General features: G+C 41.2%; 5 protein-coding genes across 5 annotated transcripts in view; 3 read left to right on the top strand and 2 right to left on the bottom strand.

Moving 5' to 3' along the window:
• Positions 1-6880, bottom strand: part of sft2d1 (SFT2 domain containing 1) — an 11275-nt gene extending 4395 nt beyond the window's left edge. Inside the window, exons 1-6 of the mRNA XM_079230182.1 lie at positions 6704-6880; positions 5876-5962; positions 4831-4913; positions 1265-1346; positions 888-923; positions 722-780 (exon numbers count right to left, since the gene is read on the bottom strand). Of these exons, the coding sequence (XP_079086308.1) occupies positions 722-780; positions 888-923; positions 1265-1346; positions 4831-4913; positions 5876-5962; positions 6704-6769 (413 nt within the window). The 5' untranslated portion in view covers positions 6770-6880. The remainder of the gene's footprint in view (positions 1-721; positions 781-887; positions 924-1264; positions 1347-4830; positions 4914-5875; positions 5963-6703) is intronic.
• Positions 6881-11130: 4250 nt separating this feature from the next.
• mertka (c-mer proto-oncogene tyrosine kinase a) lies at positions 11131-24477 on the top strand (the record flags this gene model as incomplete). The annotated part of the gene is made up of 19 exons (XM_079229355.1): positions 11131-11212; positions 12154-12469; positions 12554-12654; positions 12736-12906; positions 16344-16430; positions 16516-16631; positions 16708-16897; positions 17578-17723; positions 19223-19358; positions 20166-20316; positions 20907-20995; positions 21108-21203; positions 21305-21385; positions 21481-21573; positions 21692-21810; positions 21919-22028; positions 22178-22337; positions 22950-23086; positions 23679-24477. 19 exons carry the CDS (start codon positions 11131-11133, stop codon positions 24115-24117), a joined length of 2820 nt encoding a protein of 939 aa, XP_079085481.1. The 3' UTR covers positions 24118-24477.
• Positions 24478-25492: 1015 nt separating this feature from the next.
• On the top strand, positions 25493-34618 carry tmem87b (transmembrane protein 87B; the record flags this gene model as incomplete). The annotated part of the gene is given in 20 exon segments (XM_079229461.1): positions 25493-25642; positions 26543-26603; positions 26693-26784; positions 26876-27010; positions 27110-27163; positions 27295-27463; positions 27716-27777; positions 28186-28369; positions 28463-28562; positions 28664-28757; positions 29797-29869; positions 29872-29878; positions 30760-30857; positions 31012-31070; positions 31169-31272; positions 31362-31435; positions 31549-31619; positions 31821-31873; positions 31969-31999; positions 32776-34618. Coding segments are annotated over 20 exon segments (1713 nt in total). The 3' UTR covers positions 32818-34618.
• A 3542-nt stretch (positions 34619-38160) lies between these two features.
• Positions 38161-47013, bottom strand: fbln7 (fibulin 7; the record flags this gene model as incomplete). Its single annotated transcript, XM_079229897.1, has 8 exons — positions 38161-38533; positions 39795-39933; positions 40335-40472; positions 41061-41198; positions 41353-41478; positions 43783-43959; positions 45585-45747; positions 46936-47013. 8 exons carry the CDS (start codon positions 47011-47013, stop codon positions 38161-38163), a joined length of 1332 nt encoding a protein of 443 aa, XP_079086023.1.
• A 1410-nt stretch (positions 47014-48423) lies between these two features.
• On the top strand, positions 48424-56127 carry zc3h6 (zinc finger CCCH-type containing 6). The gene is made up of 12 exons (XM_079229706.1): positions 48424-48551; positions 50662-50881; positions 50976-51086; positions 51176-51425; positions 51895-52037; positions 52331-52459; positions 52568-52694; positions 52797-52906; positions 52997-53220; positions 53303-53715; positions 53816-54004; positions 54226-56127. The coding sequence occupies exons 1-12, from the start codon at positions 48466-48468 to the stop codon at positions 55785-55787; spliced, it is 3564 nt and encodes a 1187-aa protein (XP_079085832.1). The 5' UTR covers positions 48424-48465; the 3' UTR covers positions 55788-56127.
• The last annotated feature ends 3228 nt before the right edge of the window (positions 56128-59355 follow it).

Genomic DNA, 59355 nt, shown 5'->3' with positions numbered 1-59355 from the left:
CTAGCAACTAAACAAAATTACATTATTAGATATAATATCTTTACGGTTAATTGCTTAGTATGAAGAAATATCAGAAAACAGAGGAAAAATGTCCAATTATAATTTCCCAAAGCCAAAAGGGGATGTCTTGTTTTGACAAACAGTGTTACAAAGTGCAGGACATTAAGATTGTTCAGGTTTTTAATTGACTTACTTAAACTAATTGAGGACTCAGGGTTCCACGTATTCTCAATGAACCATTTACATGTGATACCTCTGTCGTAGTGACCCCAGAGATAGCCGCCAGCGACTTTGTTTGTAAACAGCAATAACACCTGTGACGTCTCTACGTCTCTAAGTACATCCTCACTGGCACGACCTCTTCCTCCACAGGCCAAAAATATACTGACCTACTGGACCACAATGCCTGGCAACCGTCTTCTTACAACACGGCGCGTACATCAAGCGGATGTCGCTGACTGCTCAGAGAAACTAGGGCAACCTATTTGAGTTTTTGTGCATCTAATAACATAATAATATTATATGACACTTCAATGGTATGATATTTACGCTTTATAGTCAAGTTAAAAAAGCTTAAACTACCATGCCAACTGCAGCAGAGGCAAAGCAGCCGGAGCAAAGTTCTCTACCACGGAAAGACAGCTTCGACTGAGTGGGTGTGAGTGATGAGTAAATTAATTGCTAACTGTGCCACAGTGGAGTGACGGCTGCTCACACTTACCATGTCATTGCCAAAAACTGCAGAATACAGAAGATGATAGCAAGCCCCTTTTTATGCCACTGTAAAAGAAAGAAAACACAGAAAAGGTAATTCTAACAGTTGAAAACACTGAACTTAAACAACAAATACTGGAACTGGCTTTAAAAACCACGTGTCGACTACTTACCCAAAACACTGCACACAGAGTCAAGACAAGGCAAAGCTGATGGAAGAGGAAAGGAAAGGTTATCTTCTCGTCCGCTTGCAGAATGACGTTCACTATCTGACTCTTGATTTCTTTCAGTATTTAACATAAAATATATTAAACAAAAGCCACTAAATGTGGCAACAAAAAAACATCTATGTTGCGTAGGTGAAGGCAGGTACAATATAAATGCATCGTGGCCTCATGTCAAATAGGAATCGGAGAGAAAAATGCATCCAACACCTACGATATTACAGTATTGACTACTCTCTAATACACAGGAGGATAAAACATGAGGATCGCGTGAAGCATCTGGCTCAATTTAGGGTTTAAAGTAAGGTAAAGCACATGGTATTTACCAGCATGACAATGGTGGCTATCAGTCTTTTTGGTTCAAACATGCGCTTCAGCTGTTTTAGTGGTCCCATTAGGAAGCAGGTGCTTTATAGGAACAAAAAAAGAAACAAAAAAGAATTACAATTTGAATACATCAGCAAAAACGTACATTGACCTGTTGGTTTAAAAAAAGATTCATCCATCAAATGTTTGCTATCATGTTTTTTTCCACTGCTCTTTTCCAGAGAGTACTCATTACTACATTTTTGGTCACGATGGATTTTAGAAAAGTCTTCATACTGTAGACACAGACACAGACACACAGACACAGACACACAGACACACAGACACAGACACACAGACACACAGACACACCCCTCTTCCGACTGACATCAGAATAGCATCGCCACCATAATCAAATTCACGCGACATGCTGGGGGTAAATATTTCATGCCCAACACCACAGTGACACACTTCAACCCTCCTACATGATGCATGTGTGACGTCAGTGACGGAGACGAGACAAAGGCTTTCCCCGCTGACGAGTCACGCAGCTCTGGGCTCAGCAGAGCCAAATGGGTAGAGCGACTCTGTGTAGCGTCACATCGGTTAGATGAGACATCAGAGTCGTCCGTGTTCTTTCTACTGGTCTGCTGAGAGGGATGGACGCTCTTCATCAACCGCTCACTAGGACACACACTAATGACATGCTGCTACCGCGGTACAGCGAGCAGTGTGACAACGATGCCATTACCGATATGAAACCAATGCCCGAGGGTTTAATGTCTAAAAATGTTACTTTGATGAAAAGAAAGTCTGTTTTAAAGACAAATGCGTTCTGGTTACAAAAGCAAGAAAAAAAAAGACACCCAAGCCTGCCGGGGTAAAAAATAAGTTTCAAATGAAATTGATCAAATTGAAGTTACTTTTTGAAAGCTAAACACTTGTATTGCTTGTCGAAATGGGCTCATATTTGTTTATTCCATTGTTGTAACGCATGACTTGTTATAACAAGTGACTGCTGTTGATGAAATGAGGTAACTAAGTAATCTTCTTGCAGTCAAAGTTACACAAAGATGGAAATTTAATTAAGGTCATTTAAATATGACAGTCTTGGTTTGGGTCGGTAATCTGTGCTATGAAGGCAGGTGACCCAGTTCCTTGACACATCTAAACCCTCTGGACATTGGATACCTGCCCGGTTTAAAAAAAAAATCCCCTCATCAATGGTTCACTGTCAAAGAAGTCAAAGACATCTTGATTAGATCTAGCCCTTGGCTTATCGAGACTAAATAATCTAAAATCCAGAAGGATGCTGCTATCTAGTGATAGAAAATATAATTATCATATTACTCAACCCTGACATTGCAGCATCATTAGAGCACACATACCTAATTAAGGTATAGTGTACATTCAGTCAGAAGACCGTACTCTTGCATGACTAAGCCCGTACTTTATTTCTCATACATCTGCCAATCACTTCTCAAGCATGCTCACTCATTATGTACTTGCTGTCATTTCTCAGGACTGTCAATCATGACACCAGCTGTTTAGATCAGCTGGTCTCCTCTATCCAATAAGCACCATGAAACTATTGCATCTAGGGCTGCAACAATGAATTGATAAAATCAGTTGGCAACGAATTTCATTATCGATTCGATGTGTCGTGCGATTATTACGCCATTCAATAAGTCGCAGAGAAGAAGAAGAAAAGAGCGGCGCAGAGCAACTGGCCTAACAGTGTTTCTGAGATTAGAGTGAGACACGGAGAAAAGATGAGGTTGTGATCTTTGCCAAGTCTTTGTTGAGTCTTGGCCAATCAGCGTTAAGATGTCCACATCGGCGTCATTCCCCTCAAACTTGTTTTTAATGGAAGCTAGTCAGCTTGCTATCACGTTAGCTAACGTTTTGGGTTGTGTATTGTCGTTAAAGTTGCGTTATGTTCCGTTACAGTTCAGTCTTGCTTGGAAAAAACCGTAACGTGATGAAACATGATGTCACCCCCCGTCTGGTTCAGTTCACGCAGTCACTCGTTAACGTTAAACCGGCACACCGCCGGATCTGGCTGCAAGTTTTAGAATGAATCAAATCACGTAGTTGGGCTTAGCCAACAACGTGATGTCGTGGTCATAAGAGACCCAGATATTGATCAGATGATGTGAATGAAATGGTTTAAGGAAGAGGATGCTCTATATGTAGCGCAGCTTGATGCAGGGCTGAGATGAAGTGGAGCTGGGCCTGAAGATGAAGGTCAAAACAGACATGAGAGAAGCAGTACAGCTTCCCCTTGTCTATTTTATACATATTGATAAAGCAGGGTATGCTAAATGCAGCCTCTGCTCAAAGGAGATCAATTACAGTAAAAAGGGCTCACATTTGGCAGATGTAAAGCATACATGTGTTAGTCCATTTTTATTTTAAATCAACAGCTCAGGCATGTTCAAGGAGCAACCTGTTTGTGCACTTTCTGAAGATGTTTTGCACTGTCACTTCTGTTTTTGAATAAAGGGTTGGAAATTAATGTTTTTTTATCCGATTCATAGGAAAAATAATCAACCGATTAAATCGATTATTAAAATAATCGTTAGTTGCAGCCCTAATTGCATCGTTAGCCAATCATCTTGCTGCTGTCTTTTTTAAACATGACTGTTTCTCTACCTTCAGATCATTCATGCTGCTGTTACGCACCCCTCCACCTCCCCATCTCCGCCCAGTCTTCACTGGTCCATCAGCTTCGAAGACCAAAAACTTTATCATCACATGTCATCTGTTAATAATAAACAATTATCTTTTCTTTATTCAACTGGTCTCTCCTGATTTAAATACTCAATAGTATGACTCAATGTCACACTATGACACTAGGATGGAATTAACCTTGTATAAAATGCTTCAGCGTATTATGAGAACAAACACCAATGCAATGTCTACTCATACGAACAGTTAGGGGAGTAGTGAGTCTGTTCCCACTGACCATTGTCTAGCTTTAATAATCTCCCACTGACTTTCAAGCAACATAAAAATAAGATGCAGGGCAGAATTAATTATATAATAATAAAGATCACACTTAAACTAAATTAGGTGCAGTATTGTTGATGAGATTTAAAGGTTTAGGTTTACTAAGTGCCATGATACTGCAATGGCAGTTCTCCATTCATTTAGAGTGCAATTAAAATATAAATGTACAATTATAGTAATCTGATTAAATAACAGATTATTATTTTAGCTATAATCCTATTGCCTGGTGCAGAACCAGTAGTCACCCTTGTTTATCTAATAAATATATCATGAATCAGAATGACAACATCTCGTGGAGCATCAGGTGATGAGTGCACAGAGGGTAAAATGGTAACGGTAAAAAAAATGTTAATGGTAAAAAGTTACAGTACTTGACGAGTCTTCTTTATAAACAGTTTACAAGCAAAAACTTGGGAGAAGTGTAACTTGTCCACGTATGACTGCAACAGAGTAGCGTGTCTTCAATGCAAAACAGTTTCAGAGTTCACGAGCCCGATGCTCATCGTCTGTTGTATTCCTGGCAGAGAGCCACATCAAGTCATTACAATTCTCTGCCAGTTTGAGTCAGACTTACCTGGAAAGAGCTGCGACGTTCCCTATAGTGTAGAAGACGGCAAAAAGCTTGATTCCATTCGGAAGGAACAGCAGCGCTGAACCCTGACGAAACAACAAGAAAAGTCTCGGTCAGCTACAGAGAATAACATCACCAAACTTTCACATAGGGATAATTGGCAAGTATCTAAATGAATCCTGGACTTGAGATGATTGAAGGCTTACATCAATGTTATTTCTTTTCTTGGAACAAACAAAAAGCAACAAGGACTTCTGTGAGCTGTCTATGTTTTTTTCTGACATATGATGGGCTCCCCCTAGTGCCAACAGACGATATGAGTCGTTGTTTAAGATTCGCATGCCCACTATCGGGACCACTTCCAGTGAAAAAGACAAGGGTGTCACACTCTGAATGTAAACAGAGTCTGCATTTCACCATGGGAGGAATACTATTTAGATGACACAGTTATGAGTTAAGCGTTCAAGAAGATGGCGCAACTACCCTTTTACTTAAGTGTTGTAATGTTTTGGTCATAAGGACATTCAAAGAACCTCCCGCTCATAACTGCATCTCACGGGAGGAGCAAATTCTGCACATTGCCTATTTCTACAGAAAAAGGGATCATGGGGCACCCTTGTGGCTCTGCTCGTAGGTATCCTGTGACTTTCACTACCCAGGCCGACAATAGGTTCTGCTGGGGTTTTGTCAGTGAGAATCCGAATGTGGTGGCTTCAACGTGTTATAAGCAAGTGATGCCAGTGACAAGACTTCATTTAAACTGCAAACCACACCCTACAAACTGAAACTGAAAACCGCAATCAACCGTTAGGTGTTAATTAAGTACAAGTGACAATTGACAAGCACTATAATCTGCAAGCGTAAGAGAACAGGAATTTGTCTTGATGCTATTTGCTCTGAGGGAATGTTAATTTGAGATGGTGCTTATAAATCAAACATAGCGCAAGAAAAAAATAACTTGGACCGTTCCTGACAACAGTAATAGTGTTATGTCTGCTCTGCATTCCTGATGTTAGCATAAAGTCAGAGAGAAGGCAGAGACACTCACGAGTATTGAGCACAGGATGCCTCCAGCAAAGCATATGACAAACCATTTCACCCGGGTGCTGTAGCTGAGAGTGCTGGCATCAAGGACCTGGTGAGAACAATGGGAGGATGTCACAAGACAAGTCCAATGAACCAAAGGCCTTCTATTGGGGATCGAACCATGTTGGCTCGAGCCAAACAGATAACACCCAGCTGCAGTAATATCTTTAAACACAAACACAAACACACACACACGATAACAAATACAACCAAACTACAGAGCACCTCTGCGGTCACATGGTCCACCATGTGAACCCAGAAGGGCGCCGTACCAAGCTGTATAGTATAATCTGCAAGGAAATGCAGAATTGCAAACGTAGCAGACTATATGGTGTGCCAGAGTGAAACTGTGAGACAAGTAAAGTTACAATCACGTGACCGATTACATAAAAACAGTGTTCAAATCAGCATCTTACCCAGTTTCCTCCTCACCGGGAACGCGTGTAAAAAAGTGAAAATAAACAAACAATACAATTTATTGAATGCTGCAACACAAATATGATATTATGATAAAACATATTCCGGAATAATAATAAGACATGATAATGAAACTGCTATGTTAGCCAACAGGTCCATGAAATGCTACAGAGAGACTGACACGTTTCAACAAGGTTAGCTACTTAATGATACATTAACGTAACTAGCTAACGGTAGCTGGAAGAAAACAAACCACTTTCAGGTTAAAAGCGGGTCTGTCAGAGAGGAAAATAAACTAGCACAAGCCCTTGTTTCTATTAGATTGTATCCGTTTAGCATTAGCAGCGTGTCCTGTACAGTTAGCTCACATTACCTGGTCCGTGAGACCCAGCTCCTCGTTCTCCTCATGGCCGCTTAACACACGACGGAGCTTGTCCATCGCTGGAGGCTGTTCGCTAGCAAGAGGTCAGACTTTCTATATTTCCAACTGTACGTCTGCTGTTTATGTCTCAAAGTTTTGATCTCGGGAGTGACAAGTTTGACTTCCTGCCTTCCTGTACGGTGCTTTCCGTAAGTGCTGACTTAGAGTCGGTTTCTTTCAGCCAGTGTTAGCCGACGTCTATGGGGAGGCTTTTAAATAACCGACTGCAGATCAGCTTGTGAAGGCAACTTCAAAAACCCCACCTCCTCGCAACTGATGCTGCATTCCAGTGCTGTAGGAAATAATAGCGTTACACGACGATCAAAACTACCCTAAATATTGTGCTCTTTTTGGACTGTATCGATAACGTGCTGGCATTTCTTGTGTGATTGGCGGTTGGTGCGTGGCTATATTTAATTAAAAGTAGGAGTTGAGAGAAAAACCTTTTTATTAAAGCAAAGCAGACTGTACACGTAATACTATAATTGAGTTTACGTTCAATCTGTTAAGGCTTGAACAGACAAATACATATAACATGTATCAGGGGTCTAAACATTGTCCTTTAAAATAGTTTCTTTGCTTGGTTAGGCCCATTTACTTTTCATTACTCCTGGTTATTAAATATGTGGACGCCTATAAAGTTAAACACAGTTTTATGCTCCTTGCCTTTGCTTGTATCTGGCTTTGTCGCCATCCAGTGGAAGTACAACAATAAGGAAAAGAAACAGTTGGCACTATCTGAACTATCAGGGCTATTAGTGATAGTACTATGTTCTCCTCCTGTCATGACCACGCTTGGTATTTTTATTAGAGTGTTTTGTTTAACTCAATACATAACTGTAGCACTACCCATGCAAACGACACTGGGTGTCAAACAGCATCATTCTTTAGAAAAAACACATCACAAAATGACACATGCTTTTTTGTGTGCGTTAATTGGAGCATCTCAAATACAGGGATACAATTTTGACATTACATCTATCAATTCTCTTGAATCAGAGTTTGTCTTGTAAGTAAGTCTGTCGCTCAAGTGTTAGATGATGAATAAAAACAATAAGCACCATCACATTGCATTGCTTTTAACTGCCATACTATTGGAGGGATATCTGTGACAACCTGTATCTACTGGAAATACCTCCAAATGCTTTGGAACGACAAAATAATAAGTTATTATGTAAGTGATGCAATACATTAATTTAATTGCTTTACACTGTCAGTTAGTTGAAATAAAACTTTAAGAAAAGTAGCAATTTCTCACCTTTACTCATAACAATCATGTGACTGATTACAGGAACCTGTACAACAACGGCATCAGAGAAATACACGACCACGCCTTCAACAGGACAAGGATATTAACTGTATTTTCCCACACATCCTTTTTTTCTATTTGAAAGATGTAAGTTTGTGTTGTCACAGCATTATGCTTTTGCAACACTCAGAGTGATTCAGATACTTTCAAAGGAGCCAAGGGCCCTGGAGTCTTGTCACTTAATGCAACATTTATTTGCTTATTTGGGAGTGACAGAGAGAAGATGATGTTTGTCAAAGTGATCATTTAAATTGCAGACTAACTATTTATGTCTTAGATTAATTGCTTGAATTCTGTGTTCAGACTTGAGGGATGGTAAACAAGATAATGCATTAGCTTCTCCCATCATTGAGAGAAATTACTCCTTGTGTGTAGTATAGACTAATAATATAATAACAAATGGTTTATATTTTACTGCTGACATGCATTAAAAAATATGCAGCTCAGCTGACTGAGTGAAGGCTAGTTTTCACAGATGTGTTTGTGTGTCTCATATGTGTTAATATTAAAGCAATGGTGAGTCTTACTTGATTTCCTGCCTTTTCTGCAGGGATTCTCTTTTTTTTTAAATTCCTGTGAGGACATAGCAGGCTTTAGTTTTCTCAGAGTTTCCATTTAGCTCATCAACATACGGGCCATCACAGGTAACCTGACAGTGCTCCATGGTCTTCTTCACCAGCTGGAACAAGCTGGCGTTGCCTCATCTCATTTCCTCATGTGCCACCAGCTGGCTTTTGCAGACCTCTGCATTGGGATTTACCTTATCATAATAGCTACAGTAGACCTGTGCACACATGGTCCTACAGTCACATGCTATGGAAGGGCAGACAGGGCCTGGCTGTAGTGCTGCAGGCTTCCTGTCTGTATTTGATAGGGAGCTTTCCGGCATCACCCCGGAGGGCTGGCACACCATCACCAACGCTCTGCAGATAGAGCTCCGTCTGGTACTTACACACGCAGCGAGTATAATGGCAGCTGGCTCATCTGGGGATGGGGATGCTGCCGCTGGTCGGGGTGAGCAGGTACACCAAAGTCAGCGTGTACTTTGGACATAGAGATGCCTCTGGCCTTCATCATAGTTATCCTGCTCCTTGCTGTAGCTGTCTTCATTGTTGTGTGTATTTGTTACGTGCTGATCTATCTGGCTGTAAAGAACAGTGAGTATTGTTGTTGACCTCCATGGAGCCCCCACCCAACACCCACCACTGACCATCAATGGTGTTGCCATAGAGAGAGTGAGCAGCACCAAATTCCTGGGGGTTTACATCAGTGAGGAACTCTTGTGGACAACCAACACAAAATCACTGGCAAAGAAAGCACAGAGGCGCCTCTACTTTCTCCGAAAACTGAAGAAAGCAAGAAAGCCCTGCAGCGCATAGTGAAGGCAGCTGGACGGATCATTGGTGCCTCACTCCTCTCCCTGCAGGAGACATACAACACCCGCCTCACCCGCAAAGTGACCATGATTGCGAGCGACTCCTGCCACCCCTCACACGGTCTCCTCAGCCTCCTGCCCTCTGGTAGGAGATACCAGAGCCTCCATGCTCGCACCACCAGACTGTCAAACAGCTTCATCCACCAGGCTGCCAGGAAGCTAAACTCTCTCTCCACTCTCCCACTCCGCCCCCCTTTAGACTCGGAATGCTGCTAAACTCCATGTCTGACTGCTCCTATAATACAGACTCATAGTTCTTTTTATATATAGTTTCTTAATTTATATGTTGTCTAAATGTTCTTTTTTTTAGCTGTTTTGCACTTTATTATTACAATTCACTTTATGTTGAACAGGAGAGAAACGTACTTTCAAATCTTCTGTATGTTTGCACAAATGGAAGATTTTACATTAAAGCTGACTTGACTTTGAAGAAGTGTCAACACTTCTTCAAAGTCAAGTCACCAAGTCACCAAGATTGCAAAGCACATGTGCTCATATTCACAGATTTCCTCCTGTAGGCATCTGTTATTTTGACTTTGTGCACTGTTAACGAGTCCCATCACAAGTCAAATATCTCCTCTGAAAAATGCATATGGCAATACATATAAATATGCCAAAGAAAGCTCCAGAACAGCTATTACATGGACCCCTTTGTGTTTTGTCAACCTCTCTAAAAACTAAATTTTTTGAATCTCAACATTTAAGTGGATAAGCTAAATGGACAAGAAGTCCTTAATGTGCTCCGAAATACACTGCACATGCATGGCTTCATGATAATTGGGCACAGCAATACAACTGAAAGCTCCAGAAGAACCACTAAATGGATCTTGTAGTGAGATTGTTTCAAATCGAAAACCATCATCATGTGGTTTTTATTATCATGGCTGCCCCTGTCTGTCATTCTCAATCCTGTTATTAATTCATGCAATATACATTGTTTGGTTTATTCTGAGGTTGGTCATGTATGAGATAGTCTACTCTAAATGCATTGAAAAGAAGAATAGCCCACCTACAGCCATGTTTGAAGTGGAACGCTTAGTTATACAGTAATTGACCACGTGGTGGAGATGTTGGGCAGATAATTTACGTATGCTATCAGGTTTTTTGTTTATCTTCGAATGTTTTTTGTTAACATGTTATTGATAATAAAATGTATCACATACCCGCTATTCTATGTGTTGTTATAGGCTACACACGTGTGTGTAATGCTGGTAAGGTCTGTGCTTTTGTAAGGTATAGCCTCATCTTTCTGTCTCAAAGAAAGAGAATAAGTAAAAAAGATATTGAAAAATAAAAATGTATTAGTGTTAAATTCCAATAGTATTGTTGAGTGCCTGTGGCTCCTTTAATCTGGTGTTATATTTTCAGTATTTTGGTTGTTTTCAGTGCATTTCGGTGCATTCAGTCCCGCCTTCGTGGGATCCCTCCTGTGACGTGGAGAAAGGTTTACTTTTTTCGCTCTCCAGCTGGATGTGATGTCGGGTCAACGAATCTCCACACAAGCTGCGTTGAAGTCACACTAGCGGGTGATGTTGGTTATTGTCGGTGATATAGTGCCGGGTCCCGCGCAATCCGCCTAGAATAAATCCAGCCTGTTGCGGGACAGAAAGCAGCAGCGAAGAGCTCAGACAGGTCATGGCAAAGAAGTCTACTCCAGGCTGGTTTGGAGTTTTTCTCTCTGCAACGGCCATCATTATTGTGGGGAGTCCGGTCAGCGGTGAGTTGTTTACCTTCTTGGAGGTTTTCCTGCACAAACGTCATGCCTCACAGTGGCATTTCATGCTAAACTCGATCTTATGTGCAGCAGCAGAAAATTGTTCTCTTCTCAAGCGTTAAAGCTTTTATTTAAAAGGCCAACAAAGTTCTTATGCCGTCCTAAATAACACAAGGCACATTCCTGAGTTGGTTTCATAGCACTGTGAAGGCTACTGTCGCTTCTTTTTAATTATACACTGTGGCTTATTCGGCTGTGGACTGGAATGGTGACAGAGATAACACTTCAACATACCAATTTGTTAAAGAGTCATAGCCTACTTCATACATGTTGAAAAGCATTTGAAAACATTCACTCAATACTGTATTTATCTAGATTTAACTCTTTATGGCTTTTAGAAACATATCCATTTCCATATATAATACATCTTGGTGTATTGATAAAAAGTTAAAGTTAAATACAAAAATAGTTTTCTGCTCAAACGATCTGTTGATTAATTGAGAAAGTTGATAGACACATTTTTTTTATAATGTACTCATCATTTAGGTCACTTTTGCCACAAAGTCCAAAAATGAATTGGTTCAAGTTTCTCAAATGCTGCTTTGCTCTGCATATCATCTTAGTTACACCACTATTGAGTTTACAGCTGTTGGTGACACAAAAGAAGCAGTTTCACAATTTTCTGACATTTTATAGTGATTAATTAATTATTCAAAATGTTAAATCTATTATGAAAGTGAAATCATAATTTGATGCATCCCTAAAACTGTCACACACTCATGATGTTTAAATGCTACTACAAGATGGTTTTGTGAGCATTTTGGGTGTAACACATGCCCGGTTCCGTCACATTGGGTCTCAAATCTTTGATGGTTATCGTGTCAGACCTCAACTCCCATGCAGGTAGAACATTGTGCTGATGTAACATCTCTGCCTGTGAACAGCTCAGCAGTCTGGGGGCCGGTTCCACCGTCCCACAAGGATCTCTGAGCCTCTGGTGATACCGGGCCGCATTTCAAGGGTTTATCTGAGCCCGGATCAGCTCAGACGGCTGCATTTTAGGCCCACCATTGGCTCCATCCCCCTGTCAGAGGGCCATGAGGCTAAATTCAACTGCTCCATCGACATCCCAGATGCCAGGCTGGAACCCACCATCCTCTGGGAGAAGAACGGCGAGGACCTGACGGCTAACACACAGGTGGTGATCAACGAGCTCCAGACCGTCACAGACGGGGTCATAACTCTCCTCTCCACTGTCAGGTAGGTTGTAACACATGGAGGGGAAACGCAGTGTGAGGGGCTGATTACACAGATTAATAAGTGTCTTCATGTACCGTATTACAGCATTAGCCATGTGCAGCGAGTGGATGCTGGGGAGTATCGCTGCAGACTGAGCATCAGCACCACAATGGTAGAGTCTCAGCCCATCACCATTGAGGTGGAAGGTGAGTTTCCACACAGAGCCAAAATGTGTTGTTTTTCAAGGAGTCAACAGTTTTCATGACACGTTTTTAATCTGTCCATAGGTCTGCCGACATTTATCCATCAACCAGAGGACAGAAATGTAACAAGAAGCTCACCTTTCAACTTGTCATGTGATGCAGTTGGACCTCCGGACCCTATTAAAATCCGCTGGTTCCGTGATGGATTACCCGATAGTGACTTTCGAAACTCTTCCGATAACTACTCTGTGTCAGGTGAGACAACCAACCGTGTCTCTCTCTCCTTCTCACTCATACAGAGAACATGTGTTTCACAGTGATCTACTCAATAGCAGCTAATCTCCTTCCTTCTGGTTGCCTGTTCCTGTTGAGGTGATCTCCAAGGAGAAGTGTCATTTCTTGCTCTTGTTCTTACACCAGTGAATGATCAGAATATGACTCAACATCATTTTGAATGACCTCAAATCAGACAGAAAGAAGCTGAATCTGAGATTCATACTTTTCTCCCCCTACCAGTCTGACATTTGTTAGAGAAGCTGAAGAAGTAATTTCCTCTGAAATGTATTTGTTTAATTTAAAAGCGCTCCTTTAAAAGTCTGTTTTATCTGCATCAAATAATTGAAAGTGCATCTGGGTGAAGCTTGACTTTCATGTTGCTATTACGGTGTTATTACGTCAAAGTGAAACCACACATCTGAAACTAATTCTGTATTGCTTTCATAGAGGAACTTCTGGCTTGTATAATTTTTTTGTAAAAGTACTAAACTAGAAGGAACTCACAAGTTACAGCTTCATAAACCAATGAATTTGTTTCACTTTGCTGAACTTGCTGCTGTGATTGAACGTGGAAACATTCAAAGGGACGTTTGGCTCTGATGATGGTGACACAACGTGGTTTAGGTCTAGTCGGTTAGCACTTTGTACGTGGTTTCTATTCTGCCTCATCTCTGCTGCCTCAGCATCTGTCGCCTGCTTACTGCGATGAGATTCATCACAGGGTCAGTGCTACTAGGGCCTCCTGCAGCACTGCTGAATGGTTAACAGCGGTCATTCATGCATGGTCTGAGCTTTTTGTAACACCACTCTGCTCGGTGTATACTGAAGGAATTGTGACATACAGAAATTTAGCTAAACTGTGAAAATGCACCTGCTGTCGAAACTAAAGCAATAGTTTGACATTTTGGGAATTTATGCGTATTTACTTTCTTGTCGAGAGTTAGATGAGAAGTTTGATATATCACTCTCATGTGATATGTGACTTGGTTATTTTTAATGAATATAATTACTGGACTGTTTGTAGCAACATGTACATGGACTTTTCTTTAAATTATATAACTGTCTTTTCAATGTGGACTCTGCCTTTATGGCCTCAGCTGCCCTCTTCTGAAAACAAAACATTTGTTTTACGAGAAGCAAAACGTTTATGTTCTCCATCTTATATCCCCTTTATTTTCAGTGCGCCACAGGCTGCTGTAGTCAGTACGAAGCTGAGGGGTTAAAGGTTCAGATCTGTGCTTTGGTCCAGCATGTGCAAGGGCCTGGGCAGCCAGGGTATGGGGGGGCTGCACAGAGAGTGTGTTCGGGGGTTGGCTCCGGGGACAAAGACCTCATTCACAGGACGGCCCACTAGCCAGCAGGGAGGGGCTGGACACAGAGGCTGGCAGGCTGCGGGCTTCCAGAGCTCTTGCAGGACCAAATATTGGCACAACAGAACAGTGTAAACCCACTCGTATGCACCTCTTGCATGCTATGAGTCGAGGGCCCCATTTTCCACGACAGCTTGGATCCCATGATATCAGTGCTGCATGATTGTTAGCATGCACTCATCATTCAGATTTCTTGAAAACTGGGCAGTATACCTTCTAAAAGAGATAGGAAGTCGATGGGGATTTAATGTGGGTTAATGAAAGCCTGCATATCCACATATTACATTATTTATCAATCTCAGGACAGCAGGTGAACACAGCATTGGCGCTTTAGCTTTGAGAAGACAAACTACACTGATGAACCAAATGTGATGCACAGTAACCAAGACTGGAAATTCATTGACTTTTGAGTTGTAACCTTACGGAGTAGTTTGATTCTATTTGCTAAGAACTATAGCAGAAAAATAGGTAGCTCAGTAAGCTGGAGAGCTTTCCTCCATAATTTGTTTCCATTATAGTTGCCAAGCCATCTATTTCTATTGCAGTCTTGTTGCTTTTTGTTTTCATTTCATTGCCAAGTACAGCGAAAGCAGGGCTGTACCTGGACTCCTTTCCTTTTCCAAAAATGATATGACATAAAATAAATTTGTTTCTTCAATGAGCCATGAGCTAATATTATTGACGATCTACTGTAGATGCTTGCTGGAGAATCAATTTTTGAAACCACCTCTGCAGCATAATCCACTCTAAAATACCAAACTAAAATATTGCTAAATACATGCAAACACAGGACATATATATGTTCCTGCATGGAAGTGGATTATGCTAAACGTGTAATTAAAGTTTTGTGGACATGATACTTTTTCCTCTATGAAAACGTGTCACCAATGGAATCCATAGTGCATTGCACCATTTCGCAACATGACCATAGCCACAAAAATGCAGGACAGACTACATGCAGCAATGTTTCAACCCGATAGGGACTGTGGAATTTTTAGGACTCAAAAGATATATTTTGGGAATAACAATTTAAAGTAAATGGTCTCGTCGTTTTTTCCTGTTCCTTTGCTGTTTGGTCAAATTGAAAGGAATGACCAGTGTCTTTTGGGTCTTCAGACAAACCTGCTCAGGTCCCACATTGCTCCAACCATCTGTTTGCCATTCAGTTTGAAAGGAGGAATGTGGTAGTTACATCTGCACAGCTTGGCTGGAAATGCACTGATCTATTTGCACATTTCTCTCAGTTTTTGACGTTCAGTTTTGATCCATGTGATACCAAATTAAATTGGGATGTTTTCGTCATGTGAATGAAAATGATTAACGTGATGAATGGTTCAATCAGACCTATTTTAAGTCTGATTATCTTTGTGCAAACAAGCAGATTGAGTGAAGTGAAGCGCTCTTTACCCTGGTGTTCCCGAGCAAACAAAGGCAAACTTAAGAGGACGTGATATTCAGCAGAATGTAAACAAAATATCCCAAGTTGGTTCCAGTCGTCTCTCACAGGCTGTTCTGTGATTAGCTTTGTGGAAAGGTTTTGTAGATAGTGATGCTGGAAAACAGAGCACAAAAGGGACATTATTTAGCAGCTCACCCAGTGCTATTCTCACTGGGCAGATCTGTGGCTGTTGAAAGACAGTAATTGTGCATCCAGGAAAAGGGACCCAGCAAAAGCATTGTTACCACAGTACATCACACTAGAGAGGCTCAATTTGAGCTTACTGCATGAGCTGCTACTGTGTGAACATTTGAAGTATAATAAAGAAGCGAGTCATTCCCAAATGTGTTTTTTTGTATCAGTTTCATTCTAGCTTCTCTATCGAGGCTGACATGGCACTTTGACACAGAGAAATCAGGTTGTTTGTTCAAACAAAGGACCAGTCTGTTTCTGGCTGACTTGTTCTTCAAGTTTTTACACCCAGCATTGATGTAAAAAAAAACAACATTATCATAATAGTCAGCTCTATCTTGATATTGATGATTGTTTGTTTTAAATCCATGCAGTATTGGTGTACTACATTTTGTTCTCAAATGTGTCAATTGCAGGTGTAGACAAGTACACTCAGTTTAGCTGTGAAGCTTACAACTCGAAGGGTGTCACCACCTCCAGGGAAGCAAATATCAACATCAAAGGTACAACTGGGTTTTCAGGCTCTGCAAGATGACCACATGCCTCCATTTTAGGGAGTTAATTTATTATTTGTATGGTGTTTTGTAGTGCTTCCCGGCCCTGTGTCTAGTGTTACTGTGATGGAGAGGCAGTCCAATAAGTTCGTTTTGAGCTGGATCCCCGGACATGATGGTTTCTCTCCACTAACTAAATGCCACATCAGGGTAAGCCCCACATCTGCACAGCGCTGTCGCTAAATGTCTTCCGATTGATCCTCACGCTCTCTTTGTCCCATCTAAGGTTAAAGAGGTGAGTCGGAGGAAAGGGGAAGTGATGACGACCAGGTTCATCAACGTCACAGTGCCGCCTCTCCAGTGCGAAGTCCCCGGGCTGCAGGCGATGACGTGGTACAACGTGAGCGTTTCGTGCAGCAATGAGGTGGGATCCTCTCCTGTCACCATGTGGATCCAGAGCAACACCACAGAGGGAGGTGTGTTACTAAGGGAACTTTGGGACAACTTTGTGACAATAGGTTGATGGTTGGTGGTACACCAGCAGATTTGGGGTGCAGGCAATACGCGCCTGCCACACGGGAAAATGAAGAAAAATCCAATTCTATCCATCAAGGCTGAGACCAAGAACCACATTGCTTATTTACTAAGAGCCTCTGTTTTCTGCCTCCTTCTCATCAGAGCAGATTTTCTGTTTGGGTTTGAGAACCATAGCACTGTGTAATTAGCCTACTTTCCCGTCCAAAATGGGCTTAATGTAAGCCTCCTTGCAGCAGCAGCATGTAATAACTGGAATTTACGGAAGTTGCACAATTGTCTGCTCTGTTTGTGGCCAGTCCCCTTCAGTAAAAATGTCATATCCACTAACATCTCTGTTGTTTTCCTGAAGGGTCACATAGGAAATAGGAATGGTCTCACTGAGAAAACACAAAGTTCCTACTGGGTGGAGCTGCTTTCAATTTCCTTCCTAAAGCCACCACAGGGGATATTTTAGTTGAAAGATTTGATATGCTGTGCCAGGAAATGACCACATACCAAACTGTAATCAAAGATTTCAATAGAGAGACAGTCTTACTTTCTCTTTTCCATTTTTGTTTTATAGATTGACATTTTACATGTTATTAATCCCTCTGTTTCCCATTTCTTGTCACATTCTCAGTGCCATCAGTTTATCCCCGAAATGTCACCGCACAGCTGAATGAGTCTTGGCTGGTGATCAGGTGGAAACCTCCTCCGGATGATAAGATAAATGGCATCCTCACTGGTTATGATGTTATTGTCAGACATGGCTCACAAACAAACAAGGTAAGCTCGCCGACAGCATGGTAATTAAAGATTTAGCCCTTTTTTTAAATTCATGTTTTCTTGAGTTTACCCTGGTTTATGTAGCTTCATAAGTGTCATATATCCCTTTCTTTGTAAAATATACATATGCACATACAAAGGCTACGTGTGAGAATATTTCTCTCTTATTTGTTAATGCTGATGGTTTTTTTTTCTTCATTTCTGATAACAATGACCCATTTATGACACATATGAAAAGAATTCCCGCATATTGGGAATATTTGATCTTCCCTTTGTCCTGCCTATTGAACCAGAGGTCAGATTCCCTGTTATCTCTGAACAACTGTTTTTTTCCACTCCTCAAGAATCAACCAGGCAGGAAAGGTCATTTACCAGAAGTGCCGTTTATCTTGATACACTCTAACAATTCATTTTAATAACAACTTATTTTGAGTTGTCCGGTGCATCATGGAATCATGATGCTGTTTGTGAGTAGTAGCTCTTCTCTTACTGCGTAAGTGCTCTCTAGTACAATAGTGTGTTTCCGGTCCCTTTTTTATGTCTGTGTTGTGGTTGCAGGAAGCTGATGGTGTGAAAACTGTGTTTTTCTTTCTTCAGCATGTGGCTATGAGTCATCTTAGAGTGAATTGATTATGAATATAACAGGATGTGTACTATCGGTCCAAACATCCTTATGCGTTGCCCAGTCAGGTGATGATGTCATATTACACATTGGTTTTGGAATAGCAGTGACTGTAAATGTGAGCAAATGCAGCTTAATTCATCATCAATCCCACCTGTACCTAAAACTGCCATATTGTGAACTAAGTTAGAGAACTAACTATTTCTTGTTGATTATTTGTTTAATTTTTTTTAATCTGATGTTGAGTCACAACATTTTTTGCCCTCTGTTTGGAGCCACAGGCATTAATTAATTAATCCACCATTAATCATGGGTTCAGTGTTCCCAGTCTGGCCGTCAGCACATTGGTAAAGAGAGGAACCCCACCATGTGGGGTTGTGAAATACAGCACTACCCCTGTCACAAGTTGGCCTCCTTCCCTTTTTTTTTTTAGGCAGTTTCATTATATATGATAATGTCCATTATACACTTCTCTGTAACTTTCCAAAAAGCTTTCATACTTTGATTGAAGGGACTTTTTTGTTGCATTTCTTGTTTGTTGAAAGTTGAAATGAGATAAAAGAAGACATGGCGAGAGAAAGGACATGACATGCAGTAAAGTTGTTGACCCATATTTGAGACGTTGCACACATGTACAAGGAGAATCATGGAGAATCGGCTTCTCCTTCAGTTTAGTTTAGTTTAAGGTAAATTCAGACTTACCTTACTGTACCACTGAAACTCAGTTTAGCGTGTGACCTACAGTATGTTCTTCTAACAACAGGTTGAACTCCACAGAGATAATGATTAACCACTGAAATACGCCTTTAGAAAGAATCTAACTTTGACACTAGACACATTTAAATTGCCTTTGTTGTTATGCTGTGTGTTATTTCAGATCCACAGTTTCAACACCGAGGCCTTTGTAGATGTGAAGGAATTCAACACAACCTACAGTGTGGAGGTGGCTGCATGCACGCAGGCAGGCAGTGGCATGGTCAGCCCACACGTCTGGCTGTTTGTGCCAGAGGACAGTAAGCTGCTCTATTGATTTATCAAGTTCAGCTGATGTATTTTAATATTCTACAACAATTAGCATACTAATATTGTCATTGTGAGCAGAGTTGAGCTCAACGGTGCCTCACAGTGCCACTGACATCGCTGAACTTAAACATTGTTTAAGTTTAAGCTCAAGTCTTGTTTAAAATAGAGTGATATGACTTGATATGACTAGTATCTTGGACATTTTCAAAACAATAGTTAGGAAACTAGTTTTAATAGTTTTTAAGACGTAATAGAGTGCTGCAGAGATGATGTATTTTCGCTGGCCCACACCGGCCGTTGGCATCACACTGATTCCTTTGACAAATAGCCAATGGGATTTTTCCATTGGATTTTGGATTATTGCAGAAAAAAAACTGTGACAACAGTTGAAAAACATGTAAAAGCTTAAAAAGTCTTGAGAGGTATCTACTGACATATTTTATGCCACCGAAGTTATTTCAGGCCAAAGACACATTAGAAAAACACATTGACTTTGAGACAAGGGAACCGGAAGTGATAACATGCTGAATAATTTCCGGCTTTTAGAACACATTCCTGCCATTTAATACCACTATTAAATAGCAGAAAATACAAAAGACTGAAGTTGCTTACAGTTACATATTGGGATAAACCACATATCCTCATTGATTCACATTGAAACAACTTATCTCTTGACTTGTTACTATAATCTTAATTATTTTTATTTTTTTTACTAAAATCTTGTAACATTGAATGTCCCATTTGTTGAATGTTGTGTTCTTAAAATGTGATCAGATAATTTCTTCTTCCTATCTCAGAATCAGTGGTGCCCCCATCGTCCAGCCCTGACGCCAGGTTTCCAGACTCAGTCTATGTTGTGCTGGCCGTGGTGTGTAGCTTCTGTCTCCTGCTGATGAGCCTCTGGGGGGCTATCTGTGTACACAACAGGACTTCTGACTCTTGGTTTGGGTATGCTGACTATCTTCTGTGCAAACAGTGTGGATTCCATTACCAACCTTGCACCAAATGTGATTGGGTTATCTTTAAAGTTGCTACAGATCATCATAATGTGTGACCCATTTGTCGACTAGGTTTGATAGTAGATGTAGTTTATTTTCTTGCCCAGTTGAGTGACATTCTTCAATGACACAACGTTATAAGACTTGAAAAACGTACCACTTTCGGACTTAATAAACTGCCTTTGCTTCCTCTTAATCACCCTTGTCTGCACCTGAGTCCTATAATAACTGTGCAGCTGGATAAATAGACAATAAGCAGCGGATAATTCTCTGAAGTTCATTATTATGAAGTCTGTGACTCAGTATTGCCATTCAGGATATGGATAGGAATGTGTCACAGGCCGCCACTCAGATAGGGAAACAGTATGTGACCTCAATGTCAGGAAAGCAACAACTCAGAGGGTTTCCTCACTACGACCACCTCTTCAGTTGAATCTCAGCCTGTGTCTGCATGATTACGGCTGTCATGACGTTAATGAGAGAATCAGCTCACTGTTCAGCATTCCCTGTTTTTTTCTCTTCCCATGTCCCCCCCTGCAGGCGGGTGTTTGGAAGTGGAGAAAAGCAGCAGCATTTTGTGCAGTACAAACCCCAGAGGACCTACAATCGATCAGCCATAGGAATCACATGTATGTTCTTGAATACTATTGGGAAAAATTAACACGGATGTAGAGATATGTGTTGTCCTGCGAAAAGGCAAATTTATAAATACGCAATAACTTGAGTGAGTCCTGTCTGCAGTTGGGAACCTTGGTGTTAGTGATGAACTCCAGGCCAAACTTCAGGACGTGATGGTCATGAGGAACTTGCTCTCGATAGGGAAGATTCTTGGAGAGGGTGAGTGAGCATTTGTGCAGCCATTATCTCTTATTATCAGGTTATTACAGATAACAACACATACTGTGCAGAATATAGTATTTATGATCTTATTCTATCAGGTGAATTTGGCTCCGTGATTGAGGGACATTTACAACAACCAGATGGAACATCAGAGAAAGTTGCTGTGAAGACGATGAAAGGTGAGCTGTCTATTACTAAAAGACATCTTTTGGTCATTTGTCAAATAAAACAGGCAGAAACAGCAGATCATGTTCTATGTTCTTTCTTCAAACAGTGGATAGCTTCTCTCAAAGGGAGATTGAAGAGTTCCTGAATGAGGCGGTCTGCATGAAGGATTTTGACCATCTTAATGTCATCAGACTGCTCGGTACAAGTGACGTATTATTACCTCTTAAAGTATTGTAGAATCCCACTACTCCGTTAGCTGCTCCATTTTCACTTGCCCGTCCGAACATTATTTCTGTTTATTGACTTGTCTCCTTTAGGTGTGTGCTTGGAAGTAGGCACAGGGCATTTTCCAAAGCCGATGGTCATCCTGCCATTCATGAAATATGGAGATCTGCATAGCTTCCTGCTGCGCTCACGCCTGGGAGAAAGTCCAGTGGTAAGATTCTTGCCAAACACAGAAATATATTTCTGGCAGCTCATATGATATATTAATATAAAAAGACTAAACCTAAAGATGTTATTTTGTTTTTTGCTTTTTACACAGTTCTTGCCCACTCAGACACTCCTGAAGTTCATGGTTGACATTGCTTTGGGTATGGAGTATCTCAGTGGTCGTAGCTTTCTGCATCGTGACCTGGCGGCTCGCAATTGCATGTAGGTTGAAAATTCCAAAGTTTATTTTTGTTTAATCGTCGCTTTTAGATTAAAGCCGAAACCTGTAAAGGTCAGTTTGCTTCTTTAGATGGCGTATGTGATTTGCTGTTTCTCTTTATTCTCAAGTCCATACCTTGTTTGTCTTACAGGCTGCGGGATGACATGACTGTGTGTGTAGCAGACTTTGGTTTATCTAAGAAGATCTACAGTGGAGATTATTACAGGCAGGGAAGAATAGCCAAAATGCCTGTAAAATGGATTGCAGTGGAGAGTCTGGCAGACAGAGTTTTTACTGTAAAGAGTGATGTGGTAAGTACCTCCATACGCTCCTGTCTCTTCCAGGAACATGTGTCACTGATAGAAGAACTAACCCCTCGTCAACACTCTCTGGTGTGCTCATTAGTGTCAGTTACACTACCAAAGAATTTCAAAGCCAGTCTGAGATATACACAGAGCAGCTCTAGTTACTCAGTTTTACTTTTAAGAGTGTGGTTAAGTTTGAGTTTTTCTTGCATCATGGTTTTTTTGGATGTGTACCTTCTTTTGCAATGTTTCCTTGCTTTTGACACTTATTGAAACCCAATTTCCTAATGTGTCATGAAAAACAGAAGCCATATGTTGTGTTGTTGCAAAAAATCCAAATTAATGCAACTGAATGGTGAAAAGATATGCCCCCCCCCCTCCATATTGTAACATAAAACACAAATCTGTTAATTCAAACTGGAAATGAAAAGAACGAAACTGAAGATTACACAATTGTAGTAGACCACAATTCCAAATGTACAAGTTTATTTATCATTTTGAAAAAGTTTTTAGCACACTTTCATCTCAGCACATATTCATAGTATTTCTAGATAAAAGAGAAAACAAGTTTTTCACAAAATGAAACATCATCTGAAGTTAATATTCTGTGTCATGCAGTGGGCATTTGGCGTTACCATGTGGGAGATCTCTACACGAGGAATGACACCGTACCCCGGCATCCAGAATCATGAAATCTATGACTACCTCCTTGAAGGACAGCGACTGAAGCAGCCAGGAGACTGTTTGGATGAGCTGTGAGTGTTCTTCTTCTGGACACGAGTATTGACTATTGATTGTGTTGGCGGTGACCTTATCAGAGATGTAACAGTTTGTCTAAACCTTGCAGGAATGGAGATCATTTGTAGGATTACAATTGGGGTCATTAATAAATTAACAATTAAAAAATATTATGAAAACATTTTCACATTTAAAAAAATGTTGTAATAATTATTTGTAGTTCAAATGCAGTCCCCTTGCATATGATCCCACTATACAAACATCCACCAGTCCTCCCTTATTTAATTTTTATTTTATGTTGCATCACATTTTTACTGCAAACTAATATGCATCATAAACTTGAGCAATTTAAGTTGTTTTGCACTTGGAGTACTGATGTAAAGTACATACTTGTTTTCACTTCTCCTTATTCTGGCTCACATCCAGTCCAGAAAACACTTTCCTTCCCAAAAGGTTTAATACTGTGCCGATTTTCTCACCACTAACATATGCAGTGAGATTAGAAATTGAATATACAACTTGAAAAGATATTTTTTCATTATTATTTTTTTCAAAGTTGAAGTTTTACAGAGATGAATTTAGTTATTTCCTCTGTTTACCTGCATTTAGGTATGAGCTCATGTACAGCTGCTGGAGGGCCGATCCGCTGGACCGTCCCATCTTTACCCAACTGCGAGAAATGCTAGAAAAGCTCACAGAAAAGCTGCCGGAGTCTTTCAGCAAGGACGACATCATCTATATCAACACCAGTTTTCCTGAAGAGGACCTTGATGGAGAGACACCTGCAGAACATCCCGTGTTCAACTCGTCACCTTCCTGCAGCCACCAGGCAGCAGAACATTCAGTAGTCTTTGCGGACATTCACGGGAGCCAAGAGGATGAGGAGGATGATCGTTATGTGGTGGTGATCTCTGATCCTTCCATGAGATCTCCTACAGTGGACACGCCTCTTTTGTCAAGTGAAGCTTTCAGTCAAGCAAATGGAGACATGGTTACTGACATGACGGCTATGGATCACAGCTCAAGTGATACCTCTTTCCTGCTGTAAAGATTGGTACCCAGCAGATCAAAACTGTAATAAAACTATCACTATGGTTCGTCAGTACTAAACAGTCTGCCTCATTGCACTGCGAGCACCTTGACCTTTCCTGATGTGGACTCTCTGGAGAAGCAGTTTGTGCCATACATGGCCAGCGTACATGTCCGTTAGGAATGTTGTCCATGTGTGTCAACATCCAACATGTTCATGTATGTTCCATAAGCTTAAGATACACTGAACTGTGAAATTGTTTACTGTATGGGATTTTGTGTTGTAATGTAAATATAGAAATGTACAGAACATTTGTAAAGTGATCAAGAAATACATGATTTGATGATTTTGTCAAGATGCCAATAAAATTAGATACATTTTGCCAAGATTCACAGACTCCTTCACATTGCTGACAGTGTCAATACTATCATGTACATCTAAATGATAATAATAAAAGTAAATGCAGTAAAAGTAAAAGGTGGCAGCTACAGAAATGGGGGAAATATGCTATGAAAAGAACTGCTATAAAATATTTAAGCGTATATAAATCCCAACTAGTGACTGAACTAGAACGAGGCCCAATATAAGTCAACGACAGTGTCTAGTAAAATGCAAGATTAGGTGATCATTGTAATTACATATATCAGTATTGAGAACAACTATGTGAATACATATATGCATGAATAGTAATCCACAGCAAGTATGTGTATGTCGTGTACATGTAAGTCATCTAAGTATGTGGAGAAGACCTCAGTAGTATTTTGTAGTTTTTAGTTCAATGCAAATTGTTACAAATGATAGTGTAAGTAGTGTAAAATGCACTGTAAAAAAGAAAGAAAAAAAAAATCAAATTGAGGTCATTGTATAGATTATGTTTCCTGGTCTAGGTCACTATAGGTTTGAAGTATATATATATATATATATATATATATATATATATATATATATATATATATATATATATATATATATATATAAATAGAGAGATAGATAGATACTTTATTCATCCCCAGGGGGACATTTGTTTGTAGCAGCAGCAAGCAAAGTTACAGAGTAATGCTCAATATATACAATACAATAAAATAGCAGAGCAGAACATATTACGAAAATTATATTCAAGAAAATTAAATAATAAAGACAATGCAAAAATGTAAATATATACAGTGTATATAAAGTATATACAGTGAAATAGAAGTATATACAGTGAAATATAGCTGACAAGGAGCAAGTAGTTCATCCTTCTGTCTACAATATACAAGTAAATACAAATAGCAGGCTCATATAAACCTGCAAGTGTAGCTGGTGTGTGTTTTAAATGATCAGGCGTTAAGGCGTTAAAGTTTGGCGGCTCCCGGCGCCGCCTGCAGGGAAGTGATGCTCATCCCGCACCGACATGGCTGCTGCCGTCAGGATGAGGACGTGGAGCTGTCCCACCAGAGGAGTCCTCTGTCCTTGGGCAGTCCTTTTCCTCCTGTCGCTCGGTACCATACAGGCAGTCAACGCAGCACCGGAGACCGGGCTTTGGAAAATCACAGTTGTTAATGTGAGTGTTTGTATTTGTTTCACCGGAAACAGTGGACACACTGCAGCACCGGCTAGCTAACATGAGCTACATTAGCCTCGTTATGCTCGTTATGCTCGGCGTAGGCGTGTAAATCTGTCCCGCGGTCACCACTCGTGACTTGGACGTGTTGTCCTTAGTGGAGAAGGACGAGGTGTGCAAAGAGCAGCGGGTGTTGTCATTAGCGTGCACCTTGTGCAGAAGGACAGCTGTCGGCTAACTCACTAGCTGGCTACACTGTAGCTTTGTTGTCCAGCTGTCCACAGACTCTTTGTAGTTTCACTGAGTTCCCCGAGAGGAACTGTACGTGTCTCGGTCTGAGCTCCTTTATTACCAACACGTCAACGCGTTATTGCTGCAATATACACGGAAACACAGCCGAAAGTTGCGTTGCAATCAAGCGCTTGTGCAGTGGAGTCCCTCCCTGTTCTCTGTCGGTGTTGAGGCAGTTTTCGGACTCAATCCGAGGAGAACTAGAAAGACTCTATCAATAATTTAAGTATCGAGACGCTTCAAATTCCCTCTGTTGTTGTATCTGTCTCTATATCTAGTTGCACTGTGAGGTGACCTGGCCATGGTGCAGCCATCAGAGATCACCAGTCTGTGACTGGCTGACATACAGGCAGACAGACAGGCTTACAGACAGGCAGGTGTTATAGACAATATTACAGTTTCTGATTCTCCAGACCTTTAGGCCTTTTCTCTGCTTCACAAACACAGAAAATGTTGCATTTGAACCAATGACGGTACTAACCACTGAGTCCCCATCCCTCCTAAATGACGAATAAGTTTACATGTATTATAAACTAATGTGTGTAATCAATCGGACAAATTATAATGTTGTTTCCCTCCAGCTTACAAACTTAATCGTCTTTCCTGCAGACCTCAAGACCATTGCTTTTAAGAAAATCCATGTATAAAGACACAGACATTGAATTGAAAGGTAAGACATGGAATGGATGATGACTTATTAAAAAAATTTGCCCCTTTTTGTCCCTTGTGTTTCTCATCAATCGTGTCCCCATTTTTTAGTTGTGCGTTTTGGCTGTCCTGAGGACATGACCATCTCTATTCACTGGTATTTAAAATACTACCCCTGTCACAATGAATTCAACAATATTGAAGTAAGTACATAGTCCTGATGTGATACTAATTATCTGACAGTATAGCCTTTATTGTTTCTAGAAGCTGAGTTGTAACTGTCATTGTCTGAAGGAAATGTATGGGAGAACACCTCTGAGTCGTGGGGAGGGCCTGGATCCAAATCCCCTCGGACAAGGGGAGTTCATCGAACACAAGCACGGCCCCATAGCATGTAGCAATGTGCTGCACTCCTTTCCAATGCTCAAAGTAAGTTTGTTACTTTACTCTCCTCGGTATTGTCTCACACACACATACATCTTGGCATTTATTAACTCTCAACGTCCGGTAATTGTCTGTCTTTTTCAGAAAGCCAAGGCAAAGCCACGAGCAGTCAATCCACCTGTTGAGGGTGAAGTTCCTGTAAGAAAACATAAACACTCTTTATTTCTGAATAGTAACAGAATAAACATAACCTGACAGTATTCTGTGTATTTAGTGTGTTGTTTCTTCCACAGAAATAGTATTACATGACATGTTTTGTTATACTGCAGGAGGAAAAAGACTCTGGATTGATTACTGAGGAGTATGACAGAAGCAACGCCAACAACAGCAATTTAAATATCCAAGACAACGTCATAGCCACAACGTGGAAGGACGGGCCTTACTTGCTGGTTGTCAAGATTGTGTCCAGTAAACAGGATGCCAATTGGAATTTAACAGGTAAGACTTCTTTTTTTTTTTTTTAAAGATAATCGCATCATGTGCAACAACAATATTGTGTGACTGGCATAGATGAACTAAAACACCCTGTAATATGTTTACTCTGCATAGAACAAAGCATTCAAAGCATGGATTGATTGGTGGTTTATTAATGTGCAAAATTGACTTCCTTAATCAGAACCTGGCTCATAAATGCAAAATCATTTTAATATGTTTGGAATATTTGTGTAATGGTTGGATTTTATCTTCCAGTTGATGTGGTGATGAAAGGCAGCCATGGCTACATTTCTATCACCGAATGGCCTCTCATGATTGTAAGTAGATGACCTTTTGTAATTTAAGTTGCCTGAACATAAATTGACCTATTTGAAAAATATGTACATTAATATTATGTGGCCATGATTCTTTTCTAGCTATTTTGGGGGGTTGTAATGTACACTTTTTTTGGTTTTGTGCAAATTAGTAGTGACACAAGTCAAAAGATTTTGTCTGCTGCTTTAAAGGAACAGTTCACTTAAAATGCAATAATAAAAAAAATACAGTTAGCTCTGGCCTGCCCAGTACAGTCCACTCCAGGGAATTGAGAAGATTAGATGAACTCAAGAGCAAATCACGCTGAAGCTGAACAAGTAGTCTGCACTCTGAATAAGAAAAAGCAAAACCATGTGGGATGACTGCTTCCATATGTGTTTATACACTAACCCCTCACTGTCTGTTTGTAGTTCTACATGGTGATGTGCATAGTGTACATCTTCTACGCCCTGCTGTGGTTTATCTGGGCAGCTTGCTACTGGAAGGATCTGCTGAGGATCCAGTTTTGGATAGCGGGGGTCATATTCCTCGGCATGGTGGAAAAAGCTGTCTTCTGTGCCGAATATGAAAATACTAACACTGTAGGCTCTGCTTGTGAGTGTCTCCAGATCATCATCATCACCATTGAGATAGTTAAATGTTTGGTTTTGTAAATGTCATTTATTCACCCATCTCTGTTGCCTTCAGCTCCAGGCTTGTTGATCTTTGCTGAGCTGGTTTCTGCCCTCAAGAGGATTTTGGCTCGATTGCTTGTCATCATTGTCAGCCTTGGATATGGCATTGTGAAGTATGTGATTGTGTATTTGAACACAAACCTGCTACTTGTTTGTTGGTTGAAAAACCTCAAATTATTGTGCAAACAAATTTTTCTTGTCTGTATTGTTTTAGGCCTCGACTGGGGCAGGTAATGCACCGAGTTGTGGGGCTTGGAATCCTCTACTTTGCCTTTGCTAGCATTGAAGGTGTCCTGAGGATTACTGGGGTGAGTTTACAAAAATAAAATGAAGATCCATTACTGCAAATGTCAACAATAACATATGACACAAAAGTTAAGATTTTATTTGCTTAATTAAGATTAGAAATAAATTAACCACAATTTGGATCAGAGGGAGTATATTGTTAAAATATTCTGCATCAAGTTTATTGTACAGCTGTAAAATATGTAAAAAAACGCATCGAGTGGTAAAATAAACGTACACATTTATAGAATTAGCAATTTTCTGTAAGCTTTCCTCAATTGCCTTATTTTCAGCAACACTGTTGCTTTTTTCTGTAATATTTGTTGTATCCATAGTAATGACAGGTTCCTCTTGAGTGAAGTAGGCGGCACCGTATCGTTCCATTTGGTTTAGTAGAAGATTCTAATGACGCGGGCAACGCCTTCTTTTATGGGAACGTACACGGACCCAAATGAAGAAACATGGGCGAACAAAGAAAGTGGATAACCACCGTCATGATGCCCTTTAACTCTGACTGGGGTTTTAGTTGAACCAGCTAACACAAAGAAGGCTATGTCGAACTTTGTAGTGTTTGTAATGCTAGGCTCAGTTAGTTGCCAAATTCGATGACCTTGACAAAGTATCTAATAATCATGAGTCAAGTAATTTTTTTTTAATTAGAAATTAGCAGTACAGTATTAAAGCATTGTGGTTTGTTTTCAGATTGAGATTTGAAGTAAAACTGACATCATAATTTGTGTATTATTCTTGATTTTGTTTGGCTGCCAAAAATCAAGGGTCGAGACAATGGCCCTGCTGTCATTACAGCAATTGTTCTGGCTGTTTTGGACGCCAGCATCATCTGGTTCATATCCTTTCAGTGTACTCCTCAGCAGCATCAACACGCAATAGTTATTATACCCTCACTTGAGCCCAAATGACTGAGTTTTCTTACCTCTTGGTTTGGATTAATTGGTGATTTCTTCTTTGCACTTTGGTGAATGATTCTATATTTTACTGGCTGTGCTGCCGTCTTTCTCCTCTTCCCTGTGCCCTCTGGTCCTGCTCTGTCCTCCCTTATAGGCGAAAGACTCTGACTTGGCCCTGCTGGCCAACATTCCCTTGGCTCTGCTTGACTCCTCTCTCTGCTGGTGGATATCCTTTTGTGCACCCACAACCTTTCCCTGTGTGGTTCTCCTCTGCTGCGCACCTCCTGCACACGACCCCTAGAGGGGTTAGACCAAGAGAGGTGCATCTGCATCTGTCCTCCTCCTTTGCCAGGAAAATTAGCAGTGAGAGAGCACTTAAAGTATAAGTTGGCGGAGAAGCAAACAGCACTGCATTCGTCATTCATTCTCCACTGAAATTTATAACCACCTTTTGTTCTGTTTGATGATTTAACTACTCTTATAAATCCTCCATTCTCACTGCTTCTTTTCTTGTACAATCAGTGGTATAAGGTAATTTTTCTATCAGTCTGGGTCTCAGTTGGTAGAAGCGATGAATTTGCATGCCTACCCATCGCCCTTTACATGTGTTCCTGTTGATATAACAGTGTGCTACTAGGGTGGGCAATATGGATAAAATGCTCTATTCTAACATCTTAATAAAATTATTTATAATATATTTAAAAATATATACATTTAAAAAAAAAAAGAAGTGAAAACACAGAGTTGTTTAAGGAAAAGTTCCCACTGTTTATGATTAATATCTCTTCACAGAATACATTGTGATATTGCCCATTCCTAAGTAGCACTTTGACAAAGACTTTAAAGCAATAAGAAAATAAAAAAAATACTGTATACATATATTTCAGTTGTCCACATTATTAGGTAAACCTAGTTAGGACTGGCCAGACGTTTACTTTATTCTAAATGTAACGACTTCTGACATTGTGTGTGTGTGTTTGTGTGTGTGTGTGTGTGTGTGTGTGTGTGTGTGTGTGCTGTATACTCATGTAGAGCTTATACGGTCCCATTGACTAATTTGTAAGAGTTTCTATGCCTGCCACGTGTTTACCTTGACTGCCACTAACATCTTTGTCAGCCTGGCACAAACCATCAAGACTCTTAAGCTGAGGAAAAACCCTGTCAAGTTGTCTCTGTACAGGCACTTTACTAACACACTTATATTTGCCGTCTTTGGTGAGTGGTACAACGACACTTTCAATCATGATATTTAAAATCATTGTTCATGATTTCTAGTTATTTGTGTTTTTACCCATGCATAACCTGTGAAAACACAAGTCCTGATTAGCACACAGAGTTGTGTCTCAAACGTTTTTCTTATTTCCCTCAGCTTCCATCGTTTTCATGGGTTGGATAGCAAAAAAATTCCGGTTTACAGATTGCCAGTCTGTGAGTACGGTTTGGCACATTCATCAGAAGTTGCGTAAAAAAATAAATAAATAGATTAACATTTTATTTATTATTGGCCTTTTTTGTTTTGTTTAAAGGACTGGATTGAGCTGTGGGTGGAAGATGCTTTCTGGAGGTTCTTGTTCTCCGTCATTCTGTTCGTCATAATGTTTTTATGGAGACCGTCTGCAAACAACCAAAGGCAAGTAGTACATTGGGACGGTTGAATTCACCAACATGAATCGAACTGGATACTTTTGTTATTAATCTCTAAATCTCACATGTCCACAGGTATGCTTTCACACCTCTCATTGATGACTCTGACGATGAGGAGATTGAGGAATTCATCGCCTCTACAAACCTTGGTACGATGACATCATGGGGGCGCTGCTTCATCCAGTACACTGCAAACATTTGGAGTCTAATAATGCTTTTACACTCATTTAACATTTCTGTCCTACGTCTTTTTTCTTCACAGCTGAAGGGATAAAGTTGAGAACATCTAAAAGTGAGACGAATGGCACAGTGAAGCCTGCTGAAATAAACCCAGTGAGTTTTCTCTTGGTTTGGAATATTTCTGTGTTGATTTGTGTAATTCAGTCTAATTTATTCAAAATGAAGCGTCCTTGATAAGAGTAGCTATCCACGTTTAGGAAAGGCAGCTGTACGATTGTCGCGTATTTCAGCAGATGGCAGTATTTATACTTATTCACACTTCTTTTCCCACCCTCTCTTTTTCCACTTTTACAGGAGGAAGAGTTGAAGTGGGTGGAGGATAACATTCCTAGCTCTCTCACGGATGTGTAAGCATCCTATCAAATTTATATTTTTGAATCCAGCGAGATGTTTTCATATGAGGCATGTGTGATTCTAACAGTCTCTTTGTTTGTTTCTGCAGAGCTCTACCAATCCTGCTCGACTCCGATGAGGTAGGAATTACTTTAGAATCTATAAATATATATAATAACAGGATTCACACACCTTATTTCTTTAACCAGAAACAGCTGGTCTACATATGTGAAGATGGGTACCTTTGGCCTAAAACGGCAAGAGAGAAAGCCTTGTTTGATACTCATTTGGGACTCATTTTGGAGTTACTGTATTGGTGACGAAATGGGGACTGACTTGAGGACTCGGTGACACACAGTAAATTCCTTTGGGTTTTTATGTATAAGTTTAGTTTATACCTACCTGCATACCTTGATCAAGCACATACTTACTGACCTTTCACTAAAGCTCTTCCCTGAAGAGGAATTGTCTAATTATAGCTTCGCAACTGTACAAATGCACCGCAGGGCTGCCACGCTTTGAATCTCTTCACTTGCGAAGTGATGTGAATGGCGCTGTAGTAAGAGCAATGCTCTGGGCTTAAAACTATGACTGCACCTAGTTTTAACAAGTTGGCTCTACCTGCCAACAAGTGGTGACAACATGCTCTTTCCACAGCCTGTGTTGAAGTGATGTCTCGTGGCCCCTGACCCTATAGCGCCGTGCGATATCACAGCTGGATGTGGTCACGAGTACAAGTAGCTAGCTCGCTCTGCCTGAATGTAAAGCTGGACGGGCGAATCCAAAGTAACCAAGGGTGGTGGTTCAAATGGTTCATTGTGTCTGAATAATAAAAGGCAATAACATTTGGTTTTCTGGGGATTTTTTGATAACCTGGACAAAAATGTTTATTTTATATGTGCATATTATTTTCCAGGAAATCATGACGACCAGATATGAGATGTCAAAGCTGGAGTGAAAATCATTTCCAGGCATGGAGGGAGAAGATAGCAGCTGTCCCTGACTCAGTCTGCAGCAGGGTTTTCTCCGGGATCTCCAGTCCGGTGGTGGTGGACAAGTGCCGTTTAGTTTTTTAGGGCCTCGTCCCATACGGCTTCGACTCGACAGGGTGGTGCAGGTCACGATTTCAACTTCTCAAGAGCAAAGGACTCTACCAGAGGAAAATTGTCTTTTCACTGACAAGCTGGCCAAGTATTTCCCTGATTATGATCAGTTTCGAGCCTTTCTTTCCAAAGATAATTTTTCATTTTATATTAAGTACTGTATTTGTTTCGCTTATGTTAATTAGAATTTATTTTATCAGAGAATTATGAACAGTGGGCCTGATGCATGAACACACCCTTCAAATTTACTTTAAGTCTCTTCTCTTTTTGCGGGTATCTAGATGTTATTGGTTGGTTGTAATAAAACAAGATGCTTATTTAGGATGGGGAAAGAATTAAAAAGCCTTTTTTTCTCACTAATGAACACCAAGAATGGCTCATCGGAGATATTTTTGCAGCCATGGGAGGGAAGCAGAATTTTACTTCCATCTGTTTATTTATTAATCCCAAACAGGATTTTTCTTTTTATACATAAATATCTCAAGCACACTTATTTTATTTTATTTTTTTGCCAACATTAAGATCTGAGATGAGAAAAACAAATTCACACACATACTTTGATATATTTTGACATATTTTGCTCTCATGCACTTTGAAGTTCAAATCTTTGCCTACATGTAGTTCTTGTATGAGGCCTCAACTGTTCAGGTGGTTGAGAACAAGATGTATAAAAGTGTTGTTCATGTCTCTGGCATCCTCAGTGTCTGTGTATGAAAGAGTTTGTGCTTCTCCCCCCTCACACTCTATCTGATTTGAAATCTTAGATTCAGAAGTGTAGAATTGGGGCTTTGCAGTCGTGTTTTGAATTTGGGTGGGCAGGTTTCGTGTGTTCTGAAATGCGGAGCAATATACTTTATGTATGTTATTATGGAGTTTAATAATTTCATTATTTATTTGTGTTTCAAGTGTACTTATAAGTTGTTAAACAGTGTGGTCATCCATGTTTACTCTCAAGTGTGTTGACAATGTGTGCTTCCATGTTGTTGATGCATTTGGACCCTGAACAGTTTCACAATGTGTTTGGCGAAAGGCGAACTGCAGCTTGTTTTGCATTGTTTGCTTTCTTTGCTGGTTAAAAGAATAATTGTGGCGGTTTCGCAGACACCAGGGAAACGTTCATGTTTTGTCCAATAAGTCTTTATTTTTATTATATTTTGAAATTGGCTGCCCTGGTGTTTTTGTCAGTGTAGTTTTGGAGTTGGAACACTCGTCGTCTTCATGTGTGTCGTTTTGAGTAAATGTAACAGCAGGACTTAAGTTATATGGTTAGCGTAAGCAAAAGCTGATCACTTGGGTTTATAATGTCATTATTCTGTTTTTGTATTGATTGGAAACCTGGAATGATTGTGCTTTTGGTGGCACACTGTCGTCCTGTTATATAAAACTGCAGACACCTGCAGTAGACCTCGATTATTTGTACAGATGGGTATTGATTCCTTTTATTGCATAATTCCACAGGTAGAGCGCGGTCTGGATAATATGACTCAGCTTTTTTTTTTTCCTCTCATGAGTGTCACGAAGAACTGGGCTTAAACTTTTCATACCAGCAGTTTTCTTCACTCTTCCTTCTCAGGAAGTGTGTCCTCTCATAAAATAGTAATCTTACATAGGAGACTGTTTCTTTGTCTATGATTTTCATTATTAATTTGGAAATAAATATACATATTTTACTATGGTTGTCATTTCTGCTGCATTAGTAGAAAAATATTTCTTTCTAAAGCGGTCTTGATACCAGATTCAAGAGGAAATTAGTTATTGTAAAGAAAATTGTAATGTATCATAATGAAACGGACTGAAACAGTCAGAGGAACCTGAGTTTTCGCTTTGACCAAGAGTGCTGAAACAACATTAAATCTAGAAGCAATGTATTTGTCTTGTTGATAATACAAGTTATTTTGTGGTACCCAAACTGGGTAAACCTTTGACATTAGACTCCCATTTTAAAATGACACTCTATAGTCCAACATGGACAACACTTTATACCAGATGTTGGGTTTGTTTTGACCCTTTTACATTAACATGTTAATGTTATTAAGTAACCGTTAAGTTTAAATATTTACGTAAACGCCGTAACTTGCCGCAGTGACTTAGCGTTTCACTAAATCCTTAATAAGTATCCCTTACAAAGTCGGATTTCAATAAAACACACAATACCGTAACCCTACGGGCTTGTGGGAGTCTAACAAAGCAATCAAAATCCTTATAAACCCCCTATTAGTACCTGTGAAGTCACAAAATGGCCAGAGCTTTTTTGTCTTGTGAGTCTTGAAGCCTCCCTGGTCCGCGTCATACAGCAAGTATGCAAGCAACTGATGAACATGTCGGTATCCAGCATGCCCAAATCGGCCAATGTTTTGCCATAAAATAAGTCATTTTTAAATTTTTGAACCTAACAACACAGTTTTTGGACTGAAACTCCTTCCTAACATGCCAATGCTTTGTTTTATTTTGATTTTTGTCCTAATCTTTCCAAAAAGGTGTCTTATTAGTATGTGGGCTGTTGTTAAGGCCTGAACAATACAGTTTGAAAAACCCGGGGACTGCTCGAGGAGGCATTTTTGGGGAATCTGGCTCATATCATGCTGGATGTTCATAGTTATGATCAAAATATGGTATAAAAGTGATTCTTTTGAAAATATATTTTTTTTTCCCGCAAAACAAATTTGAAAAAAATCATAGAAAATAACTCAAGTATTAAAACTCATTTGGGGTTTCTACGAGAGGTGCAGACCTCCATTGGGGTCTGTCGAGTTAAAGAAGACAAATACTACAAAAAGCTATTTGGTGTTGCAGCCAAAATACTTCAACTGCAACTATACAATTATGAAATCACTAATAAAACCAAGATTTATTTGTGGAGACAAACAGGAAAGCATGGCCTCATTTTAAGAAAACCCCTGTGGGCCCCAGAGAGACCAGGTTCCTCCATTTGAGCAACCTGGTACCTTAAGTCATTAATTCTGTTTTCTAGTCTATCATGTATTCTTTATGTCTAAGAAGCTGATGATAGGACTGGACCAAACTATGATATTTGTCTCAACCATAAGCATTGTTGCCATTATTTTGTTACTCTATAGCAGATGTGTAGGCCATTTAAAGTCAAAGACGTGTATTCTGCCTTCCTATACCTTCACATATTTATCCCACATGAAAGATGACCCACAGACGACCTCGCTCCTCTCCTGGACAATAAAAGTACAGTAACATTCCTCTCCAGTGCCTTTCTTTCTGGACTAACCTTCCAGCGACACACAATAGATTTATTGTGTGCCTGCTGTATCACTTCAATAGGATTTGTGCTTTCGTGCTTGAATACATTCATTTGTGTCCATTTCAAACAGTTCAGCATTGGCACAGTACACTTGTATTGGTCACTGACAGATCTTTACCAATAATCTATAGTAAAATAGTACACCATCACTTCCTAAAGTTTCAAAAACACATTATAGGTATTTACCGATGGCCTCTGTATATTTGTGTATATCTATTATATGTGTGTTTCGGCTATTTTGTCAACTCCTTATGAATGGTGCACGAAAGTCACCAATAAGAGGAAGAGAGGAACAGAGCCCCAAAGTCACTGTTTCGGTGACTATGACATAAAACCAGTGTAAACCACACTATGTGCTGGCTTTGCATCAAGGCCCTTACTGTATATTTTTATTGTTACTTTCCAGCAAATGGCTTGTGTTATGTAGCTCAGTGCTCTCCAATTCTCTGGCAATAAGTCCTGCCGCCTCAGAATGGATGAAACATGTGAACATCAAATAGCCCGAGCACAAGCCTGGAAACAAAAGCTGCAATGTGAGCCCTACTGGTTTGGTTACTGAAGGAAATTACTGCCATTAAGCCGCGTTGTCATTTTCTGAGCAGTGTGTACTGCCGGGGCATGTGTTTTGATTCTCGCCATCCACTCCCTCCTGGAAGCATGCAAATCTTCTTTTTTTTTACAATGTAAACCCCTGGATGGATACGTGGGAGGAGGAGGACAGAGTGAAGAGAACACATGTGGTGAACATTAGTCTCTTCTTTCTCTAACAAGTAGACACACTAAGATATGTTTTCAAAATGTGACAGTCGCTGTTCCTTGAATTTAAGTCAAATAGAAACGCTGTTTGTTTCTGCGGCATGTGGGAAATGCTGCTTTTCCTTGTTTCGTCTGTGAACTCATGCCTCAAGGGTTATATTATAAAACACACATTCTTCCTCTCTAACCTTTCTTCCATCCAGTCAGAGAACTTTTGATCGTCGTCCAGCGTTCATTCATCAATTTCGGTCATTAAAACTCACTCATATTGGTAGAATACTGTAGAATGAAAAACAAGGACATTTAGTAGCAGCTGTTCAGCGTCAAGTAAGGTAGTTTTAACAAATAATGAAATGTTAGACCGACTTTATTTCAGTTATGTAGAGACATTTAAAATAAATTGTGTAGTGCATTTGCAAGCTTGCCAAATCAACGTTGATCTGAATATAATGATTTCTGGGTAACATACAGAATATGAGTAATAGAGGAAATATGCTCAGGTACATGACTGCATCTACTGTTTAAAAAAAAAAACTCCCTTAGTATAATGGATGGTGCTTAAACGAGTCAAGCTAGTACAAAAAAGAACCAATATACAGTATACGATGAAAGATAAACATGTGGCGTACAGTATGTTCCAATGTAAAAACCAGCAATAATATTTCCAATACATTAGAGCCTCAGGAGCACTAATGTCTTATAGAGATTCATCATCAACAAAACGAGGGCAGTGCATCAGCCCCGCGGCCGGACCCTGAGCTACAGACATGATCTATGATGGACAAAAAAATACAAACATAAAGCAACAGCAATGGCAAAAACAGTTCTACATCCCTCCCAACCCATGTATGCTCATGTTTAGCTAGTTTCCATGCATTCAAAACACACTCAGTCAAACATCAGTCAAAGCTCATACTAACTTTAAGAAGCATCTATGATGTGTTTTGCCATAAATTGTTATTCATAATATAACTGTTATATTATACATTATAATATTGGCTTGTCACTCTCTCACTCTTTTGGTCATTTGGCCACTGAACAAAGGCTGGCCTGCGACCAGCTACTCAGGCAAATTAATTTCTGATATGGGAAGAAGAAACAGTACCAGTACACTCTTCCTTGCTCCTCTTCCCCCGTCTGTCTCTAGTCTTTCTCCTTCGCCAGCGCGATCTCAGAAGTTGTAAGGTGAAACCAGAACGTTAACCCTGGCCACATGCTTGGCCTGAAAGGTGCGGTCGCTGTACTCAGACATGTCTACATCGACGCTGATCTCCTGTGGCCCGTGCAGCTGCTGAACCAGTATCAGCTCACCAGTCTGCCTGTCTGAACGCTGCATGACAAAGGTGCCTCGGGAGTTTCCTCCCACTATGCCAAAGCGCAGGCTGTCCGGCCCGGTGCGCCCTGGGGCGGTGGCGGTCGCCATACGGAAAAGCGTCGCAGGAGTCTGCAGGTTGGAGGTCAGAGACAGGTAGTGGAAGGACACGGTCTTGGGAGCCAGGTGGCAGGATCTGCTGTCCATGGGGCAAGGGTTTCTCTCACACTGACTGCCGGACAGAAAGGCAGCAAATATTAAGCAGGGGGCATTACAGGACAAAATGTTACATGTTTTCCATTAGGCAGTTGTCATGTATTGCAGCCATTTTGTCACTGAGAAAACAATTACGTAATAGTGATTATAAGTGCCTCTTTGTGAGTAAAGAGAAGTGACACACATACATACAGTACATATGAGGTCATGGGCCCCGAAGTGTTGGATCATAGAAAAAGCTGTGACCTTTTTTTCTTTGCAGAGCTTCCAAAATGCCATCTGTGTGCACGGTGATCTCAAAACCTGCCTGGCGTTATGAAATGGGGATACAGCTACTGCCTTTCTCGATTCCATGCTCTGTCCCTTGTTACAAAGTGTTTGCCCAAACATGTATTCATCCCCTTCGCTGGCAGTGGAGCAGTATTTCACCACATTGATGGTTCAGTAGAAGCAAACAGAGCTTTGTTTCAAGCTCTTAAATGAGGCAGCTTGCTGATGACTTGGCAAATAGGGATATGGAAGTTGTAATATCGCCAAACATTTGGCAAAGACATAGACGTTCTACATGGTTTTTAAGAAAATTTAAAAAAACGTCATGCAGTGAATTTCTGCTAATCATCCGTGTTTTATTGTCATTATTCCTATTGGTTATGATGACATTACACCAAAGTAAGATCTGAGAACATCACTGCCACAACAACAACTACTAATACACTAATTAGAGCAGGTCAAAGTAGAACCAGGAGGTCGGTTGGTAAACTGTAGTGGATACAGTTTAGTAGGAATCCTTTTTATCTGAAGCCTTTGCTTTCTCTTCCAAAACGGTTTGGTTGACTTGGCAGTTAGTTGTAGTGCTCCAAAGTAGTTCCCATGGCAAGTTTAATGTTATTTTTACCATTAGCAATATGGTCAAAACTCTCAAGTTGCATAAAACGTAAATTTCCCCTTATGTATCTCAGCTGGAGCGCTCCAAGGCTGTACCACATTCAATACCTGTGTTTTAACCTCTGGTTGCGCATGTCGGTTCACTGGCATGGATTACCTGCACACCTGAACACAGAAATTATCTGTTTTATTTCTACTTTTCTTGCTATTCCAAGTCGAAATGTCCGCCAGGAGCCCATTAGTGTCTCACAGTCGGTTTTGATTTAGTATTCACGTGGTCATTTGAAAGCTGATGACAATGTCCCGCTGGCATGTGGAAGATCTGATCCTGGTTTACTTTTTTCGAAAGCTTTTCACTGACAAAGGGGTCACATTGGGGTCTATCCACTTACAAGGGAGATGTCCTGACGTAGCTGATGTTGCCATGAGAACGGGGACACTCTGGGTTGACGCACTGAAAGCCTCCCCCCGTGTTGATACAAGTTGTCCCTCGGCTACAGTTGTGCTGCTGGCTTAAACATTCGTCCACATCTGGAAGACAAAACAGAAGAGGCATGTAAGACTCAGAAGCGGGCAGAGAGACTTGCCAGACTGACTCCCTGCTTCCTGGTTACCACAGGCTGAGCAGGGGGTGCTGCGCTGTGATTGTTTATTTGGGTTTTCAGTTTAGTCTCATGTCCTAAAGATCCCTTCTGCTGGAAAAGGGTGAGGTCACTCATTCCACTGGCAAGCAGTGTCAGCTTCAGGGGTGCAAATGAAAGTGGTAACGAGGTTTGGGGCCAACAGACACCTCTGCAGAAACTAAAGGCTCGGTGCTAAAGGCTCCTCTCTTTAAGTCACAGGTATTCCCCTCCGGAGCTGCATACCCAGCCAGATCTGCAGCTAGGGCTCTGTGAATGAGCCTTTGTCCTCTGTTCCCTCTTGTCACTCACCCTCACAGTTCCGCCCGTCTGGGAGCAACTTGTAGCCGCTGGGGCAAGAGCAGTGGTACGAGCCCGGGACATTCACACACTCGTGGATGCAAAGCTTCCCTCCTTTGTCAAGTCGGTACACTTCACACTCGTTTACATCTGTCGGGAAACAGACAAATAAATGCATGTCGTAAACATGGATCACATGGCCATTGTACCTAAAAGTATAACTAGGAGGGAGCCTTTAGGTAGTGATATACCTTATACAGTTTACAACACACACCAAGGAACCAACATATGTTGTTTCTGTCCCTCAGGTGATCGTCAGCATTGAGGTCCATCAGGTTTGCTCTTTCAGCATTGTGGCATTAACACATTTGAGGCAACAACATGAAAACTCATTCAAATTGTTACTCAACCCGTTACATCTTAAAAGCAACTGAACTGTGACCTAAATGGATGCTAATCAGCTTGTGGAGGATTATTTTGTTTGTCACAGACTGGCCTCTCAGATTTCTCTCATTTGTAACCATATTAATCACGAGAGGAGTAAAAGATGTGGTTACTCTGGGATCTTTTCAGCAGCAAAGTCCCTTTAACACATGCCATTAGTCTTGCTGAGACGTCAGTGAGCAACCAGCTTCAGGGACCTGCTCTGTAGCTGACATTGCTTCCCTGTGAAGAGGAGCAGTGAAAGGACAATTCCCCTACAGGGATCAATTAAGGAACACAACGTTTGCAGCTCACCCTGACAGATACTGTTGTCCGAGGTTCCACTCATGTGAAAGCCTGCATCGCAGCTGCAGTGTTGGGCTCTGTTCACTTGGGCACAGCGAGGTCTGCGGCTGAACGCTGGATCGTTCATAACACTCCACTCGGGCGGGGCTGCATTGGGGGAGAACATATGAAAGTTGAAGACCTGTCCTGACATTTGACCTCGAGCTGAACACATTGTAAACATGTACAGTAGTAGATCTCAGTCTTGACTGACAAGAAAATACAAACTTAACAAAGAGTGTTAGACATTTGTGGCACTGACCTGTCTGGGTTTGATGCTGACAGTGAGAGCCACTCCAGCTCTGGGGGCAGGTGCATTTGTACTGGTTAACACCTTCCACACAGGTAGCTCCATTTTGGCAGGGATTACTTTCACACTCAGCTATATCTGTGGGTGCGGGAGAGAATAATCACTGTGGTCACCATTTAACCCTTGTGTTGTCTTGGGGGTCAAAATGACCCGTGTACGAGTGTATATGTATGTGTGTTGATGGGTCATCTTGACCCCAAGACAACACGAGGGTTAAAACAACTTGCAGCTTTTTCCTTCTTAGATACATATTATTTCATCACATTGATGCTCCCTTTGACTTTGTTTGTTGTCACAGTTATAATTTGTGAAAACACCTTATAATCTTTCCCTCAGGCTGAATGTTCTTTCTTTATTTCTGCAGGTATGTAAAGTGGTAAAAAGTGTATCCAGAGTTATCGTCACAACCAGTGTGCTTCTATCCCCTTTGAAAAAGTAAAAAATACTAGGGGCTTCTTAATAAAATACATAGAATTTCAACAATGGTTCGCAGAAATCATCTGCAGCCCAATTTATCATACAGCAGAAAATGATGGGAAGAGTTGGTCTTCAAAGAAAAAAAAGGTCAACAAAAATGAAAGAACCTCTGTAAGCCCTTCCCATCTACCATCCATCCAAAGAGCGGCAATAAGTGTCCACCCAGTTTAATAACTGATGCTTAAAACCGAGAAACTGGCACTGTCATTATGGGCAGAGTATGTCAACAGCAAGTCTCTGACGCCCTTTTATTTGTTCCATTTCTGGAAAAGTAGTATTTTAATCAAATCTAATGGGGAGGACTCTTAAAATGTAAGTCAATAAAATCCATCTTGTGCTTTCATGGTCAAATTGTTGGTGTTAGTCTCCGGACATATGCTTTTCTCATAACTTTAAGGCTTTGTGAAACACATAAGAGTAATTTTAAAACTTGAAGGTTTTACCTATCTACAAAACAAACAGTTAAGAAGTACCTGACTTCTCAATAACTTCTGATAAAAAGATTCTCAGGTTTTCATGCAAACTTAATTCATACTTGATCACAAGCATTTCATCACCTAAACTTGTAGTGCAAAATTGGTATAAATGAGTATGAGTACAGTAGCGTCTGGAATAGAAAATAGTGGGATGCAAAAATAGCTGGGTGAAATACTTGTGCCTGAATACATACTGGAGACATCTTTGTGGGTGTAGTACAGATCTACATTTACCCACCAATGTTACATCTTACAGTCTTTGTTGTGGCATAGAGGTTAATCATCAAACAGTGGCCACAAAGATGATAATCCTATATTAGTAAGTGTGGCCACTCGAAGAAAAATATATTATGATCTTTGTTTCTGGAGTCAGCTCTTCGAATTGTGTAGATGTTGAAATCATGAAGCAGCCTCTGCTCTCTGAGCCCTCTGGATGACAACCAATCCCTTTAAATGTTTATTTGGCTTCCCCAGGGGCCACCACAGGACCATAACATGAAAAGGCCCACTTCACTCTGCTAGATATTTTTAAACTCTTCTTAACTTTAAAGTTTTCACACTTTGTCAATACTGTTTTTTAAGCATGACTAAATTTAGACCCCTTATGCTGAGCTGAAACACACGAACAGGGATAATACTGTGCAGAGTCAAGGCATCTCATGTTGTTTTAACCATGAATGTCAATAAACGTATGCACATGTTCAACTGAGTGCGCCACTTGGAATTTTCTGGAAGAGTGCCACTGGCACAGGCTGACCGGGCAATCAATAGCATGCTTAACATACTTCTGTGCTATCAGACCATGGTCTGGGTATAATGTCTGGACCTAACCCCGTCCAGTGGGACTGCTGTCAAAGAACCAGGGAAACATGAGCAAGAGAGGAAGGGTTTATCTTACAGTAGCCCAACCACTGTTGTTCATGAGGAGTGGAAACCTGGAGGGTAAGGCACCCCACAGTGGAATGCAGTACAGGTGTTGTTCTGTGTGCAGAGACATTTAATGCCATTTTAACGAGGGCTTCATTCAGTACGCAGAGGAGCTCCAGCCACGCTAAAGAATGCCTCTTTTCTTTGCCTGTTATCTGTGTGTGTGTGTGAGGAGCTCAGTTGGCTTCTGTCTCTTTCAGCCTGGCATTCAGATGCCGCTGAGCCGAGGTCGCCCTACATTGGTGTGAAAAATGCACAGACATAGCACTTCCTGGCCCATAACATTCCACCAAATCAGAAAAGTAGTAAGTAGTGGATGTGTGTTTATATGCGGAGAAAGTCATGGGGGTGAAAAGCTCCTAATCATGTGATGAAAACATAGAGCCGCTGAAGTGAGACTGCATTCCTCACCTGAATCAAATGCAACACTGGTCTCACACATGGTTAAAAAACAGGCTCTGTGGCGAAGCGAGGGCCGTGGAATTTTGTGTGTCTTGCTCACCTTTACAGATGGCACCGGTGCCAGTCCAGGTGCCGTTGTCCCGGCAGGCACGAGAGGCCGAACCAACGAGATGGTGACCCTGGGAACAAGTGAAGTGGACCTCATGTCCAACTAAATACTTTGAGCCAAACTTGGTTCCGTGAGCAGGGGCTTCCAGCGTGGGGCAGGTGGTGGGAGCTGTGTGTGTGTGAGAGAGAGAGAGAGAGAGAGAGAGAGAGAGAGAGAGAGAGAGCACGAGAGGAAGCTGGTCACATGTGGAGTAAGCCTCCCAACATCCTCTGGCATTCCCTGCCTGGGGATATACACGTGTCACTGGGCAGCGCTGAGCCTTCACGGGAGAGGACGGTTCAAATGCCTCGTTTACAGTCAACCGGCACATCACCGGCCATTTTTATGAGTCAGAATTTTGCCAGCAGCCAAATGTTATGCTATTTTGTCATGCTCTGGAAAGTTTCAGGCTTGTATAATATAGAACATAATTACATTACACAACATTGTGAATGGATTAGGTTATGGACTTTTAAGAGAACGTATACCTCATCCTAGTCGGAGAACATGTTTCCTATATGCTTTCAACCTAAGTGAAAACCACCACTTACTTTAAGATGAAAGGAAAGTATATACTGTAGAATAAGCAAGAACAAGGAATGCTGCAAAACATTATTACATTGTCAGATTATAATCTATATTATTTTACCTATGCATTTATTGTAAATGCATCCAAATCAACAATCTATTTACTTTTTATTTCAATGTGTATTTTTGGGGGATACAATCCTGATCTGAACTTTTTGTTTAGTTTATTAACTGGATCCCCATTAGCTGACGCCTTAGCGGCTGCAAAAAAAACTAAAAGAACATACAAAAATGTGCAAAACATCCTGATCTGAACATTTAAAGCTGGCGGTGCAGTAATTTCACTTTTGTCCTTTCATTTTGTTGAGCCTTTATTGGTATAAATGAAAAATGTCTGCTTCCTCCTGTCTTGCCAAGTACTCTGCAGAGTTATGGACTGAACTGGTCCATCACTAACAAATTGGCCCCAGCGTCTGCTGCCAAACAACACAATTCCACAAATCCACTTCCCCTGTCAGGTACCCAACTCTGTAACTGAGATGACCCCGCGCTGTTGGATGAATACGTAATCCCATAATAAAAGAAGCAATATCTGGCTCTCTTTTAACAATAAATCTGTTTAAAGATGAACTTCAAACAATTGAACGTTCCCAAAATGTTGTACATTTTATACTTTGGAATCTTCTTTTGCATTTAAGTGAAACATCATTCACTGTATTTCCAAACCTCAGTCGTATCATTCATGCATGTGGAACTTTATGGATTGTCAATTGCATATCCACTCATTCTGTAAACTCTTTGTAAAAAAAGATGTGTAGAATAATTTTCGAAGTTTATAACTCCTTTAAATAGAGACATCACGCATCCATTCACCAAATTAGACACAAGCTTTACTAAATATCTTTACCAAGATCCATTATTCAGGTAATTGTGAAAGGGGCTAATGTAACAGAATGTAATACACAAAATCCTATAGGTATCATTATGATGAGATATGTACATCCCGCATAGCTCTGCACAACCTCAACCTGTGTGACGAGGGAGTTGGATTTAATAATGATCAACTACGAGCATGTTGATGAAGATTAGGATGTAGGACAAATTACCTTTTTTAGACAAAACATTGAGACAAGGGACAGTGGGAAAAGCACGGATGTAAATATTAATTGAAGGAGGAATATGATGACTAGGGTGGCGGTACGTGCTGTTATCTGCTTATTACTCACCAGCTGACTGGTCAGCTTGAGGTAACTTGGAGACAGAGTTCTGGAGCGTCGCCAGCTTTGACTTCATGATCCTGAGGCCCTCCGTAAATCGCATCTCTTGGCCTTTCAGAAACTTCTCCATTTGACGAAGCACCCCGACCACCTGGTGCTTGTCCATGCACGTCTGTGGATAAAGCATGAGCACTATGAGCAGAATTAAGAAAACCAGCACAGGAATCAAGTATTAAACATGAGCTGTGAATAAACATGAATGTGCAAAAATTCAAACTAAACCCATTGTATAGTTGTTGTGGTCACACAGAGTTTTCATTGATATTAGAATACATTATGCAACATGTTTTTATTCTATTTCCATGGTGCAGTCACCATGATTCCATTTTATTTTGAACTCTATTTGCTCTCTATTGAGCTCTATTTTCCATTAAGCCTCATTGCACTCATATGTGAGATATTTTAGGCCCACCACCTCTCTTCTTCTCCTCTTTCCACTTGCTATCACAACTCCAGTGTCAGACACAGCTGGACAAAAGCTGTTTGGCAGATGTCAATGTGACCTAAGTCCAAAATGTTGTTCTTCTGTATATTTTGCATGGGATAGGAAGGAAGGCAATGCTCTTTGGAGAATCCTGAATGGGCATACTCAAAATAGCATGGGTGCCAGTAGCAGTTACTTGAGCGAGAAAGCTTGTCAAGCCATTACAGAGAAAGTGCCTCTAATCCTTTCAGGAGGGTTTATTAATCACATGCTCATAGGAACAATTTCTCTGTGCAGCATACCTTACATTCCTGCACTTGCATTTGGAGGGCCTTGCACAAAAACAACTAGCTTCAATACATTCAAATTCAATGTGCACATAGTTTGGACTTGTGCAGTAGTTAAAACAGTGCTCTGCTCCCTTTCCCTTCAGGCAAAGGGGAAATGCCACCAGCAGACAAGACATGAGAGGACTCATATCCGGATGCTATACATGGGAAGTTTTGGGGAAAAGCAAAATGTATCGTGCAATTTCACCGCTAAAAAACTGTAGACTGGGATCACAAACCTGGCAAAACTTAAAATGACACGAAGGCTACAATCACAATAAGCTGGAAAAAGAGGTTTAACAGAATAAAACACAATATTATTGTTGGGGTGACTTTTTTGTATGGATAATAGGATTAAGATATTAAAATGGATTACTTTTCATCAATTTTATAAATACTTCCCAAACATAGTGTATGTGTAGTCAGATGTTCAGATCTAAGTAAGGAATCTAGGTCCAAACACACTTTATTGAGACAAGTTGCCCAGATGGCAGCTCTTCTTGGACGAGTGAGTTGTTGCATTTGAAGTAAAGTAGATTGCTCATACCTGAACGGCAGCATTGCCACTCTGGATGGCTGTCAAACACAGCAACAGCAAACACCTGCGTCGAAAAGACAGTGCCATCTCCTACAGTCCAGCAATAATACAGTGATGCTGTTCCCTGTTGCTGTTCTCCAAAATTTAGAGCGTCGGTAAAATCCCTTGTCCCCTCGTTTGAAGAGTTTGGAGGATGCTCATCAGGTGTCCGACACAGAGATGCGCTCCCGTCATCTGCGCTCTCGAAAAGTTCAGCCTCTGAGCTCTGCACGCCACCTAACTGTTTCCTGCAGGAATCCCTCCCACCGAGATACTCCCAAACATTTATGTATTTTTCTCTTTACATCTCCATGTTGCTGTCAAGGAACAGTTTACCACAGTCAGCTATATCTGACAAATAAGTATAATATTAACTTAATTATATGTGTTAACTGCGCCAAAAAGGGTAAAGAAAAACAATTGTTTATTTTTCCTTTAATACTCAAATGACTGGATCTCTTCAGAATAAGATATTCGAGGAATATTATGATGTTCATTATGAAACAGGTCGTTAAGCCTTTGTCATAGTCGGCTATACACACCTAATGACCAGTTATCGATCAGGTGAGCCGAACTGACACGTTCACCGTTAAGGCCACATTGTTTTGTAGACTATAAAGAACAACACTAGTTTTGAGGCATTGTTGGTCTATTGATAAACATTTTACTCACTACCGGACGTGCATCATGTTTATTTGTCTGTATGTAGGTATAGTCTTTTAGGGTTTGCTTGCAGAGTCAGAGCGTCACCTGGTGGTCAACGACAGGACTGCAGGAGCGCGTGAAGTAGAGCCCACACAACGGTTAGAATACGTAGTCACTAATAACGCGATAACGGGAATGGACTTCAGCTGTTTTGCTTTAACAAATATAAAACAATCTCGGGTTGTTGTAACTGCGTTATACAAACGTTAATACATTAAAACGTCGACAAAAGCACAACTGTGCGTCGTATATGCTTTATTGTTGCAGATGTTGAAAATAACAGACGTTGCTTTTTAACCAATGAGAACCGCAGCTCTCGTCACCCGCGCAACGTTTAGCCAATAGCAGACGAGGATTTGTTGCAACCATGTTAGATTGATCCTCAGAGGACTATATATATATATACGTGGAGGAATACACAATCCAGGAATGTGCTGCAGACCTCAGAAGCCATTTTGAGATGATGTCCCTGTTGAAAAATCCTATGAAGATGCTGAAATCAACGAACATGGTTACATTTCTGTCTGTTTCTCCCTCCGCCTCCTCTATTTCACCATGGCAGCTGTCAACCGACGGGACATTAGCAAAGCGGGGTATCAAGCTGTGCTCACAGAGTTAAAACGTCATTGACATGAAAGAGGACAGTGTCCGTTTACTGTCTCTGTCGAGACATGTAACACCGTGAGTTTTTTCCAGTCTGAAATCTTCCAGCATCTCTCACAACCCAACGTCTCCTCGAGTGACTGAGTTAATTCACTCTTGTACCGGGGAGAAGGGAGGCAGATCCGCTCTCCAATGGCTTCTGTGAGCCTTGTTTCCAGTCCCCCAGCCCCTGTTCTTGACAAAAACATGACAGACTCTGAGCATGCAGGGGATGAAAGGTCGAGTAACATTCTTATGCAATTCTTGATACGCTCATCTGTGCGTTTTGAGTGCTGTTGGTGGGTCTCCGTGCTTGTGTTTGTGTTTTCTTTATTTAACCATGAATTGCAGGTCTAGGGTCCACGGTTCCCCCCACCCCCCTCCCCTCAAAAAAAAAAATCTTTGCATGCCTTTTTGGTGCAATTTGAATATCGCTGTTCCAAACAGCCTAGCTTTCCCGTCATTCATGATCATCTCCATGCAAGGTAGCAGAGCTCATCGTTTGTTGTTGTGGTTCAGGGATGAATTCATGGCTTCATTGTTGCCAACTGCAGGGGACTATGCAAATTACTATGATGTAAATGTACAGCCACGCCCATCCTCTTGCTGTGCGCCCTCTACCGGGCACCTGGCAGTACTGCTGAGAGCGAGGCAGGGTTCACGCAGGGTTGAGAGATGATGTGCTGCTGGATTCGGGCCTGTGTCCCTGGGATTGGTCTGTAAATGCTTGCTGGGTTGTCGGACCATGTCAACAAAGAGGGTCATATGTTTGCTGGTGTCAAAGCAAATATGTCACTGTCTAACACTAGTTCAAGCAGAGAAGAAGAAACGACTGGTGTTGTGTTTGGTTGGAGCAAAAGCTGGTGTACTGTGTTCTCCGCTCTTGAGGGTTAGGGTTAGCTTTTCCTCTCACATGGATAGATATAATTGTGGTTTTATTGCACCGATAAGTTGAATACTTATACTGGGATATTTGTATACCATCCATAAAGGCAGTATTCTACCAGTGATGCTAATATTAAGCATTTTACTTCATTCATAAGTATTTAATTACATGATTTTGGTCAAATGTGGCAATAGGAAAGAGTACTTTTATGCCAGTTTTCCGCAGAGATATTGAAGTTGAATTTAATGTTTTATATTTAATCTTCTGGTCTACAAAATGTATGTCGGTATTAGGTGGCTTTATGCAGGGTGTCCGGTTGAAGCCTGTCCTGCACTGGTGTCGTAGGAAGAGGCAGCTGGTGTCTGAGAGCAGACCTGGGTCGGTTGTTGAACTTTCCTTTTCATTGCAAGGTGTTTTTGTTTCACGCTCCAACCTGCATGTATATATAGTTTAAGGCAGCCGGCATTAAATGTTGCAAAAATAATATTAACAGTGGAAGGATTGATGTATAAATCGATGCTTTTGATGCATACTTTTAAATATGAACCAGGTGTTTGTAAAAACTTGCTTTTAACTGCCAAAGGGGAGTGTTATAAGTTAACCATCTAAATATACCCTAACCAGTCCTGTCTGAGACATGATGACAAATGGCGTGGATGTGAAGTACTCGCCTGGTCACCAGCTCAGTCATGTCCTCTGCAGACACACAGGGGTCATGGGTGCTGCAGCAAATACATAGAAGGAACACCCAACATTCTCATAGCAGTAATGGACATTTGGGTCTTTAAACATGAACTTAAATGCTCCTGTGAAGATATCCTGCCTATTAGACATTTACAATTATTGCAATAATGACTTCAAAGTGGTTCCTACAGGAGGGCTCATGCCTTTCAACCAGATGGTGTTTGTTGGACATCCCAAAAACCTACTTTTATTTTTCAGTAACTATGGACCTTTGTCCTAAAGGTTATATGTGGGACTAAATCATACTTAACTCATCTCTGACTCCAGGCTGTCATTAAATAGACTGAATGACCTTGCTTTGAGAAATCAGAGGTTTTCATGGATGTTACTCAACCTGAGGTTGAATTTAATAGTCTTTCATGAAATAACCACACTCTGATTCACAGGGAATCAAAACTAAGCCTTTAATTATTGACAAGATGTTTTAGTGCAGGAAAGACTTCGGACATTTTGGAAACTTGTCTGGCGTGATATTTAGTACTTTACTCCAAATGAAGGGAAAATACATTGACAGTTTAGTGTAATTTTATTTCTTATTAAATCTGTCATGATTTAATAAAAAATAAGGGGATTTGTGGTTATTTGTTCATCAGATTTTTTGCTCATTATGTGCACAACATTTGAATTATTCCAGCTGACTGACAAATACAGTAAATAAACCCTTACACTTATACTCATTGTATTGACTGTTTTCCTCTTCTTTTTTTTTTTTTTTTTAGAGAGGATGGTGAACTGGAAGATGGAGAAATAGATGATGAAGGGATTGGAATTGAAGAGGAAAACAAAGAGGCTGCAGCGGGAAATGAAGACAAAGAGAAGGAAAAGGAGAAAGACAAAGGAAAAGAGAAAGAAGAGAAGACTCACAGGCACTCCAGGAAAAGATACAAAAAGACTCGAGAGAAGAGGAGGTCTAAAAGGAGGAGGCGCGACCGACAGAAAGTAAGATATAATACCGCAATGAAGGCATGAGATTGAACTACTCCTAGTAATCCACTTTAATGTTGTGTTTCTCCTTTGTTCCAACTCTCCTCAGCACCACTCCCCTTCTAGCAGCTCCAGCTCGGACAGCTATGACTCCGACTACGACCGACCAGAAAGACCCAAAAACCGGAAGAGCCAGGGATCTGATGGCCAGTCCTCTCAGGTGAGTTCACCACCGCTGGCATGTCGACGCTTACTTTTCATAAAGGCCTCATTGTGTGACATTTCTCTCTTTGACTTTTGACTTGCCAGCATGGACGGGATTCAAAGGGCGGCCATGGCAACTCGCAGAAGTCCCCGCCGCACAAGAGCAGTGATTTTGACAAATACAGCGACTACAGTGATGACAAGTATGACTATGATGAAGAGGAGGAGGATTACGAAGATGACATGTCCGAGTATCCGCAGTCAAAAGAGTCCGTTTCTCAGAGTCGTGGAAGAGGACGCTATGCCAAAGACCAGATGAAGAGAGGAAGCATGAGGGGGATGAAACAACAGCAGTGTATGAACGCCTTTTAAAATCAACCACTTTCATATTCGATCATTCGTGTAGTGATGTATCTTAATTTACCTATTTAACTCTTTTTGGCTAGCACTGTCACCTTACAGCAAGAAGGGCCCGGGTTCGGTTCCCGGTCTGGGCGCTCCTTCTGTGTGGAGTTTGCATGTTCTCCCCGTGTCAGCGTGGGTTCCCTCTGGGTTCTCCGGCTTCCTCCCACAGTCCAAAGATGCAGTTTAGGTTCATTGAAGACTCTAAATTGGTCGTAGGTGTGAATGTGAGCGTGACTGGTTGTCTGTCTCTATATGTGCACTCCGATAGACTGGAGACCTGTCCGTTGTGAACCCTGCCTCCGCCCAATGTCAGCTGGGATCGGCTCCAGCGTCCCTAAATAGGAGAAGCAGTTTGGATAGTGGATAGAATTGGAACTATTTTTTCATTTTTATGTTTATGATTTTTTTAAATTTTGCAGTTGGGCAGAGAGGAAGAGGCAGAGGGAGCGGCCCAGGAAGAGGACGTGGGATGCTCTACAAGAACAAGAAGTTGAAGGGCAAACCGTGGGGAGGACGTGGACGAGGTCGAGGAGGAGACCAGGGCATGGAAGACATGATGCCAGTAAGTTTCCCATTCAGAAGTATTAGTGTTATTTACTATTTTAATAGAATACAAGCCACAGTGGTCCCATAATATTTAAAGCATCTTGATGAAGCTGAAGTACGGTATATATTGTCTGCACCACAATGTAATATGCATTTTTTATATATATAAAACAATTGAGATAAAACTGGTCATTCTTTTATTTTTCAGCTTTTGACTGGACTGTTCAGCTTTGTACCTCCCAGTTTGTACTCTAGATTAATACATACGTTGAGAAACTAAGACCACATCTTGTTGTTTTTGTGTCACAGGAAGGAAAAAATTCCTCCGGATTTCAGAAGAAACGGCCAATTATGAGCAAGGAGTTTATCAATCAGCACACAGTTGAACACAACGGTCGATACATCTGCAAGTATTTCCTGGAGGGTAGATGCATCAAGGTATAGTAGCGCTTATGTTGTTTTACTTTATTTGACAATGTACGCTGAAATATTGTTAAAAACAAACACTTTTAACTGAAAGTTTAAAATATATTTTTCTTCATACAGGGAGAGCAGTGCAAGTTTGAACATGAGCTCGTCATACCAGATAAGAAAAAGGAACTTTGTAAGTTTTACCTCCAAGGATACTGCAGTAAAGGAGATAATTGCATTTACATGCACAATATCCTTCACTGTGCACAAGTGTTGTAATTACATACATATGTGTCATCTTATAATTAAGTGAAAGCTCATTATACCTTTTTAATTAGTTCTATTCCTTAACCTGTGATTGCACATGAATACCCTTGCAAGTTCTTCCATACTGGAGCCAAATGTTATCAAGGGGACAACTGCAAATTCTCCCACGACGCTTTGAACGATGTGACCAAAGAGTTGCTTGATAAGGTAAAACAAAACGAAAGTGTTTAAAAAGTGATGCTCAGCTGTAAGGGTCAACACAGTTGTCTTATTTCTGCTTTATGACTATATTATCAGATAATTAACACTGAGGAGGAGAACGCCCGTGAGGACGAGTTGGAGCTGGAGGATCTGAGGAAGCAGGGTATCGCCCCCCTTCCGAAGCCTCCACCCGGGGTGGGGTTGCTGCCCACTCCTGGTCAGAGCAGTCCTACAGACGGCCAAGCGGGGAAGAAGATCCCCTCCCTGTTTGAAATCACGGTTCAACCTACTGTTGACTTGGCACAAAAAATTGGTCTGAGGTAACTAAAATCATCAGAAATCAAACTCAAATCAAACCCTATGGAGCTTCTTCTCAACCTAAGTGTGCTCCTTATTTTTCAGTGGATCCAACTTCTCCCAGAATCAGGGTGACGGCACCGATCAGTTTAGCGGCGGCTCAGAGGACACGCAGAGTGGAAGTATGGCGCCTTCAGGCCCCTCTGCTCTTCCTGTTCCTCCCCCTGGGTCTCCTCTTCCCATGGGTCACTCCACTGGACCGCCCATGCCAATGAGCCCGCCAGGGCTGCACCCACCACACAGATTTCCAATGCAGCCGCCAATCCCCCCGGGTCCACCCCCACCCTTCCATGGAAACCGACCCAATCTCAACCTTCAGAATAATATGCAGATGCCTCCGTTTCCTCCACCAGATCTACAGATGCTGCAGAATCTCTTCCCTTTTCCATCGTTGGGTCAGAACCCAGTAGAGTTCTTCGGAAACCTGCTCCGAAACCAGGCCATGGGTCCACAAGGAGGTCAATGTAATGTTTATATTGTTATCCAAAAGGTTAATTATCTTTTTAAACTCCACTGAAATTGCAACATTGTTTTTCTTTGTTTTATTTTTCAATGTAGTTGACCCCGGTGTGGCCTTCATGCAGAACCTCCAGCAGCAGCAGATGGGTGCAGAGTCACAGTTGCAGTCCTTACCACCAGCTGTACAGAAGGCCATTTTATTACACCTGACGCAGCAGCAAGAGTCACATCCACAGGGAAATGAGCCACAGAGAGCAGAGGGCCAGGATGATAACAATGCAAACAGAGGTAAGTTCCTCCGGGCAAGAAGCAGGTTTGCTGACCTAATTTAGATAAAACTCAGGGAAAAAAAGAACCGCCTCAGAAATGGAGCACTGACTGAAGTACAAAGATTATTACCAAGGAAAGTTATCCAATCCCGTCGCTAAACAATGTGCTTATACACAGACATTTTACAAGAATGCTCAGACGAAACAAATATTAAATAATATATCGATCTTTTTTTGCAGACGAAACTACAAACTGGTACTCGAGTGATGAGGAGGATGGGAGTTGTGTTTCCTCCATCCTTAAATCTCTCAAGAAGCAGAGTGAGATGCAGCAGTCTAAGTCCAAGCCCCCGCAGACTGCCCCAGTTCCAGCACTGGGTGACCCTCGGCTTGTGAAGGAGAGGGCCCCACCCAGTGATCCCCGTGTGAAGACAGACCCTCGACAGCGACCCCCTGATATGAAAAAGGAGTCCGACGGTGTCGCAGACCCACGGTTCTCCAGAGACCCCAGGAAGGTGAGACCAATGGAGCAGAGTTCCTATCGCCAGCAGAGCCACGCTGTTCCTCGGAAGCCTCCTACAGGAGATGAGGATGATGACGGAGAGAGGGAACTCAGGGACAAAGCTGTTCTCATCCCTCTAGACGCTAGTGCTGATGTGGGGCTGCGAGACCCTCGTTGCCAGTTAAAGCAGTTCAGCCACATCCGGGTGGACATCTTGCTCCAGCGCCCAGCCTTTGCACAGGCAGTGGTGTGGGGCCCTGAAGACCTCCTCCCTTCTTTAGTGCCCAAACAGGAGCACTCCATCAACCTGCCCCTTCCACCTCTAATTGCAGATGCTCAGATGAACCGCACAAGCCTGCCGGACCATCCCCCCGTCTCTAGCCCTCCATCGATTGACCCCAGACTGGTAGCGGCACGTTTGAAGGAACGTATGAGTCGATTGCCCTCTGGATCCCTAGAGTCCCGATCCTCCACTGAAAGACCTGTAGATCCGCGTCAGCATAAGACTCTGGACCCCAGACTGAAGCGCACAGTGAGTCTGGACTCCAAGCTGCTGTGTCAGAAGGGGCCCTTCTCTGTGGGAGGAGTCGTGGACCCCAGGTTACAGAAGGCCAGTGTGAGCTCCTCTCCTCACACTGTCCAAGTGAAGCCAGAGCCGGAGAGGCTGCCACCTTATGCCCCTCGTCTGGCATCGTCTGGTGGAGGGCTAGAGAGTCCTACCACGATCCTAGGGGGCATTAGTCTGTACGACCCTCGTAATCAAACGGAGCAGGGTCCGAAGGAGCAAGCGGAGCCTCCCAGAAAGACGTTGACTCTGAAACTCCCGGCTAAGAAAGACAATACTCCGCCACTCTCACCAACCCAACGAAGTGGCTCTTTTGAAGAGGGCAAAAGCATGGACGTCTCCTCGGATAAGCCTCCACCTTCCAGTTCTCCTACAGTGCCGCCTGCCTCACCTGTCAAACCCCCTGCAGTTCATAACCTCCCCATCCAGGCACTGGCCGGGCTAATCCGGCCCCAGTACACTGACCCGAGGCAGGCCAAACCAGGAGGACTGCAGGGCTCCACGGGAGCACAAGAGGAGGCGGAAGGAAATAAGCAAGAGAAGAAGGAGGAGCAAAAGAAGGAGGAGCAAAAGAAGGAGGAGCAAAAGGAGGAGGAGCAAAAGGAGGAGGAGCAAAAGGAGGAGGAGCAAAAGGAGGAACCAAAACGTGATGATCTACAGGAGGAGGAAGACGACAGGACACTTAAAGATGTGTTCAAAACTTTTGATCCCACTGCGTCCCCTTTCTGTCAGTAAACAACCAAGTGTGGACATATATAAAGTCACAGAAGATTTGTATTTTGATCTTTATTTAGCTTTACATTAACTTATTTATTTCTGTATATAAATTATACTTTATAGAGTCACATACTATCTAGTGTGCCACACATCTGTCAGTATGGAGATGAACTGTCCACAGACGCAGAGTATAGTTACTTTTAACCTAACATTACATTATTGTGTGTTTTTGAAAGTGTGTGTTCAGGGCTTTTTATCATTGTGTAATTTTCATGTACGTTTTTAATCGATCAAAAAAAGAAATTATGTTAACTTGTATAGTTTTCATGAAGAACTGACCCACATGCGTTCATACCACACCTGGAAGAATAGACGGTCCAGTCACTTCACACTCAGAGGATGCAAAATACTCAATTCAACAATAATTGTAAGAAATCCCTTGAGATTCTTTTGTATTTACTTATTTCAAGGCACTTTTATATGATGTGATCTTTCTGTTTATGCTTACTTATAGTGATTTTTTTTTTTTTTTCCCCCACAATGTCAACAGATGTTTTTCTTGAATATTTACATTTGTATTCACTTAACACATTGACATGCGTTTGGGATTTGTCACCTCTGACGTGAGCAGGTCAGATATTCATAATATGAGATGGTTCCATGCTCAGCTGAGAAGAAATGTGTAATTTTGCAACATTGTGGCCATTCAACTTGCGTTTTTGTACATTGTCAGATCTTTTTAATTTTAAGTGGCCTAAATGCTTTGCGGACGTAAAGTTACTGTGGTGGGCTTCTCTCACTCGTTAACCTATAGCAGTAATGACAGTTAAGTAAGTTAATATTGGTTACTTCATTGAATTTGTCATTGTCATTTCTCAGAACACTCACTGCTGAAAAGCTTGTAAATAGTGAGTAAACAGTTTTTCATCAGAATAAGAAAGTAAGAAGTTTATTATACAAAGAAAGATAATATTCTCTTCACATTGCGTTGAGATAATATGACTTTTTCATGTTGATTTTTGTTGGAGTTGACTGTAGTTGCGCCCATGGGGTTATGTGTCCTACAAAAGGTAAATATATATATTCTGGGCTCACGGTGGCGTAATGCTCGTTGGTTTGTGTTGTTTGAGATGAGCCGTGTCGGACTGAAACTAAGCTATGTACTTTTTTTTAAATAATTTTCATATTTCACATTGTATATACCTATTTTGTATCACATGTACAGCCAGTTTTTGAGCGTTTTAATGAATAATGCTTTTTTTTGTCAGTTTGGTGGTTATGGTTGTGATAATACTATATGACATTTAACACATAAGCTCGCCACATTTCAGTGGTTTTGTTATGAATAACTGAAATAAAGACATAAAACATACAATATTTTATTTCAGAATCACACATCAAGTTGCATTGTCTCATTTTTGTGTGAATAATACAATCAGTAACATGTCCAGCATGATATCAAATCTAAGGATCAATAACATATTTTATACTTCCTTGCTGAAGTGTCCTTGCGCATGACAGTCTGAAAAGCTCCATCTCGGGATTAAGTGAGTTTCACATTATATATCAAATGGAAAAAACAAATCTGTCATCGATGTTATTCTTATTCCTTGAGACACAAATACGACTCGTGCTTTGAAGCAGTAGCGGTCACTTGAAGCCAACTGGCGCGGCAAGACTAGGTGCTACTGGGTGGGTTGAGGTCTTCCTCAAACCCAGCTCATCAGTCTCTGGGTTCGAGGTCTGCTGAGCTCGATGGATCTCCAGTTTCCTCCTCCACTGGAAACACAAGGCTGTAGCCTCTGCACCATCTGAGTTTGGCTCAGGCTGCTTCAAACCCTGAAATGAGAGAGCAATTGTGCCGCTTTAATGGCCGAGGAGACTGTTCACATATAATTTGAGCTGTATCTTATATATTTACAGTACATGGAAAAGACCTGATGTCACCACAGATTTGATTTTGATTTACTGTGATGCAGGCGGTCTCTGCAGCATGGACCCCGCGCAGGACCGTCTGCAGTAGATTTTGTGTGTTCTTCACCAGGATCTCATCAGATGATTTGCACCCAGGTGTTACAGCATTGACACTAAGTAGAGATGAAGAACAACTCATTCACTTTCTAGCTTAGTTCAGTGTGTGATTGTATTTATTTTGCACAATTCAAACAATAAAATACAAAATAAACATAACAGAGATAACTGATATTTTACAAAATCACAAACATAAAATTAAATATGCATAAGAAAGAAAGAAAAGAAAAGAAATAATGTAATTGTGTCAATTGTGTGTGTGCATGTGAAAGTAAGCATTGGCTTGTGTTTGTTCAGGGATGTTAGATTAATACCCCTGTGGTATTTCCTAAGCAATGGTAATGCTGCAAGTCCTCATGAGTGAAACAACTATAAATGTAGATATAACCGCTAAAACAAGAAAGATATGAACACTAGTACATAAAAGATTACCTGGAGATGATGCTGAGCTGGTTAGTGATGGTGAGAATCTGCTCAACTACGAGGGAGAGTTCAACTGCACACTGTTTATCCAGGCAGTGGTTGGCAATGACTCTGATGAACTGAGTTACTGACTGACAGTTTGAGATCACATCTTTTGCTGCAGTGACAAATGCCTCTTTATTCTGTAAAAAAAGAAGGAATTATTGTGGATGAGGTTGCCTGCAAATATCAAGATCAAGGCAGTAAAGTGCCCTCTGCTGGTCAGTACCAGTAGTGGGCCTTTCTTCTTCAGGTACTGAGTCATGTAACATAGTGTGTCAGCCATCTTTCTGGTCATCTGGACAATTCTGTTGTCTTTGGGATCCCAGCTGTCACTTTCTTGCTTTAGAAAAAGGGATGTGAAGGTCAGCGAAGAAGCCTCTTTGTACGCGCCAGATCTGACACCGTCCTATAAAGAAATGTAGGGACATGATTTATTGTGACATAAAGGAATCACTGAATATCAAATATTGTTAAATATGAGATACTTACATTTACAATATTTCCAGGTCCATATTTTGCAGCAAGTGCCACATTAATATTTGGTTCTGCAGCATCTATGCTGTCTGTGTTGCCGCTCTGCCGTGATGTCATTGTCATGTCAAGGGGAAATTCCACTTCTTTGACTTTAGATGGGACTGTAGCCATCACTTCTTTTATATGCTCATGTGTTCTGCCCTGTAGACCAGCCCTGATGTGCTCTTTAGCCTCTTGGTGAATCCCATCCTGCTTCCTGACTTCCTCCGCCACATAGTGAGCTTTGGCGGACCAGCACTGTATCTGCACATCCAGACTGAGTGTGTCACAGATAAAGTGAGTCTCTACCACGAGCCTCGCCCTGCTGATTATGTCTGAGATCAGAAAAGGCAGGCGGTCGTTGATAGACCTCAGGTCAGAACGAGCATGTGGGTTGCGGATGAAGTGCAAGCAGTCCTCCACTCTTTTGGTGGCACCTTTGACATCTTCAAACAGCGCTTGAGCTGCGTTGTCAAATGCTTGCTCCACATCCTCCGTGTTGTTCTCCCGAAAGTGTTCAGCAGCAAAATAAGCAATGCTGACAACATTTTTAAGTGCTGCGTCGTAATCATTATTT

Source organism: Taurulus bubalis (assembly GCF_910589615.1).
Source record: "Taurulus bubalis genome assembly, chromosome: 14".
Lineage (NCBI taxonomy): Eukaryota > Metazoa > Chordata > Actinopteri > Perciformes > Cottidae > Taurulus > Taurulus bubalis.
This window is presented reverse-complemented; position numbering and strand designations above follow the sequence as displayed.

Bases quoted from the DNA above. Each gene is read 5' to 3' on its own strand.
- zc3h6 (XM_079229706.1), top strand. From the start codon at position 48,466: ATGGCTTCTGTGAGCCTTGTTTCCAGTCCCCCAGCCCCTGTTCTTGAC. The intron at 50,882-50,975 runs GTAAGATATAAT...AACTCTCCTCAG, and splicing joins GGAGGCGCGACCGACAGAAA to CACCACTCCCCTTCTAGCAG. The intron at 53,716-53,815 runs GTCAATGTAATG...TTTTCAATGTAG, and splicing joins GGCCATGGGTCCACAAGGAG to TTGACCCCGGTGTGGCCTTC.